Source organism: Sapajus apella, unplaced genomic scaffold (genome assembly GCF_009761245.1).
Source record: "Sapajus apella isolate SASKATOON/1434 unplaced genomic scaffold, GSC_monkey_1.0 scaffold2, whole genome shotgun sequence".
Classification (NCBI taxonomy): domain Eukaryota; kingdom Metazoa; phylum Chordata; class Mammalia; order Primates; family Cebidae; genus Sapajus; species Sapajus apella.
The window spans coordinates 77,813,601-77,876,214 of record NW_022436942.1 but is presented as its reverse complement, the minus strand read 5'-3'; the positions used below and the strand labels follow the sequence as shown (position 1 = coordinate 77,876,214).

At 42.7% G+C, this 62,614-nt stretch overlaps 1 protein-coding gene across 2 annotated transcripts; it reads right to left on the bottom strand.

The window, feature by feature from the left end:
• Nucleotides 1-2,630: 2,630 nt before the first annotated feature.
• TMEM233 (transmembrane protein 233) lies at nucleotides 2,631-50,349 on the bottom strand. Of its 2 annotated transcripts, none has more exons than XM_032241296.1 (3): nucleotides 49,828-50,349; nucleotides 14,584-14,720; nucleotides 2,631-3,440 (listed from the first exon to the last, which is right to left on the bottom strand). In XM_032241296.1, the coding sequence occupies exons 1-3, from the start codon at nucleotides 50,011-50,013 to the stop codon at nucleotides 3,434-3,436; spliced, it is 330 nt and encodes a 109-aa protein (XP_032097187.1). In that variant the 5' UTR covers nucleotides 50,014-50,349; the 3' UTR covers nucleotides 2,631-3,433. The 2 variants fall into 2 exon arrangements, with proteins under 2 accessions (XP_032097187.1, XP_032097179.1); XM_032241288.1 differs by lacking the exon at nucleotides 2,631-3,440 and adding an exon at nucleotides 7,273-8,329.
• Nucleotides 50,350-62,614: the final 12,265 nt, after the last annotated feature.

Sequence of the window (62,614 nt, the reverse complement as noted above, 5' to 3'; positions counted from 1 at the left end):
TTTTTTTTTTTTTTTTGAGACGGAGTTTCGCCTTTGTTACCCAGGCTGGAGTGCAATGGCGCGATCTTGGCTCACTGCAACCTCTGCCCCCTGGGTTCAGGCAATTCTCCTGCCTCAGCCTCCTTAGTAGCTGGGATTACAGGCACGTGCCACCATGCCCAGCTAATTTTTTTTGTATTTTTAGTAGAGACGGGGTTTCACCATGTTGACCAGGATGGTCTCGATCTCTTGACCTCGTGATCCACCCGCCTTGGCCTCCCAAAGTGCTGGAGTTACAGGCTTGAGCCACCGCGCCCGGCGGTTTCTGTTTTATATCATTATGTTGAATTGAACCATTGTTCCCCCCTGGAGCTATTAGGGAAGAAATACTTTCCACAGTCATTGCTAAGCAGGTAGGAAAATGTCCAAAGCTGCTGGCAGTGGTCTTATCCCTATTAAACTGAAATGAACTCAGCAAGTTGGGGCTGAGACATGGAAAGGTATATGTTTCCAAAAACCCTGTGCACCTGGATCCACCTGCACTTGAAACAATCCCTGGAATTTTCCATTTTATGAGCAGCAAACTCTACTGTGCTCTATTTAGCCAGTTTTTGTAACTGGCTGATGAAAGAGTCCCTTGGCTGATACAATACACCAATCCCTTTTTATACTGTGCTTTTGCGAGTGGGGCAGGGGCAATCTTAGCTTTGGAGGAAGCTCTGGACAAGCCTATCATCCCAACAAAGACCATTTTGTTGCTCTTAGAGCTTAGGACCTAGGAGATGCCCAACAAAAGTCAGAGGCCCTCTTGTCCCCAAGGATCTCATTTAATGACAGGATTTATTTTATTTTACTTTCACTTTAATGGGATCAACATTTTCAGTGCCTCGTAAGAGGACATTTCTGGCCATAAATTAGTTGTGAGTGATGCCTCTCTAGTGCCACCCCTGGCCTCTCTGGAGTCTTCCCTGGGGACTGAGGCTGGAATAGATGAGCTTATTTTGGTTACGAAAATCTCTGGAAGGTAGGGAACCCCAAGAAAACACAATTCACACACTGTGGTACACAGGCTTACTTAAAACCATTTTTATTCTGCCTCTCAGCAACACTTTTCATTTGATTTGGGTAAAAGACCAGGGACCCAAACACACACAAACAAAAGACAGGATGTCAGAAACAGAAGATTTAATCTATTGGAATGATGCTAGCATCTCTGTGTGCTGAGATTTCGTGTCCCTGATTCAATGTCCTCCTGGGACAAGTGCTGGCTCATCATGACATCTGGGTCAAATGACAGGTAGAATCTGATGTTCATCAGCTTTTATTCTTTTGCTAGGGCTCTGTATATGAAAAAATGCTGACATTCCCCATTATCCAAGAACAATGGTTTGTGTTGATATAGAACTTAGAATCCCTCACCCCTCCAGGGTTATTCACATCTATTATGACGATTAATTTTCATAACAACACTGTGAGGTAAGTAGGCAGGCATTCTTATTCCCATTTTTCAGGTGAAGAAATTTTAGGCACAGAAAGGCTAAGGAACTTGCCTAAAATCAGCTTGCATAGCTAGTTAGTGACCAAAACCACTCCTGCAAAAGCAAAAGGGCATTGGAACTCAGGTATTTTGACTCTCAGCCTCTTATTCATTTATTCATTCAATTAAAATAATCTGCCTTTCTTTTTTTCTTGCTCTGTCACCCAGGCTGGAGTGCAGCAGTGCAGTCTTGGCTCACAGCAACCTCTGCTTTCCAGATTGAAGTGATTCTCATGTCTCAGCCTCCCGCGTAGCTGGGATTACAGGCAGGTACCTCCATGCCTGGCTAATTTTTGTATTTTTAGTTGAGATGGAGTTTCACCACATTGGCCAGGATGGTCTCGGACTCCTGATCTCAAGTGATCCACCCACCTTGGCCTCCCAAAGTGCTGGGATTACAGGCGTAAGCGACCATGCCTGGCCAGAATAATCTGCCTTTCTTTATCACCATGTTTCTAACATTAATTCTTTGAAGTGACTTTTGCCACACATACCTATCTGGTGTGTTAATTACTTGATATTTTCTTGAGTTCCCCTATTTTTCTTAATTTATTTGAACAGATACAATATATCACATCCCCCACTGTGGGAGGCTATAGATGGAAGATAACAAACAAAATAAATACCATGACACAAACCAATAGCATTAAATTCTATCTAGACAGAAGACTCTAAACCTGAGGCCTGCTCTTTCTTTGTTAAAAAGGGAAAAGAGCCATGTGTCAGTCAAGGTGTTGAGGACCGGCTAGCACTAAACAGAGACTTTCTCCTTGCTATAATCAGGATGAAAAAAGAATAGGAAAGGGGAAACATTCTTTGGGATTTGGTATTACTTAAAGTTGTTCCTAGCAACTACTGAAAAGTGATCTTGTGTACCACCAGCGGCACACCCCTCATGCTCTGTGAGACACGGGGTTACTGTGTTCTGGCAGGCAGAATAATGGCATCATTAAACCAGTGCATTCACTTCTAAAGGGTTTACATTTGACAGAAAAGAAATACAATGGGTGGCATTTCCAAGTGGCATCCAGGAAAATGAAAGCCCTCTTGCCTGAGACTTGCTAGAGAAAGAGAGGAGAGAGAGATTGAAAAAAAAAAAAAAAAAAGCACATTGTATAAATACATCCAGTGTATTCCCAACACTGGGATGAAGAAGGTGCTCATGTGCCTAGAATTGGCCACTAAGTCCATTCTCAGAGTCTGTTTGAGTGAAGAGTGAGGTTGTGGCCAAGTCGACCAACATGGATGCAAGCAAGAGAGGGGGCCTATTTGGAAACATAAGGATCAAGACAAAAGGCCAGAAAAGCCCCTTCTTTGAGTCTTTGGTAACCAGAGGGGTGAATTCCGGGCATGGGAGTGCTGACTCCCAGAGGAGGAGTTACTGAAGGTTGAAGTGAGGCTACAACACGTCAGAACAAAAGGAAACGCAAATCCACAACTTGAACTCTACTAGACAATTTTAAACATGCTGCAAATGTTTGTGCTTGAAATTGTAAAAACCAGCACTTGCGGCTCTTCCAGAAACTTCCCTCTCCCCCTATACGGAGACCCCGTGGATCACCCCAGTGAAAAGTTACGCGATTTTCTGAGGCTTGCCTCTGGAGGACAGGAGTAGACACCACGGGACTCGCTAAACTGAGACAGTGAGATTTCATTTTTCTTTTTTCTGTTTTCTTTTCATTTTTACAAATCAATGACTTTGGCTGATCCGGCTGTGCAGCTTGGATTTCCTAAAAATTTGGACTTCTTTTTTTTTTTTTTTCTTGTTCATTTGCCAGGGACCTGCCTCTGGAGAGCCCTGGAGGAAAAGATCTCACAGTCTGAAGTCAAGGATCCATTCCTCAGAAACTCCTTTGGGGTGTGTGTGCATGAGGTGCATCCTCCACGCTCACAGCCCGCTGACCAACCGCTGGTTCCTCAGGCACTGTATAGGACAGAGAGAGAAAGTCAGAGAGAGAGAGACCATGGGCTGAGCTTCCGTGGTCGGCTTTCCCAGCTTGATGGCTTCCTTATTTGATGGCGATTACTCTGGTTAAACAAGTGCTGAAATGTACAAGCTCTCCTGCACACTTCTGACTCTAAGCAAGGGCTTCCTTTTGAAAAACATATTCTATTTGGAAAACGTATTTTATCTTACACGTGATAAATGCCAACAAACAAACAAACAAAGAAAATGAATACGGCAAAATGCCTCTTGAGCATATCTGAACCTCACTCTCCCCCCTGAGGGGTTAGTATGGTAGCACTCTTAGCAGTTTGGTGTGCATTCTCCAGGTGTTTTTCTCTGCATGGAAACTGATCAGTAAGCATTTAGAAATTATATACTCATCATGTGTATGTGTTTACATAATGGGATCATGCTACAATTTCTTTTTTTGTTTTACTCATTTATTTATTCAGTGCATATTTACACGCCAGGCACTGCTCTAGATGTTGATGACAGTAATAGTACCCAACAGCTACCTAGAGAGTACGGAGTGCCGGGCACTGTACTTTGTGCAAGTTAACCCTCACAGCTCTATGAGGTAGGCACTGTTGTTATTTCCATTTTATGTATGAGAAAACAGAGGCACAGACTGCTTAAAAGATATACCCCAGGGCACACAGCTGCTTAGAGGAAGCACCTGGAATGAAACTCCCGCAGTCTAGCTTGTAAGTAGGCACCCTTAAGGGCCATGCTTTATTATTATGGGCAACAATAGAAATGAAAATGTTCCTGGAGTTCTCATGCCAGTAGGGGGAAACAGAACATAGATATATAATCTGTCAGGGAGTGGTAAGGAAGAAAAGTGAAATTGGCGAAAGGGAGAGTCTCTTTGTTAAGGTAACATGAACAAGCACCAGAAGGAGAGATGGGAACCAGCTATGTGGCTTTTAGGAGGAAGAGAGTTCCAGGCAGAGGGAACAGCAAGTGCAAAGGCCCTGAGGCAGGAATATGTGTGTGTTCCTCAGAGAGAAGACTCTGATGTGGCTGAATTGGAGGGAGTTAAAGGGAGAGAGAGGGAGTAAGAACTGGGAGATGAGAATGGGGAGGTGGCAGCCAGATTATGCCGGGATTGTAAAGTCATAGTAAGAAGGATGTCGGCTGGGCATTGTGACTCAAGCCTGTAATCCCAGCATTTTGGGAGGTTGAGGCAGGCAGATCACCTGAGGTCAGGAGTTTGAGACCAGCCTGGCCAACATGGCAAAACCCTGCCTCTACTAAAAATACAAAAATAAGCCAGGCATGGTGGCACTTGCCTGTAATCCCAGCTACTAGGGGGGCTAAGGCAGGAGGATCGCTTGAACCTGGGTGGTGGAGGTTGCAGTGAGCCAAGATCGTGCCACTACACTCCAGCTTGGGCAGCAGGCAGCAGAGCAAGACTCTGTGTCAAAAAAAAAAAAAAAAAAAAAAGGATGTCTGCACATTTATATTTTTTAAAAAACTGGAGATAGGATCTCTCACTATATCGCCCAGGCTGGTCTTGAACTCCTGGGCTCAAGTGATTCTCCCGCCTTGGCCTCCCAAAGTGCTGGGATTATAGGAGTGAACCAGGGTACCTGGCCCTGTCTCCATGTTTAAACTGCAGTGTGGTATACCATCATATGAATACATGACTACTAATTTAACCTGCCTATTGATGGACATTTAGGTTGTTCCAAGGTTTCCCCTATCGCAGACAAAGCTGCAATGAACATCATTGCACATCCGTGGTTCACAACTCTGGCTGCACATTAGCATTACCCAGAGAGCCCTACAATTCACCAATGCCTGGCCCTATCACTGGAGATTCTAATTTAATTGGTCCAGGGTGGGCCCTGGGCATTGTTTCTTAAATTTTTTTATTTTAATTTTTTGAGATAGAATCTTGTGCTGTCACTCAGGCTGGAGTGCAGTGGCACAGGTATAGTGGACTGAAGCTTTGACCTCTTGGGCTCAAGCCAGCCTCACACCTGAGCCTCCCAAGTAGCTGGGACTACAGGTGCATGCCACCAAGCCCAGATAATTAAACAGTTTTTTTTCACTAGAGATAAGATCTTGTTATGTTGCCCAGGCTGGCCTCCAACTCCTGAGGTCTAGTGATCATCCAGTCTCTGCCTCCCAAAGTGCTGGGATTACAAACATGAACCACAGTGCCCAGTGGCATTGGCATATTTTTAAAGCGCCCCCTCTCAGGTAATTCTAACATGTAGCTAGGTTGAAGCATTACTGTGTTACGTGCATTTTTGTGCATCTGTCTCTAAGGTGGATACTGAGAAGTAGAATTGCTGGATTGGTGGCCACAGCATTTTAAAGTTTATTGGATACATCCAAATTGACTTTCCAAAAGACTGTCCCGACTTTCTCTTTCACCACCGGTATAGTGTCCAATTTTTCACATTCCTGCCAACCTTGATATTACCCATCTTTTTGATTGTTGCAATCTGGCAGCTTTAATTTGTGCTTTCTTGATTACCAATGAGGTTGAGCATTTTTTTAATGTTCATTCTGATTTCTTCATCAGTGTGCGGCTACCTTATATCCTTTTCAAAGCAAAAATCCTTCCACTGTTGCTGGCAACCTAGATCAGATTTGTCTGCATCTCAATTTACCTGAACCAACAGAGAAAGACCCTTCTAAACTTCTGGAAATAGGTAATGATTCCCATTATTCATTATAGAATCACAAAAATTCTCTGAGCAAAACAATTCCCGGAAAGCCTTTCCCCAGCCAACAATACAGAAAAGAAGAGGGATTTGCTTTTACACTTCTACAAAACAGGTCAAGTTCTTGCTTCATGTCCACCTTGATATGTATGCCTCCTTCCAATTCTGATGCAATTGAGGAAGATTTTGAGCCCAGGAAAGGATTCATTTCAATTTGCTTATGGGAGAGAAGCTTTCCCAGTGCAGAATGGGTCAGTGTCTTCTAACTCTGTGCCTGCTAATGAGACACAGTCATGGGACCCTTACTCCTGTTTAAAGGTCAAGTTCTTCCTTAATGAAAACCTTGGAGCACAAAGGCTGTTGTTAAGAATGGCAAATGAGCATTGTTAACACACAGCTGTGTACCTGGATGTTTATACCTCAACAAGACCACTCAGAGGTATACATTCAGGAAAGTTGCATTGTATGTGCATTTAACTTATGGCAGATCAACTATTTATGTTCCTCAAAAAGAAAAAAGAGAAGCTGTTTAAATAGAGCTAGAGCTTCTGGCTACCATTTCTGGCTCAATGGTCATGAGTATGGATGGGGTTATCACGTCTGTTCCTCCTATGTGAGCCCAGATTGTGGTTCCAGTGTTTAAACAGATGCCATGAACCCTAAACCCAGCTACATACTTCAGCTGGCTCTCAACCCAAGGAACAGTCACCTCTTCCAACACTGGAAGCATTCAACTGGCTGTGCTGGGCTCATCAAGATACCATGTGTGAATCTCCAATAGGGTCCTCTCCTATGGATACTTCCAAGATCAAGTTTGATTATACACAAAGCCCACCTTGTGCCCTGACATGAGAACTTCACCCCTGAGTAACATGAAGCTCCACTGGATTACCGGGGTCATCTGAGAATGTCATATTTGTCATACAGGACATTTGCCTCATACCCAAACTTTGTCATGGTCAACTATTTTTGCTGCTAAGGACGTTCCACCAAATTCCACAGAGCATCAGATTAAGTGACCATGAACCTGATCTCAAGGAGAGAGGAAAAGAGCTGGGTGTGGTGGCTCAACCCTGTAATCCCAGGTAACTCAGGAGGCTGAGGTGAGAGGATCACTTGAGGCTGGGAGTTCAAGACCAGCCTGGGCAACATAGTAAGACCCCCATCTCAAAAACCAAAACCAAAACCAAAAGGGAGGGTGGAAGGGCAAATTTGGGAGGTAAATAAACTTTCCAGGGAAGCAGCAGTAACTGAAGCTTCTACCACATATCTTAGGTGTAATATTGTGATGTAATAAGAAATAAATATTTGGTTTCTGCCTCTGGTTCCTGAGACAGAGCTCCTGACACCCCTGTAGATTGGGTGCTAGGAGAATCTTTTGTTTTGATGTTTTGTCTTTGACTCTAGTTTCTGACACAGAGCTCCCAAATCCCTTGGAATTTCCTGGGTGATAGGACTATATTTGTTCTAATGAGGTAACTCTTGGTGGGCTCCTGGATGGCCTCAGGTTGGGGGTGGATTGCCAGGGGAACCAACCATTTGGTCAGAAGGTTGGAACTTCCAGTCCTACCCCCTGGACTCTAGGGAGGAGAAATGCCCTGAAGGTTGAGTTGATCACCAATAGTCAATGATGTAATCGATCATGCCTATGTAATGAAGCCCCCTTGCAAAACCCTAAAGGACAGGGTTGGGAGAGCTTCCGGATTGCTGAATGTGTGGTGGTACTTAGAAGGTGGCACACTTGGCCAGGACATGGAAACTCCACGCCCCTTCCTACATACCTTGCCCTAAGCATTTCTTCCATCTGACTGTTCATCTGTATCCTTGGTAGCATCCTTTGTAATATTCATAGTACTAAATGGATAAACATAAGTAAGTGTTGCCTTGAGTTCTGTGAGCCACTCCGGCACATTAATAGTACCTGAGAAGGGAGTTGTGAAAACCCCCAAATTACAGCCAGCCAGTCAGAAGCACAGGTCATAACCTGGGGCTTTCAATTAGCATCTAAAATGGGAGGCAGTCTTGGGGGACCAAACCATTATTAACCTGTGGGATCTGACCCTAGCTTCCAGTAGATGGTGTGGTAATTGAGCTAAATTATAGGATACCCGGTTGGTAGTCACTGGACAATTGCTTGGCGTGTGGGGGAAACAAAACACATCTGGCCACAGCAGCGTGTTGTGTTGACTGTGTAAGAGAAGAAAAACCGTTTATCTTTTATCTTAGGGATGTAAAAAAGTATTGTTTGTTGGCACATATCCACACAGGCAAGAACGTTCTTCATTAAATGCAAGATCCTAGCATTGTAGTTCTGCAACTTTAGTAGAATATTTAGAATTATTTTGGGGGGAAGGTGGCTTGTGATATTTCTAGGCTATTCAGGAAATGAGGCCCAGGAACCTGTATTTTTATAAACATCCCAGATGAATCTGTCATAGGTGGCTCTGAGGTTTGTGTTTTGAGAAACATCCCTAGAATAACCTAACCTTGCTTGAGTCCTCAAGGTATCAGCAGGAAGCACGAGCCTGCAAATATGTTGGTTTTGACTAGGGATTTGAATTACTCGGATTGATAAATGGACAGTTACTATTTTCAGACATTTCACCTGTGTGATTTATTTCTTCACTTCCTCTAGCAACTTGAGGGCGGAGAGTTTTCTGACTTTGAAAGACTGCAGGTTCATGATTCTGTTTGGATGAGAACAATTCCCTGCTGTCAATGTAGCATTCTATCCAAAACAGTTTAATATTTCAGTTGAATGCTTCCCAGATCTTAGGAATTTGATGTCATGAAACCCTGTGTTTCATTGTCCCAGCCACCATGTGGCTTATGTAGATATCCTGTAAAATAGGATTAATTTGGGTAAAGACTATCATGATCTGAGATTATGCTGAGGAAGAAAACTACCTGGGATTTCAACCATTTGAGCTTTCAATCTGTTAACATATTGGTTACAGCATTATTGATAAGGATAAAGAATGATTTTTTTAAAGGCAGGGAATCTACAATTTTTTAAAAGGCAGGAGTTTACTTCAGACAGTTTTTTTTTTTTTTTTGAGACAGGGTCTCACTCTTGCTCAGACTGGAGTGCAGTGGTGTGATCATGGCTCACTGCAGCCTCAATCTCCTGGGTTAAAAAGATCCTCCTGCCTCAGCCTCCCAAATAGCTAGGACTGCAGGTGTGTACCACCACACCCAGCTAATTTAAAAGAAATATTTTTTGGAGTGACAGGGTCTTGCTATGTTGCCCAGGTTGGTCTCAAACCTCTGGCCTCAAGAGATCCCCTCGCCTCATACCAAGGTATTGAATTACAGGTGTGAGCTGCCACACCCAACCCCAGACAGCGTTTTGGAACGAATTAACTCAGAAAACTCACATATTCATGGATTTTTGGCTCAACTTCAGGCTTCGAGTTCTCTAATGTCAGATTTTCCCATCTCCTCTGTAGAAGTAGATTGTTACTAAAGAGCCTCCCTGTGGGTACACCTGCTAGGTGGCACTTCATTCCCCTTCTTAGCATTGGGTTAGACATAGCAGATTAGGATGACGAGTTTGCTGTAAATGAAAACTGTCCACAAATGGCCACCATTTGCATGTCCTTCCTTGTGGACTTTGGTGGCAGGATATTTGCCAAAGTTTAGCAAAGACTGTTCTGCCCGAATCCTCAGGTTGGGAGTAGGGGCAGCTGGAAACTGCAGATGTTCCTGGATCCCACTTCTGATTTAGCACGTTGGAATCTTTTGAAGTGAGGCTCGGATGCTAACTTTTTTTTTTTTTTTTTTTTTTTTTTTGAGACAGTCTCGCTCTATCACCAGGCTGGAGTGCAGTGGCACAGTCTTGGCTCACTGCAACCTCCGCCTCTCAGGTTCAAGCAATTCTTCTGCCTCAGCCTACCTAGTAGCTGGGACTACAGGCATATGCCATCATGCCCAGCTAATTTTTATATTTTTAGTAGAGATGGGATTTCACCATGTTGCCCAGTATGGTCTCGATCTCTTGACCTTGTGATCCACCCACCTCAGCCTCCCAAAGTGCTGGTATTACAGGTGTCAGCCACCCTGCCCGGCTGATGCTAACATTTTTTAAACCTCTCCAGGTAACACTTATGTAGCTTGGGCACCTCTGCCTTAGAATTTTGAATTTCTGCCTTAGAAGTTTCACATTGCCATTTAGTTCCTCCCATAAATGCAGGCCTGGAAATTTTATATCAAGGGATTACTGAGAAATTGGCCATGTTATTTGGAAGGCAGAATTTATTTCATTCTCTAATGGCTAGTTCCTTCCTCCCCGCTTCCTTCTTTCTTCCCTGTCTGTCTCTGTCTGCCTGTCTGTCTCTCTGTCTCTCTCTCTCTCTTTTGGTCATACACACACATGATAAAGCTTTTACATTTGAGTTTCTCCATGGAATTATCTTTTAAAATTTATCTATTTACTATTCGAGATAGGGTCTCAATCTGTCACATAGACTAGGGTGCGATGGTGTGATCATAGCTCACTGCAGCCTTGAATTTCTGGGCTCAAGTGATCCTTCCGTCTCGGCCTTCCAAATAGCTGGGAATACAGGTGTGTGGCAGCACATCCAGCTAATTAAAAAACATTTTTTTTAGACATGGGGTCTTGCTATGTTGCCCAGGCTGCTCAAGGAACTCCTGGCCTCAAGAGATCCTTCCATTTCTGCCTCCCAAAGTGCTAGGATTATAGGTGTGAGCCACGGTGCCTGGCCTGTTTTCTTCAATAGCAGAGGGAAAGGCATCTAGAAGGAATTTGACCTTACAGATGGGGAAATAATTCAATTCTCATTTTATAGTTAGGGAAATTGAGGAACAGAGAGTTGAATAACTTGCCCAGATGGCCTGTGTGGTAGAAGTAGGATTTGAATCCTGGTAAAGCTAGTATTAAATCAGAAGCTCTAACCATGGTGGACACTGCCTTTTAGGAAGAAGGAACAGAGAGGCTACTCCTTCTCATACCTTTTGTTCCTAAGAAAGCTTAAATCACAAGCAGAGAGATCAACACTCCATCCCCAGATAGAAACACATCTATGAAGGCTGAAGAAAGTCTACATATGAACACTCTAGATCCCTTGCCACACTTCCTGGATGGAGTGCATGAGCAAACTGATCTTTGAAAGCAAACTGTCCTCTACAGACTGCAAAGTAGATAGTGCCTAGCCTGCAAATGTTTGTTTCATGTCCTCACCATGTGTTTTAGTAATGTGAATTGGTTGTCAACATCTAAAGATTAGGAGATTTTACATAAAAACCCAGCTTTCCAACACCTCTTGAAAAGTGAACCCCATAAGGCCTGCATGCTAAGTGGTCACCATTGGAGCAGAATGATGGCCGCTTCCTTTAAACTGTGCTTTTGAAATTAACATGGTCTCCACCACTTTGTATAGTCCTCTAATCAGCCTACTTCATGTATGTCCTCTGCCTGACCCCTGTACTCCTCTGATTTTGTGAACCTTGGCCCTGACTCATCACACATTTCTGTAGATTGAAACCTCACCATACCATTCCCCCGTAAATAAGTCCTGGAGTTAGCCACAAAGCAAGTGCCACTTACTGGCCTTTGTTACCAGGTGTACTAGATGGGACACATTGATTTAGAGGCAGTGCAGAGTTTGGCTAGGAACATAGCCTGAAGAACCACACTATTCTGATTTGTTTGTTTGTTTATTTTGTTTTGTTTTTTTGAGACAGAGTCTTGCTCTGTAGCCCAGGCTGGAGTGCAGTGATGCAATCTCGGCTCACTGCAACCTCCGCCTCCCGGGTCCCGGTTCAAGTGATTCTCCTGCCTCAGCCTCCTGAGTAGTTGGGATTACAGGTGCATGCCACTACGCCCAGCTAATTTTTATGTATTTAGTAGAGGTGGGGTTTCACCATGTTCGTCAGACTGCTCTTGAACTTCTCACCTCGTGATCTCCCCGCCTTGGCCTCCCAAAGTGCTGGGATTACAGGCACGAGCCACTGTGACTGGCCACTATCCTGGTTTTAAAACCTACCTTTTATACTAACTAGCTATGAGACTTTGGGCAAGTCACTAAACCCCTCTGAGCCCCGGTTTCCTCATCTGCAAAATAGGGATAATAATACCTATCTACCTCTTTGGGTTGTTGTGATGACTCAATGAAGATTAATTCACGTAAGAGCTTAGAACAGCACCTGACCTATGTCAAGGTCTATGTTAGTGTCAGCGGCTATTATTACAACCTACTTAGCCCAAACACTAATCTAGGCAGTATGCATTTTCACAGGTTCCCAGGAGTCAAGCCAAGGCTTGGCCTCATTCCCTTGGAACACTGTCTTTTGAGTTTGGCTCATACAAAGACTTGAATTCTATTTAATAGCATCTTGAATTATGAGGTCCTTTCCCAGTAACATTGATAATAATAGTAATAATGGGATTAATACATCATTTGCATTTTTGTGCACCCACTAAAAAGAACAGAGACACCAGCCTACACATCCTGTGGGTCATCCAATTAACCTTTACAATAGCTTTATGACCTGGGTACTACTATTATTCCCGTTTTACAGGTGAGGAAACTGAGGTTTGGGAATGTCAAACAATTGGCTGAAGGTCTCACAGTGAATAAGTGGTGGCAGGCACCTGGGTCCAGGCAGTTTGATGCCAGAACTGCACTATTAGCTCCACACTCTGTGGGCCGCCTGCTCACAAGTTCACAAGCACCTTACACTTTCTCTTAAGAATATAGTCAAGTGCATTCACATGTATTCTTCAACCATCTTTCTCTTTACAGGTCAACATCAAATTTGTCATCCTGCAGGCAAGAAACCTTGAGTTTTCTTTCATGTTTGAGTGTCGTTTTCTCTTTTCTTTGGCCAAAGCCATTGAACTTTCTTTTGTGACACTAGCTGTTTGGACATCTTCCCCTCTACTCAGCTGACACTGATTGTTCCTGGGTCTGTCTTGTCTGATAGGAAGTTGATCTACCATGACATCTGCCACTGTCTTGGTTGCCAAGGTTGGGTTGGCTGATCTGGAATGTCAAAAGAGGTCTCCTTCTTCCCTCACCCATCTGGGTGAGCCTCCTTTGTCAACCAAACGAAAGAGGTTGACCTTCTCAGCTCAATGTGTGTAGGACTTTGGTCAAGGGTATAGGAGTAGCCATGCCGCTCTGGCAGAAAAGTGAAAAAATTTCTCAGCATTCTTATCTGTCTTACCAGGAATTACACGGCAAGACCCCGGGCTTGTCATTTCCAGGTCTGGGTTGTCTATCACATGACTTTGCCCACTGTCAAACCTCTGATGGAAAGTGTTATTGATTTGAGCAGATGGAGCCCATCTGAGCTGGTTAGAGAAATCACAATAAATTTGTCCCAGTCCAGAGGAATAATACATCAACAGCATCCATCTCTCTATGAGATGAGAGCTCATGGTCAATAACAAAAATATGTGGTGACTCTTCTGCTGTTAAACTAAGAACAGTTATGCTAGCCTGATGCAAAAGCAAGTAGGATTTTATGTAGCAGATGACATGCTAGGGCACAGCAAGTAGCAATCCTAAATACCCCATTCACGCTCCTGCACTTCCCACCCTCTTACAGTTAGGTGGAATTATGTGACTGATTTCAGTCAATGTGAGCCTAAGCGACATTTGTCGCTAGGCAGTAAAAAGCCCATGTGAAATTCTCCAGTCTTCCTCTCCCCCGCTTTTGCCTGGGGACACCTCATGTTCTAGATTTGAAGTTGGCAAACTACAGCCCACAGACAGATGCCTGTTTTTGTAAATAAAGTTTTATTGGAACACAGCCACGCCTGTTCATTTCTATATTGTCTATGGCTGCTTTTGTGCTAAAATGGCAGAGCTAAGTAGCTGTGCCAGAGACCATGATCGAGACCATATGGCCTACAAGGCTTAAAAGATTTGCTATCTGGCCCTTTACAGACAAAGTTTGTTGACTTCCGTTCTTGATAGAGCAGCTGCAAGATAGTGGAGCTTTGTATAGCGTGGGACCCTGAGTGACTGTGTGGAGGAGAGACCTTCCACTGACCTACATGATCCATGTAATGAATCCATATTGTTGATTAAAGAAGGATCAAAACCTTCTTTCTTGATAAATGACTCAGTCTGAGGTATTTCTTTATAGCAATGCAGAATGGACTAACACACTACTTTTGTGCTACAAAGACAGAGTTGAGTAGTTGGGACTTTGTCCCTATGTCCAGAGAACGTAAGGCCAAAAATATTTACTATTCAGTCATTTTCCAAGGAAGTTCACGCGCTCCTGCACTAGGAGATCCACACTGTTGATGTGTCCCTCTGGACTGGAACAAATTTATTCTGAGAACAAAACATGAAAACCCTTTGATTTGGGGTTGTGACTGAAGCATTAACTAATCTACTCTAATAGATCTCAATAGGCATTTGAGAAAGGACATTTGACATGGGGAGGGATTCAGAAAGCCTACTTACTTCCTTGTGAAGTGAACTGCACAAGAAATGCCGATGATGAGAAGGCCAATGATGATGGAGGCGATGGCCACCCACTTAGCATTCCGCCCAAGCCGCCTGGCTCCTTCGTAGTCTCCGTCGTTGTAGCTGTTCAGAGACTGGGGGACACAAGGGAAGAGCTGGTGATGACAGACAACCCACAGGGAAAAGGATGGAGGACCTCAGCTGTCCTGGTGAAAAGGCTCTGGTGACTTTGCTCGTCTCACTGACAGGCTACTAAGCAAACAACACAGTCATCCCCTCCTCCAGGGATCCTTCCCTAAACTCTAAGGATGAGTGAACTGCCCCCTCTGTATTTCCTAATGACTCTTGTCTTAGCATTTACATAATAAGATTTTGTCTCTCCCACCAGCATGTAAGTGCAATATGGGCAGGGGTCATCGTCTGTCTTTTTTCTTTTTTCTTTTTTTGGAGACAGAGTCTCACTCTGTCGCCCAGGCCGAAGTGTTGTGGCACAATCTTGTCTCATTGCAACTACCGCCTCCCAGGTTCAAGCAATTCTCCTGCCTCAGCCTCCCAAGTAGCTGGGATTATAGGCTCCTGCCACCACGTCTGGCTAATTTTTGTATTTTTAGTGGAGATGGAGTTTCAGCACATTGGCCAGGCTGGTCTCAAACTCCTGACCTCCAGTGATCCACCCACCTCAGCCTCCCAAAGTGCTGGGATTATAGGCATGAGCCACTGTGCCCAGTCGTCTGTCTTGTTCAGCACAATACCAGTGCCCAGCGCAGTACTTGCCATGTAGAAGATGCTGCATAAGTATTTGTAGCATAAAAGGACAAATAAGTATGTCTGTTTGGTTCACTAGAACAGGGGCTTGCAAATGGTGGCCCATGGGCCAAATCCAGCCTGCTGCCTGGTTTTGTAAGTAGAGCTTACTTGGAACATAGTCATACTCATTTATTTACTATTGTCTGTGGCTATTTGATATAATTTTGTTGTAGGGCAGGTGAGCCCAACATTGGGGCCTAGCCTGGGAAGTTTTTTGGTTTCACTCAGGAAAGAATTTAAGAATGAGCTGGTGGTAGAAGAAAGCAGCTTTAGGCCAGGAGCAGTGGGTCATACCTGTAATCCCAGCCCTTTGGGAGGCTGAGGTGGTGGATCACCTGAGGTCAGAAGTTTGAGACCAGCCTGGCCAACATGGTGAAACTTTGTCTCTACTAAAAATAGAGAAAATTGGCTGGGTGTGGTGGCAGGCACCTGTAATCCCAGCTACTCGGGAGGCTGAGCCAGGAGAATCACTTGAACCTGGGAGGCCGAGGTTGTAGTGACATTGCACTTCAGAGCCTGGACAACAAGAGTGAAACTCCGTCTCAAAAAAAAGAAAGCAGCTTTATTGAGGTGGTGGCGTTAGAGTCCTGGCTGGGTTATAGCTCCATGACTGCTCCTGCAGAGCAGGGCTACCCTATAGGCAGCGTGTTGAGAGCAGCAGCTCAAGGCAGTGCTGCAGTCAGATTTATACTCACTTTTAACTATATGTAAATTAAGGGGCAGGTTGTTCAGAAATTTTTTGAAAAGGAGTGGCAGCTTCCGGGTTGTGGCCCTGGAAAGGGGTGGCAACTTCCGGGTCATTGCCCTGGAAAGGGGTGGTAACTTCAGGGTGTTGCCATCGCAATGGTAAACTCTCACGGCACCGGTGAGCATGTCTTATAGAGAGGAGCTTTGAGTGCCTCTTTGCTGTTTCAGCCAGTCTTCAGTCTGGTCTGGAGTCAAGTCCCGCCTCCTACCTCAGTTTGGATGTTTGTCCCCTCCAAATCTCATGGGGAAATGTGATCTCCAATGTTGGAGGTGGGGCCTGGTGGGAGAAGTTGGGGTCGGGAGGGGGCAGACCCTCATTCATGGCCTGTGACCCTCCTTGCAGTAATGAGTGAGTTCTCACTCTGTTAGTTCACGTGAGAGCTGGTTGTTTAACAGAGCCTGGCATCTTTCTCTTGCCATCTCTCTCTTGCCACATGACACAATTTCTTCCCCCTTGCTTTCCACGATGAGTAAAGGCTTCCTGAGTCCTCATGGGAAGAAGACGCTGTACAGCCTGCAGAACCGTGAGCCAAACAAACCCCCTTTCTTTATAAATCATTCAGCCTGAGGTATTTCTTTACAGCAGTGCAAAATGGACTGACACACTACTTTTGTGCTACAAAGACAGAGTTGAGCAGTTGGGACTTTGTCTCTCTGTCCAGAGAATGTAGGGCCTGCAGGGACAAAAATGTTTAGTATTTGGTCATTTCCCGAAGAAGTTCACCCACTCCTGCACTAGAAGATCAATCCATGAGGTCGGGGACTTTGGCTGAATTATTCATCTCCATGCCCAAGCCAAGGCTGTCATTCCCAGCTGTTAGAATGTTGAAATACTTTGTACCCGCTGATAAACAGCAGCTACTCTGAAGCTTGGCCCCCTTCCCCAATATCCCAGCCATCCTGCTTGCTCCTCTGCATTTCCCCAGGTTTCCCCATGATCCAGCAACATAAGGGTTATTACTGGGCTCAGCAGTCATAGCCCTGATTCTGTGATTCTCTGATTCTGTGCTCATGCCAAACTTGTTAAATATTTAAATATCATCCTTGTTGCTAGTACTCAGAGTGGTGTCTGGCACATTGAGCTCAAGAAATATGTTATTGACTCAATCAGTGAATGAGTATGTCTGTTTCCCCACAGAATGTGAATTTTTTGAGGGCATCTTTGAGTTCTGTAGGACCTAGCACAGTGCCAGGCAAAGAAGAGGTATTCAGAGACTGCTTGCTCCTGAGATGAAGGTCAGATACTGTTCTCCCTTTAATAATAAGCCCTCTTGACCAATTGACATCATGTGCCTTCTGATAAAATGCCCTGGCAAGGACATTTTACCCATGTAAAACTCTTTTCTGAGACAGAGTCTTGCTCTGTCACCCAGGCTGGAGTGCTGTGGCGTGATCTCAGCTCACTGTAATCTCTGCCTCCTGGGTTCAAGCCATTCTCCTGCCTCAGCCTCCCGAGTAGCTGGGACTAAAGGTATGTGCCACCACGCCCAGCTAATTTTTGTATTTTTAACAGAGATGGAGTTTCACCATGTTGGCCAGGCTGGTCTCGAACTTCTGGCCTCAAGCAATCCATTTGCCTCAGCCTCCCAGAGTGTTGGGATTACAGGCATGAGCCACTGCACCAGCCCTATGTAGTTATCTCAATATATTTCACTTTTTTCTGATTAAAAGGGAATAATAGGGTAAGTTCTATTTGAGTAATTTTCTGCAAGGCAAATGGCTTGGAATTATTTTTAAAAAGTCACTGTCATGAAAGGCATGCACTCCCACCCACCCACCCACATCAGGAGACTCTCCTAGATTAAGGAAAACTAGATAAACCTAACAATTATATGCAATGTATGATCCTTGATCATGTCTGGGATTAACAAATAAGTTGCAATGACAGATATCATTGGGACAATTGTGGAAATTCAAAGGTAGAGTAAATGTCAGATAATAATGTCAAATTTCTTGAGTGTGATACTTGTGTTTTGGTTACATAAGATTTGTTTTTTCTATCAGAAGATACAGGCTGCATTATCTAGAACTGACATTATTGCAACCTACACCCAAATTTTCAGCAAAATAAAAATAAAAATGGCAAAAAATGTTAACTAGTGATGCATCGTGGTGATTATATAGGTCATTGTGGTATCTGCTTGCTTATGTTTGAGGTCTGCAATTTTTCAAAATAAAAAGAGCACACAGTTTTGAAAAATAAACTCTCTTTATCATCCCACAGCTAATAGTCACCCAATAGTCATGCTCTAGCCCAAAGAAGACTGGAAATACGCATTTAAAAGTTATGCATGCGAACACCTGTAGTCTAAGATACTCAGGAGGCTGAGGTGGCAGGATCACCTGAGCCCATGAGTTTGAGGCTGCAGAGAGCTACAATCATGCTACTGCCCTTCAGCCTGGGCGACAGAGTGAGACCCTGTATTAAAAAACAAAAACAGTTATATACTGGACTCCAGCAGTGCTGTGAATTATAGATTTCACTGAGAACCTCTTCCTTGATTCTGAAATCACAGCACTTCAGTAATAATTGCTCCTCTTCCTGGACTATTAAGAGGGATTAGACGTATGCAGACAATCACAAGCCAGAGAAATACCCAGTATACCACAGAGCTTTCTGCTTCCAGAACCTTCCATTAATTCTTGGATTGGGGCCACCTTAGTCAGCAACAGACTGGAAGACTCAGCAATGTAGAGGAACTGCTTTCAGGCCTCTTGTGTGAATGAGAGAGCGAGAACCGAAAACAACCTGAAGGATTTCTAGCAAGGTGAGTTCCCGAATTCCAAGTCATGAATTCTGGGAGCTCGCCATCTTGGGTGTTCATTAGAGCCACCTGGGTCATAAAAAAAAAAAAAAAAAAATACAGAGAACCAGGCCCTACCATGGAGAGATTCTGATTTAACTGGTGTGTGGACCAGGCCGCACGTGTTTTGTGTGTGTGACTTTTTCCTGTGGTAAAATATACCTACAATTTATGCTTTTAAGCATTTTTACATACGTTGTTCAATGTTCATTACGTACATTCACATTGTTATATAACCACGACCACCATCTATCTCTGGAATTTTCATCTTCCCCAATGGAAACTCAATACCTGTTAAATACTCACTCCCATTCACCCTCTCCCTAGTCCCGGACAACCACAGTTCTTTCTGACTCTATAAATTTGACTATTTTGGGTATCTCCTACAAGCAAAAGTATGTAGTATTTGTTTTTTTTGGGGATTGGATTCTTTTACTTGGACATAATAATGTCGTCAAAGTTCATCCATGTTATAGCATGTGTCAGAATTTTTTCCCCTTTTAAAGATGAACAATACTCCATTGCAGGGATATATACAATATTCCATTTTAGGGATATATTGCATTTTGTTTACCCCTTCAGCTGTTGATAGACACTTGGTTTGCTCCTGCATTGCTATTATTATTATTATTATTTGAGATGGGGTCTCATTCTGTCACCCAGGTTGGAGTGCAGTGGCACAATCTTGGCTCACTGCAGCCTCGACCTCCTGGACTCAAGTAATCCTTCCACCTCAGCCTCCTGAGTAGCTGGGACTACAGGCACATGCCACCACACCCAGCTATTTTTTTTTTTTTTTTGTATTTTTGGTAGGGATGGGGTTTTGCCATGCTGCCCAGGCTGGTCTCAAACTCCTGAGCTCAAGCAATCCACCCACCTCAGCCTCCCAAAATGCTGAGATTACAGGCATAAGCCACCTTGCCCAGCCTATTATTATTTTTACGCTTCACAGGATTTAAAACATCTAGTCTATGTAACTATTCTTAATGTCTTTCAAGGTCAAGATGCTCACCATCTTTAAATTTATTCCAAGGAAGTATGTAATAGAGCATGGGCTTGAAATTCAGAGATCTGAGTTCAAATTCCATGTCTTATCATCTGTGAGAGCTAAGGCAAGTTATGAACCTTCGTAAGCCTTAGTGCCCTCATCTGTAAATCAGGGGCAATAGTAACAGCGCCCACTTCACATTGGTGGATCCAGTGAATGTGTGTCAAGTGGTTGGCATTGGCTCAGCACGTAGTGTATGCTCAGTAAATGTCAGCTTTTGCTGTGAATTGCCACTTCCTGGCTTGCTCTTATTCTAAATCTGCAATCTTTGGGGTGTAACAGAATCTTCTCTACCCCTTGCTGGATCAGAATCTTTGGGAACCCAACTTTGAGAAGCTGTTTTAGAGGCTTTACAATCAAAATCACTGCGTAGAATATTAGAAGCCTAAATTTTGAGCTCATAATCCAGTTTAGAATGATATGTATTCCAACCCTCCCAAACTGACCTATTGTGCTGCCTTGGAAAACACAGTTCTGAGATTAGTCATGATGATGCATTCATGTTGCTGTAACCATAGGAAAAATAATGAAGTCCCCTCCCTCCCTCCCTGTCTCTCTCTCTCTTTCTCTCTCTCTCTTTCTTCCTTGATGGAGTCTCGCTTTGTCGCCCAGGCTGGAGTGCAATGGCATGGTCTGGGCCCACTGCAACCTCTGCCTGACTGGTTCAAGCAATTCTGTTTCAGACTCCCAAGTAGCTGGGATTACAGGTGCCCGCCACCACGCCTGGCTAATTTTTGTATTTTTAGTGGAGACAGGGTTTCACCGTGTTGGCCCGGCTGGTCTTGAACTCCTGATCTTGTGATCCACCTGCCTTGGCCTCCCAAAGTGCTGGGATTACAGGCGTGAGCCACTGTGACTGGCTGCCCTTCTCTTTCCTAAATGGCAATGGATGGCTGTTTGGATGAAAAAACAATTTCACGTTCTCAGTAGCAGTAACCAAATAAGTGGGAAGAACAGCAGTCTGTGTCATGTAGAAGGGTACATCTATCAACTGTGCATTGCCCATGGGCTCAGGTGAAATGAGGGTCTCTGGGCCATTTGAGTTGTTTGGTATAAGGCAGAGAGGCTGTGCTTGGTGACCTGGCTGAAGGGGATTTGGGTGCAAGCCACAGGTAAATCCTGCCCCACTTTCATCACCTGCTGCCACTCTGGCATATTGTATGTGACCTTCCTCTCTTTGCAAACCACCATCTTTCCAGGGATGCGTAAGGGAGACCTTGAGTGCATCTAGAAATGGGGCTGCTGTTGGCTTGCAAAACAGATGGAAAACCTCTTTCATTATTAAGTATGGATTCTCCTCTCCCCATGAATCCTTTTCTGAATCCATTGTCTCCCCTGGTACTTGGAAAAAGTGCTGCCCACAGGTAGATTTACTGGGTAAAGTAAGCAGATGGGAGGACGAGAGTGGGAGACTTTCAGCTCTGAGATTTCATTGTGAAGGACTTCAGTGGCTGGGGAATCTTGGGCTTACAGGTAGAGAACAGCGAAGCAGAAAAAATTCTTTCCCTGCCTCCCCAAAGTGTCAGCTGTAATTCTTTCCCTCTTTTAATTGGAATTTTATACTGAGGTTCTCCTGGCAGATGCAACAGACTGAAGCAGTGGAAATGGATTTTAGAGAAAATGCATGGTTTATAAATCTTTCTGTGAAGAGCTTAGAATGTAAACTATTCCATCCGGTGTGGAAGAACTAGCAAGAAATGGGATGGCTTTAGATGCTGAAAATTTATATGATCTTTTTAAAAATTACTAATGCAATTTGTGAACATGTAAAACATCTGAATGCTACAGGAACATATACGGTAAATAGTAAAGCCCTTTCCCTAATCTTATTTCCCAGAGATAACCCTTATTAGCAGTTCGGTGCATCTGCTTCTAGATTTCTCCCATGAATAATATGAAAAGAAAACTGACACTTTCTCCTGCTTCCATTATGACTAAGCACATCGTGTATCACAGGTCAGGAGAGAGAAACAGCAATTTTCACCCTGAGATAAACTGAGAATAAGAGTCAGGCTGTCTAGTCCTGAACCCTCAAATATTAAAACCTTCAGTAGTTCCCATAAATCTTGGCAAAGACAACTTCATCCCTACCTTTTGCAACTATGATGTCTAAACACAGGTTACTTCTTTTGTGGCTATTGTAATATCTTGAGGAAGATACTGTTTTGTTTTCCAGGAACAGATTAATATAAAACAACTTGGTCACCTTGGCAACTTTGCATCTGTTTTCTTTTAAATAATTGTGTTTTGCTCTTCTCTGGCTAGCTGGTCTTTTTGAAGGTGGATTCCCTCACATTTGTTTTCAAGTAAAATCTTTGCTTCTCTGTTTGGACTTATGTCTGTTGACAAAATAACAATGATAACAGATAATATTTATGAGGCATTTAACATGTGCCAGACACCGTGTTAAATGTTTTTCAAGGATTATTGTATTGGTCCTCACAACACTATGAGATAGGTGCCTTGTGGTTTCCATTTTACAGATGGGGAGACTGAGGCACAAAGAAGTCAAAGCAATTTTGCCACAGTCACGTGGCTAGTTTGGTACAGTGATTGTACACACACATAGGCACAGATGCACAGGAGTGTTTTTTTTTTTTTTCTCTTTGTTCTAAGAACATGAATAGGCCAGGTGCAGTGGCTCACACCTGTAATCCCAACACTTTGGAAGGCCAAGGCAGGACGATCGCTTGAGTCCAGGAATTCAAGACCAGCCTAAGCGAGGTAGGGAGACCCTATATCTACAAAAAATTAGCTGGTGTAGTGGCACATGCTTGTAGGTTCAGCTACTTGGGATGCTGAGGTGGGAGGATTGCTTGAGTTCCAGTGTTCAAGGCTGCAGTGAGCTCCAGCATGGGTGACAGAGTAATATCCTGTCTCAAAAAAAAAAAAAAAAATCAGCCAGGTGTGGTGACATGCACAGTAGTCCCAGCTACTCAGGAGGCTGAGGCAAGAGGATCATTGGAGCACAAGAGTTTAAGGCTACAGTGAGCTATGGTTGGGCTACTGCACTCTAGACTGGGTGACAGAGCAAGACCCTTCCTCTTAAAAAATAAAAAATAAATAAAATAAAAATACAAACAGTATCATACTACATTTGTTCTGCAATCTGCTTTTTTTTCCCCACTTAATATGGGGTGGGCAACTTCCCAAGCTAGGGTGTCCAAGTCTGTCTTATTCTCATTTTCTTTCTCCATCCATGATTAAAATAATGAGTTATATTGAGAGACTTCCTGATGTTACATTATCCTTGTATTCTTGGGGAAAGTCTTAATTTGTTATGGTGCAATCTTTTCTTTGTAACTTTTTATTTTCAAACAGCTTCAAACTTACAGAAACATTGTGAGTATGGTTGTCTTATTCTTTTTAAGGGCTTCCTAGTGGTTCATTTAAATGGTCATGTCTCACCAATAACAACTATAGACATTTAGTTATTTAAAGTTTGTTGAGCTTACATAATATGATGGAGAGGACATTCTAATTCATACATTTTTGCCTATGTTTGAGACTCTGCTTTGGGTGAATTTCTAGGAATGGAATTGTTGAGTCAAAGTGTATATGGATTTACATTTGGAGAGTTACAGCCAAATTGCCCTGCAAAAAGTTATTCAAATCTATGCTCCCACTAATTGTATTTAAGTGCTCTTTCCCCCACATCATTGCCAATACTGTATATTATCAATCTATTTTCCCCCATTCTGATGGGTGAAAAAGAATCTCAAGGTAAAATTCCATCAATTAATGGTGAGGTAGAGCCATCTTTTCACCCTTCAGATATTATCTCCTCACAGAGGACTTTTCAGACCAGGTTATCTAAAACTGGCCAGCTCTCCCTGGTGACCCACACGGTGCCTGGAACATAGAAGGAGATCAATAAATGTGTGTTGATTAACAAGTGTATGTATAAATGAATATCTGTTGTTCCTATGTATTTCTTCTTGATGAGTTTTGTACCCGTACCCTTTGTCTAGTTCTCTATTGGTTTGTCTTTTCTTACTGAGCTGTGGGAAACTTTCACATATTATAAAAGCACTGTGCAATAGAAATGTAATGGGAGACACATAGGTGATTTTTAAATTTTCTAGTAACCACATCAAAAAAGTAAAGATAAGTAGGTGAAATTAACTTCAATAATATGCATTTTATTCAATCCAACATGTCCAAAATATTATCATTCAAAGCTGTGGCACTAGCCGTTTTTCAAGTGCTCCAAGTCACATGTGACTAGTGGCAACAGTACTGAATAAGTGAATAATATTCATTGATTTGTTACATATTTTGCCAAATTTTATCCCACTTTCTCCTGGTCTGTCTTTTAAAAATATTATGAAATATTATGATTATAGTATTATTAATATAACTCCTGAGTGAATTGATTTGTACCAATGACAGTGTTTTTTTTTCTTGAAACAGGGTCTCACTCTGTTACCCAGGCTGGAGTGTAGTGGTATGATCTTGGCTCATACAACCTCAACTTCCCCGGCTCAAGTGATCCTCCCATCTCAGCCTCCCAAGTATCTGGGACTACAGGTGAGTGCTACCACTCCCAGGTAATTTTTGTATTTTTTGTAGAGATGGGATTTTGCCATGTTGCCCAGGCTAGTCTTGAACTCCAGAGCTCAAATTATCTGCCTGCCTTGGCCTCCCAAAGTATTGGGGTTACAGATGTGAGCCACCATGTCTAGCCTACTCTTTTTCTGTATGTGCACACGTCTATGGAATTTTGTCCCATTGTATTAGTCCGTTCTCATGCTGCTAACAAAGACATACTCGAGACTGGGCAATTTATAAAGGAAAGAGGTTTAATTGACTCACAGTTCAGCATGGCTGTGGAGGCCTCAGGAAACTTACAATCATGGTGGAAGGGGAAAAAAACATGTCCTTCTTCACATGGCAGCAGGAGAGAGAAGAATGAGTGCTGAGTGAAGGGGGAAGCCTCTTATAAAATCATCAGATCTCATGAGAACTTACTCACTATCACGTGAATAGCATGGGGGAAACTGGCCACATGATTCAATCACCTCCTACCAGGTCCCTCCCATGACATGTGGGAATTATGAGAACTACACTTCAAGAGGAGATTTTGGTGAGGACACTGCCAAACCATATCATTGCACTCCTGGCCCCTCTCAAATCTCATGTGCTCACATTTCAAAACACAATCGTGCCTTTCAACAGTCCTCCAAAGTCTCAACTCATTCCAGCATTAACCCAAAAGTCCAAGTCCCAGGTCTCATCTGAGACAAGACAAGTCCCTTCCACCTATGACCTTGCAAAACCAAAATCAAGTTAGTCACTTCCTAGATACAATAGGGGTACAGGCATTGGGAAAATACATCTGCTCCAAAAGGGATAAATTGGCCAAAACAAAGGGGTCACAGGCCCCATGCAAGTCTGAAATCCAATAGGGCAGTAATTAAACCTTAAAGTTCCAAAATGATCCCCTTTGACTCCATGTCTCACATCCAGGTCACACTGATGCAAGAGGGGGTTTCCTATGGCCTTGGGCAGCTCCACCCCTGTGGATTTGTAGGGTACAGCCACCCTCCCTGACTGATTTCATGGGCTGGCATTGAGTGCCTGCAGCTTTTTCAGCCAGGTGCATGGTGCAAGCTGTTGATGTAGCTACCATTCTGGGTTCTGGAGGATGCTGGCTCTCTTCTCACAGCTCCACTAGGCAGTGCCCCAGTGGGGACTCTGTGTGGGGGCTGCAACCCCATATTTCTCTTCCACACTTCTCTAGCAGAGGTTCTCCATGAGGGCTCTGCCCCTGCAGCAAATTTCTAACTGGACATCTAGGCATTCCCATGCATCCTCTGAAATCTAGGTGGAGGTTCCCAAACCTCAATTATTGTCTTTTGTGCATCCTCAAGACTAACACCACATGGAAGCTGCCAAGACTTGGGACTTGCATCCTCTGAGGCAATGGTCCAAGATATAACTTAGCTCCTTTTAGCCACGGTTGGGGCTGAAACAGCTAGGATGCAGGGCATCATGTCCAGAGGCTGCACACAGAGGGGCCTGGCCCTCAAAACCATTTTTGCCTCCTAGGCCTCCAGCCCTGTGATGGGAGGGGCTGCCTTGAAGGTCTGCAACATGCCCTGGAGACATTTTCCCCACTGTCTTGGTGATTAACATTTGGCTCCTTGTTACTTATGCAAATTTCTGTAGCTGGCTTGAATCTCTCCCCAGAAGTTGGGGTTTTCTTTTCTATCACATCATCAGGCTGCAAAGTTTTCAAACTTTTATGATCTGCTTCCTTTTGAGTGCTTTGCCACTTAGAAATGTCTTCTGCCAGATACTCTAAATCATCTCTCTCAAGTTCAACGTTCCATAGATCTCTGGGGCAGTGGCAAAATGTCACTAGTCTGTTTGCATAGCAACAGTGACATTTACTCCAGTTCCCAACAAGTTTTCCATCTCCATTTAAGACCACCTCAGCCTGGATTTCATTGTCCATATCACTATCAGCATTTTTGTCAAAGCCATTTAACAAGTCTCTAGGAAGTTCTAAACTTTCCCACATCTTCCTGTCTTCTGAGGCCTCCAAGTATCTAGGAAGTTTCAAAGACTCCCACATTTTCTTGTCTTCTTCCAAGCCCTCCAAACTGTTACAACCTCTGCCAGTTACTCAGGTCCAAAGCTGCTTCCATATTTTCTGGTATGTTTATAGCAGCACCCCACTCTCTGTGGTACCAATTTACTGTAACAATCTGTCCTTGCACTGCTAACAAAGACACACCTGAGATTGGGTAATTTATAAAGAGAAGAGGTTTAATTTGCTCACAGTTTCACAGGGCTGGAGAGGGCTCAGGAAACTTACAATCATGGCAGGAGGGGAAGCAAACATGTCCTTCTTCACATGGTGGCAAGAGAGAGAAGAATGAGTGCCGAGCAAAGGGGGAAGCTCCTTACAAAACCATTAGACCTTGTGAGAACTCACTCGCTATCACAAGAACAGCATGGGCAAAACCTACCCCATGATTGAATTACCTCCCACTGGGTTCCTCCCTTGACACATGGGGATTGTGGGACCTGCAAATCAAGATTGAGATTTGGGTGGGGACACAGCCAAACCATATCACCCATGTAGATTCCAGTAACCATGACTATAATCAGGATACAGAACTGCTCCATTACCACAGAGAAATTCTCCCTGTGACTCCTTGTAAGTCACACCTTTCCTCCAGGTCCATTGTCTGTTCACTTATATTTGTGGTGCTTGGACATTGCCGAGTTCTTTTCTAAGCTACAGAGCTCATAATTTCATAGACCAACCACCCTTATTTGAGGGTGCTAAGCAGCCAGTTGCTGTCTTTCTTCATCCTGCAAAGTCTCTTAAAAAGAAGGGACTTTAGTTTCTTTCTTGTTTTAATTTTCCTTTGTGATACAAATGGATCTTAGAGTATAGAACAAGAGCATAGTCTAATGTTCTAAGAATTCATGACACTTCAGGCTTAGAATATAGAACACATGGGTTTTCATCACACATTTTATAAGGCATGTGACTCTTCTCTTTGTTCTGGGCCTGGGCTCATGTTGGCAAAACCTAATAACAGCATTCAGGTCTTGACCAGTTGCCTTGAACTAGTGAAGGTTGCACTTTGACAGAAAAGTGAGTAAGTTCCTCTCTCCTGTAGTAAACACTAATTATCTCATGATTACTGCATCTGGTTATTTCAAACTTATTTATTCACCCTTCCCTGGATGGACACATGATACCTAAATACCCATGGGAGGAAAGTTGGACAGGAGTCAGAAGTGAGGGTGACCATTTCCATGCTGAACCTTAAAAAGGCTGCTGTGGGGGACAGCAAGACAGTCATGAGACTGTGCAGTAGAGACTCCCAGCCACCTGTCTGAAGGCACAGGCAACTCCTGGCATCCACACCCCAAAGAAGAAGATACCAGAGTAACCCCATAAATTATGATAACTGGCACTGAATACCAGTAGGTCTAATGTTCTAATAGTTCATGACACTTCACACCAGACAGCAAAGCTACTCCACTGCCCTAAGCCAGGAAAATTTGGAAAGTAATTTGTCCTTCCCTTCTGGTCTTTAGATCAGGACTCTTGCTACATCCCACATGACACCCTGGATAAGACAGCAGTACCTATGGGATTGCTGCCAGTGTAGACCGGAGATGAAACTCTCCAAAGTTACATTTTTATATCTCCCTGTATTCATGGTTCCCAATCCTAGCTGCACCTTAGAATTTCCTGGGGTTCTTAAAAAATTCCTATACCCAAGCTCCTTCCCAAACCAACTGAATCAGTCTCTTTGGGGGGTCCTCAGCATAAAAAAAAATTCAGCATAAAAAAATTCTCTGCAAAAAAAATTCTGATGCCATCCCAACATGAGAATTTTTTTGGAAAGCTTTTCAGGTTATTCAGAGGGGCAGCCAGGCTTGAGAACCACTGTCTTAGATGGACAGCCGTTCATTCATTCATTCATTCATTCATTTAAAAACTACTTCTTTAATATCGCCTGTGTGCCTGGCACTGCTTTCTGCCATCATGGGGCTTACTTTCTTGAGGAGACAAAAAATAAATAAACATGTAAATAAACAAGATGAATACAGAATATTATTAAGGCAGGAAAAGTGGGGTAGAGGAGGGAGTTTTTTTTGAGCAGGAAGCAGGTGACCGAAACCTGAAGGCTTGAGAAGAATCCAGGCCTGCACAGAACAGTGGGGAGAGGATGCCTGACAGGGAGGGTGGCAAGTGCAAAGGTCTAGAGGGGGGAAAGAACTGTTTTCTTGAAGATTTCCCAAAAAAAAATGCAGTGTGGCTCAGCTGTAGGAGCAAAAGAAAGAGGCAAGGGGACAAGAGAGGAAAGAGAATGGGGGGGAGGAGGGGGAGAGAGAGAGTTGAGGTAAGGCCAGAGGGGAAACCAGGAGGTATATTAGTAATCTTAATGAATCATCATATTAAAATAAGTTAATATTTATTGAATACTTGTTCTGTGCCAGGCCCTGGACTAACCACTATATGTGCATCATATAACTGATTCCTTATAATAACCCCCATGGAGATAAAAGTAATCTCATCCCCTGTTTCACAGATGAGAAAACTGAGTCTCAGAGAGAGGAACGCAAACAGTAGTTCTGTATTCAAAGGTAACTTTCTAAGGGGACTACAAATGTAAGCAAAAGTTAGTGCACCCATCCACAAAGTCCTTATGATAACTATTTTATCACACCCCAAAGAACTTAAGATCTAGATTTGATGCACTGTTTGAGGAACCAGCACCAGGTAGATGACTTAAATTTAATAAAAATTTGGTTACTGGTAGAGTAAATAGGGCAAGTAGATCTCTAGGCTATGCTACTAATCTCACTGTTAAAAAATTCATTTTCTTTTCTTTGTTCTTGCCACATTCACTCTTGCTCTCTCTGGTTTTTTTTTTTTTTTTTTTTTTGAGATGGAGTCTCACTCTCTCACCCAGGCTGAAGTGCAGCGGTGTGATCTTGGTTCACTGCAGCCTCCACCTCCCAGGTTCAAGTGATTTTCCCACTTCAGCCTGCAGAGTAGCTGGGATTACAGACGCACACTACCACGCCCAGCTAATTTTTGTATTTTTAGTAGAGATGGACTTTCACATATTGGCCAGGCTGGTATTGAACTCCTGACCTCAGATGATCCACCTGTGTCAGCCTCCCAAAAATGCTGGGATTACTGGTGGGTAGATGGGATGGGAACATTGTGCTTCCTCAGCTCTACAGCCTTCCATGGCTCCCTATTTCCCCGGGAGAGACTCATAGTCTTCATTTTGCCCTTCCTAACCTTGCAGGGGTGGCCCCTGTAGCCTCTCTCGTCTTGTTCAGACCCCTTTCCCTTGCTCACTGTCTCCCCCTTTTCTGTCCCTCTCTTTGTCCAGGTCATCTCCTCTCTGCTTGTGGTCCTCTTCTCTCTCAGTCTCACGTGGCCAGCATCTGCTCATTCTGATCTTGGCTGACATGTTGGGACCTTCAAGGCAGCCTTCTCAGGCCTCCTCATCTCTTCATTTTTTATTTTTTGAGACAAGGTTTTACTCTGTCGCCCAGGTTGGAGTGCAGTGGAGCAATCATAGGTCACTGCAGCCTCAAAATCCTGGGCTCAAGCAATTTTCCAGCCTCACCCTCCAGAGTAGCTGGGACTACAGGTGCACACCACCATGCCTGACTAATTTTTTTATTTTTTGGTGGAGACAGGGTCTCCCTATGTTGCCCAGACTGGTCTCAGACTTCTGTGCTCAAGTGATCATCCTGCCTCAGCCTCCAAAAGTGCTGGGATTGCAGGCATGAGCCACTGTGCTCAGCTGTGTTCCCATATCTTAAGTAGGTCCTGTGATCACAGTCAGTGGGTTCGGACTCAGCTCCTGGTTTATTTGCTTCGTGGATCTTGATGCGAGTCACAGTCATTTGATTCAGTGGCCTGTCGACTTTTGAGTGTTTATTCTGCCACCTGAGTATGAGCTCTATGAAGGCATAGACCATATCACATTGTACTCATTGCTCCAGTGCCTAATGGAGGGTCTGACACCTCGCATTCCCTTAATATATATTCCTGATAAAAAAAAGAAAAAAATTCATCCAGCCAGGTTTTCATTTTCCAACCTGTAGCCCTGCTTTTTTTTTCTTTTCTTTTCCTTTTGAAACAGACTTCTTAGGGATTTGCCCCAAATATATAACCATTTGGACAGTTGATGATTGCTGGTGTGTAAAAAGAATGCTTGGTTGACCTAACAATTGAGGCTCTATTTCTGTGATCCTAAAGGGATTAATTTTGTTTGTTACCTGAATCTTTTTTTTTTCCTTCACACTACTAAAAAATCAGATGATCTACAGATCTGAAAGACTAGATTGATTTTTTAGCTTTCACTTGATTTTACGCAAGAGTCCTGTGGACAGGACTTAATTTGGATCTTGGGTTTCCCAAAGGCAGGTGTTATAGTGGTATTCACCAATTGTTTTATAAAGTGGAGAATCTTCCATGAGACTGAAATTCGGGAGCCATAACCTAATATTGGCCTTGGAGATTAAGATTTTTTTTTCTAATACTGAAAGGCACTATATCATAGAGGTTGAGGTGTGGGTTCTAAGCCAGTTTGTCTGGGTTCCATCCCAGTTTTGCTACCTACTTGCAGAATCATGAGCAAGTCAACTGATTGTACCATATTCTCTGCTTCTGTAAATGGGGATGATGGTTAAAAAAAAAGTACCTACTTCCTGGCAGCTTGACTGGATGAATGCACTGAAAGCTCTTAGCATAGAGCTTGGCACATAACTCACATTTAATAAATGGAAACTATTGTCTAATTTCAGCCATAAGAAGGGAAAGAGTAGGTCTAATGTGACATTTCCTAGGCAACTAAAACATTGTATGCCATTTTTCTATGCATTTATTCATTCATTAGGCAGTTATTAAGCTGCTACTATATACTGGTGCTGTTGTAAGGCTGGGGACACTAGCCATGTATGCTCAGGCGGACAAGGTCCCTGCCCTCAAAGAGTTGAAGGAGCCATGCCATCAGCACTCAAGCATATCACTAAAAATGCTCAGGCAGGGAGAAGTGCTATGAAAGAAATAAGACTGAACCTTATGGTAGGGAGGAATTGGTAGTCTATTTGGCTTTCATTTCATACTCCAGATTTACTGATGATTTTCTTTTAAATGGAAACTACCCCCTTCTATCTGCAGCTGCCAATATTAGTGTATGTGTATGTAAATTGCACCATACCCCATTTTATTACAGACAATGTTATAAACTAGATATATGGTTCTTTAATATAGTAGCTGAACCCAAAGGAAAATCAAGTCTTGTAGGAAAGTCCATAAAACTTAGTTTTCCTTATTATTACTATTTTTTGAGACAGGGTCTCACTACATCACCCGGAATGCAGTGGTGCTATGGCTCACTGCAGCCTTGACCTCCTGTGCCCTAGTGATCCTCCCACCTCAGCCTCCCAAGTAGCTGGGACTACAGGTGCGCCGCACCATGCTTGGCTAATTTTTTGTATTTTTTGAAGACAGGGTTTTGGTATGTTGGCCAGGCTGGTCTGGAACTCCTGAGCTTAAGCAATCTACCTGCCTTGGCCTCCCAAAATGCTGGGATTACAAGTATGAGCCACGGCACCTGGCCTCCTCATTTGTAAAATGTGGATAAGAATATCTATGCACAGGTTTGTTGCAAGGCTTAAATGAGATGATTACAAAAGGGCCCAGCATTATCTCACTTAAGTTTGAAAACTGCACAGAGAGGTTGGCATTAATGTTTCCATTGTATAGGTGGGAAAACCTAGTGTTGGAGACGTTAGGTTAAGGAGCAGAGCTGGGGTTCAGACTTAAAAGTTGAATTCAGAGCCTGACCCAACATGATGTTTGCCTTTGAATCTGTCCCCAGCCCAGTGTTCATGTTGGGGGCCAAAGGAGGAGCTACAAGCAAAAATGGAAAGCAGTTTTGTGAAAAACTCTGGGATACATAAACAGACCTCTCAAAAAAGGTTTACAAGGCAGTGAAAGGAGCAAGGGCCAGAAAATCCACAAAAAGGAGAGAAAATATTTGTAATTCACATATCTGATGAAGTATTTGTATATAGAACATATTTTAAAAAAATCTCTTAAACTCAACAATAAAGAGACAAACAACCCAGTTAAAAAGGGGCAAAGTATCTGAATGGACATTTCTTTGAAGAAGATATACAAATTGCCAGTAAGCACAGGAAATGCTCAATATCATTAGCCATTAGGGAAATGCCAACCCAACCTCAAAAAGATACCACTTTGCATCTACTGGGATATCCACAATAAAAAAGATAATAACGTGTTATTGAGGATATAGAAAAACTGGAACCCTTGTACAGGGCTAGTGAGATTGCAAAATTGTGTGTGTGCTTTGGAAACAGTCTAGTAGTTCCTCAACAAGTTAAACATATTATCATACCACCTAACAATTCCACTCATAGCTCTACACCAAAGAAAACTGAAAAAATAAGTTCATCCAAAAAGGTGGTATATAAATATACATAGCAGCATATTTGTAAGAGCCAAAAAATGGAATCAACCCAATATCCATCAATGAATGAATAAAAAAGTACAGTATGAAATATCCATATAATATAATATTATTCAGGCTTAAAAAGAAGGAGGTACTGATTCACGCTACAACATGGAGGAACCTTGAAAACAGGATGTTAAGTGAAAGTGGCCAGGTATGAAAGATCACATATTGTATGATTCCATTTATAAGAAATATACAGAATAGGTAAATCCGTAGAGATAGACAATAGATTAGAGGTGGCCAGGGGGTGGGGGGATATGTAGTTACTGATAATGGATTGTATTAGTCCATTCTCAGGCTACTATGAAGAAATATCCGAGACTGGGTAATTTATAAGAAAAGAAGTTTAATTGACTCACAGTTCCACATGGGTGGTGAAGCCTCAGGAAACTTACAATCATGGTGGAAGGCACCTCTTCACAGGGCAGTAGGAGAGAGAATGAGCACTGAGTGAATGGAAGAAGAGCCTCTTATAAAACCATCAGATTTCATGAGAACTCACTTGCTGTCATGAGAACAGCATGGGGGAAACTGCCCCCATGATTCAATTATCTCCCACCAGGTCCCTCCCATGACAGGTGGGGCTTATGGAAACTGCAATTCAAGATGAGATTTGGGTGAGGACACAGCTAAACCACAACATTCCCACTCATGACTCCTCTCAAATCTCATGTCCTCACATTTCAAAACACAAAAATCATGCCCTTCCAACAGTCACCCAAAGTCTTAACTCATTTCAGCATTAACCCCAAAGTCCAGGTCCAAAGTCTCATTGGAGACAAGGCAAGTCCCTTCTGCCTATGAGCCTGTAAAATCAAAAGCAAATTAGTCACTTCCTAGATACAATGGAGGTACAGGCTTTGGGTAAATACACCCATTCCAAATGGGAGAAATTGACCAAAACAAAGGATGCAAGTCCAAATTCCAATAGTAGTCATTAAACCTTAAAGTTTCAAAATGATTTACTTTGACTCCATGTCTCACAACCAGGTCACTCTGATGCAAGAGTTGGGCTCCCATGGCCTTGGGCAGCTCTGCTTCTGTGACTTTGCAGGGTATATATCCTCACCCTGGCTGCTTCCATGTCTGGTGTTGAGTGTCAGTGGCTTGCACCAGGTGCACAGTGCAAGCTGTTGGTGGATCTACCACCCTCTTCTCATAGCTCCACTAGGGAGTGCCCCCATGGGGACTCTGTATGGGGGCTCTGAACCCACATTTCCCTTCCTCACTGCCTTAGCAGAAGTTCTTCATGAGGGCTCCCCTCCTGCAGAAAACTTCTGCCTGGATATCCAGGCATTTCCATACATCCTCTGAAATCTAGGAGGAGGTCCTCAAACCTAAATTCTTGACTTCTGTGCATGCTCAGGCCCAACAGCATGTGAGAGCCCCCAAGGCTTGGGGCTTGCACTCTCTGAAGCAATGGCCCAAGCTATACCTTGGCCCCTTTTGGCCATGCCTAGAGCTGAAGCAGCTGGGATGCAGGGCACCACGTCTGAGGCTGCACACAGCAGGGAGTCCCTGGGCCTATGAAACCATTTTCTTCTCCTAGGCCTCCAGGCCTGTGATGAGAGGGGCTGCCTTGAAGATCTCTGACATGCCCTGGAGACATTTTCCTCATTGTCTTGGTGATTAACATTTGGGTCTCAGCTACTTAGACAAATTCATGCAGCTGGCTTGAATTTCTCCCAGAAAATAGGTGTCTCTTTTCTATTGCATTGCTGGGCTGCAAATTTTCCAAACTTTGATGCTCTACTTCCTCTTGAATGCTTTGCTACTTAGAAATTTCTTCTGCAAGATACCCTAAATCATCTCTCAAGTTCAAAGTTCCACAGATCTCTAGGGTAGGGGTAAAATGCCTCCAGTCTCTTTGCATAGCAAGAGTAACTTTAATTTCAGTTCCCAAAAAGTTTCTCATCTCCATCTGAGACCATCTCAGCCTGGACTTTATTGTTCATATCACTAACAGCATTTTGGTCAAATCCATTCAGCAAGTTTCTAGGAAATTCCAAAATTTTCCACATTTTCCTGTCCTCCTGTGAGCCCCCAGACTTTTCCAACCTCTGCCTATTACCCAGTTCCAAAGTCACTTCCACATTTTCATGTATCCTTATAGCAATGCCCCACTTCCTCAGTACCAATTTACTGTATTAATTCATTCTCATGCTGCTATGAAGAAATACCTGAGAAAAGCTGGCATTTATCTCCAGGGCTGCCATAGTTTTTGGTGTATAGCAGGTATTCAAAAATTTTCAAATGAATGAATGAATGTAGGAGAACCTCCCTCCTTGCTTTCTGCCCTGAAGGATGGCAGTAGAAAGTTTCCCATATGCTGTGAAACCTCTGGGACCAAGAACCCTGTGGTATACTCACTGGTGCTTCTTCATGTTGGTTTTAAGCTCTTCTCCCTCATCTAAATTATCTCTCCCAGCTTTTCTCTTTAAATATAAGAGTCAACTGCCACCCCCATCAGCTTCTTAACCTTGGCGGCAGGGGCTAGAGATGGCCATCATTGGAAGAGAAGGCTGGAGACTCAGGTTTTCTCTGTCTTTGGTCTTGCAGACGTCTATTTGCAACTCCCTCAGCCTCTTTCATTTTATTCCTCATTGAAAATGAACCTTGGGCTTTGCTATAATCAAACATGAATGTGGACAAGATTTGGGGGGATGTTTGAAGTGTCAGAGACATTCTCACTGCCGTCTGCCATTTCCTTCTTTTAGTAGATACACCAAATAGTGAGTAAGGGAAATCTTTCCAAGGGAAAAGATTATGGGCCACCTCTCCTTCAACAACAAAGAATTTACCTTAGGAGCATCAGGTTCCCTCTATGTGGCTGGGAGATAGATCCAAAAAGTGGCCTTATATTAGAGTGAGCTTCTACTTGGGTGGAGAAAGAGGTACTTCTTACCATCTCAGCCAAAATACCCCAATGGAATCAGAACAAAAACAACAGCAAAACTGCTGTTAACTCTCCAAGCAACAGCTTTGGGGCAAGAGCTGTGTTAAGATGTAGTTTATCTGTCCTTAGTGATCTTCCAGACTAGAATAAAATATCAGAATAAAAGCATCTTTCTTACATTAACTAGAGAGCTGACCATTTCAGCTCTAGAATGATAAACGATTTAGAGCAAGAATCACCTTTTGGGGTGGATAAACATCTAATTACTGGTTGGGCATGGTGGCTTACACCTGTAATCCCAGCACTTTTGGAGGCTGAGGTGGGAGGATCTCCTGAACTCAGAAGTTTGGAGACCAGCAAGAAATGCAAAGATTAGTCAAGTGTGGCATGGTGATGTGTGCCTGTAGTCCCAGCTACTTGGGGGGCTGAGGTGAGGGCTGAGGCTCAGTCTGGAGGATTGCTTAGGCCTGGGTGGTGGAGGCTGCAGTGAACCATATTTGTACTATTGTACTCAAGCCTGGGAGCCTGGGAGCCTGGGTGACATAGCAAGACTCTGTCACAAAAAAAAAAAAAAGAAAAAAGAAAATTGCTCCTAATTACCAACCTTGTCCTCCTTCTTGTTGAATTCCTTATTAACTTTAGAAAAATGCTCATTTCAGACTAGAAATGAAGTCTAAACACTTTTTATGGAAACTTTGGAAAATATTAAAGCTTTTGATAGGAATATTTGAAATGATGATAGCCAAGATTTGTCAAGAACTTTGCATATATTATCCTATTTTATTCATCTGACAATCCCTTGGAGGTAGGTGATATTGTTTCCAATTTACAGATGAGGAAATAGAAACCCAGAGAGATTAAAGAATTCAATGAAATCACCTAACAATGAACGGTAATGCCAAAAGTCAAACCCTGGTGGGCCTAATGATAGAGTTTGTGCTCTACATATTATAACTCTTCTTTTTTTTTCTTTTCCCTGAGTACCTTCCACACATCTACGTATTGTAACTCTTTATACTCTAACAGTCCATAATCCTGCTACTTAGAGAAAATCATTGTAGACAGTTTGAAATACTTTTCAGCCTTTTCTCCCCTGATGCATGTTCATGCTTGTGAGGATATATATATGGGTATTTGGCTACTTCTAATTGATAAAGAATGAAGGATCTCATTGAAAAGACAACTGTGTATTCTGTCCTGTTTTTCCATTTGATCATTCATGCAAGCATTTCTCTGCATCGTAAAAATTCTTCAAAAGCATTATCCTAACTGTGATGTAATACTCTATGTTATAAATAGATAAATTATTATTTACTTTGCCGATCTCCTGTGCTGGAATCAATATTTATATGTTTTTCATATTTATAGCACCAATAATGAATATTAGGCAGTTGCTCTGTGCTAGGCACCATGCTTCATATTTAGGAACTCATTTTATAATGTATTTCATAATTAATGCTGGATGAACAGCTAATATGTAAATACTATGTTTCTCTATTTAGTTCATGGTTTTTCATTTTACCTCCTGGTGAAACTTTGTATACACCTTGTGTGTTTCCTAAGTTTTTTGGGGTACTTTAAATTTTGTTTACTATTGCTTATATGCCAATATTCTGATCTGTTGAGTTGACAGTACTGAAATCCTAATTTTAGAACATTTTTTCTTTTTCTTGAAACCGCATCTTCTCTCTTTCAAAGCCATCCTCATCTTCTTCATTCCTTTATCTCTAGTACATATTTGGTCAATGGGAAGTGAGTTTTCTCTCTTTCTCTGTCTCTCTTTCTTTCCCAGTGTCCCTTCCTTATCCTCTTCTCCATCTGTAGACTTACCCAAATTTCTGAACATAGTCTGATACTTTTTCTTTTCCAGGTATAAGAAACTCTTTTTATATAGATCAGTGTTGTTTTCAATCCCAAACTCCTAGATAGCAGGCTCCCACCGAAATAGCTTGATTTATGTGAGCATTTAGTAAATATTTAGCAAAACACTTGAATTTTTGGATGACTTTGGGATTTCTAGTTTTGATTTTGTTTGCTCCTGTTTCTACACCTAAAAGTTGTGCTGGGAATTCTGAGACTGGACTTCAAGACTATTTAAGGTGCATTTCCTCTTCAGCACCATTAATTCATTCATGCTCATCTGTCTTCTTCTTGGGCTTTTGGGCTTTTTCTCTCCATAAAAATTTTCAAGGACAAGTGAGAATTGCCCTTTCAGCTATCTATCGTTAAAGCAAAAAGCTAGGGAGGAATTCTGCCAGGCTTGGTTGAGAGCATTGTATGATGTTTCTTATATTGATGGGGGTAAATCTATTAAAAGAGAAAGCTTTCAGAACATCCAAGCTGTTTCCTATCAAAGTGTAAGGCAGGGCAAGAAGTGGTGGCTCATGCCTCTAATCCCAGCACTTCGAGAGGCTGAAGGGGGCAGATACCCTGAGCATAGGAGTTCGAGATCAGCCTGAGTAACATGGTGAACCATCTCTACAAAAAATACAAAAAAATTTAGTTGGGCATGGTAGTGCATACCCGTAGTCCCAGCTACTTGGGAGGCTGAACTGGGAGGATCAACTGAGCCTGGGGAGGTCAAGGCTGCAGTGATTTGTGATTGTACCACTACATTCCAGCCTGTGCAACAGAGTAAGACCCTGTCTCAAAAAAAAAAAAAAAAAAACAACAAAAAAGACAGGCATAGCTGTCTGATTGTAATGCTTCATGAGGGTAAGGACTGCTGTGTTTGATTTTGTTGGAGAGGCTCACCATATTTCTGAGCCTCAGTTTTCTTAAGGATAAATAAGGAGGACAGTTTTCTTATGTCCCTTGCTGAGATTTTTGCAAGAAACCAGTGAAATTGTTTCAATATGAAATACTTTAAAAAGTAAAGACACAGGTATAAATGTTAAAATAAATGTTAAAATAGTGATAGAAATACTACTATAGAAATACTACTATAGGCCGGGCGTGGTGGCTCATGCCTGTAATCCAAGCACTTTGGAGACCAAGGCGGGTGGATCACCTGAGGTCTGGAGTTCAAGACCAGCCTGACCAACACGGTGAAGAAACCCCATCTTAAAAAAAAAAAGAAAAAGAGAAAGAAAAAATTCTACCATAAAAATTATTCATGGCAAAGAACAAATGAAGTTATCAAAAAAGGGAGTAAAATAGAGAAAGTCTCCTTTCGTTTGGGGAATAGAAAGGGTAAAGGAAACAGAAAGACAGGTTCCTGAATTTCACCTGTGGCAAAAAAAGAGAGTGAGGGAGGAAGAAAATTAGCAAAAGTTTCACTACGGAGACTCATTAAAAACACCCAACTTAGCCAGGCATGGTGGCTCATGCCTGTAATCCCAGCACTTTGGAGGCCGAGGTGGGAAGATCACTTGAGGCAAGCTTGGGCAACACAAAGAGACCCTGTTTCTACAAAAAAATTTAAAAATTAGCCAGGGAGAGTGGCTCATGTGTGTAATTCCAGTAGCTTGGAGAATGAAGTGGGAAGACTCCCTGAGCCTGGGGGGGTTGAGGCTGCAGTGAAACGTGATTGCACCATTGCACTCCAGACTGGGTGACAGAGCAAGACCAGGTATCAAAAACAAAAACAAAACAAAACAAAACAAAAATCATCAAAAAACAACCAAAGCAAAAAACACCCACGTTGGAAGAAAGGGGGAGAGGTGGGTCTACAATGCAAGAATGTTAAAGATGGAGTACTATGCACTCTTTCCATATCAACAGCAACTGTTCTCATTAAAGTGAGAACCAAGGTATCATTAAGAACAGCATTTCCCAGAATGTGTGCTGTGGCATGTTGGCCTTATGATCCAAGAATCTGGGAAAATGCTTAGTAAATGCCCCATGCTATATTGTTCCATTAAAGAGCCATAATGCACAGTGGTTTACCAAAGGCTCCAAAAGGCTCCAAAGGAAAGGAAATAGTTAACTTTTGCTTAACTTAGCATTTGGTTTCTCAATTTAATCCTCTCCTGCACCTGTACCTTTTTTGGTAAAATTTGTTATCACCAGACACAACCAGTTTTCTGAGAAGCATCATTTCAGAAAGTCTGGCTTAATTCTTGCACTTGCAGAACTGGAAATTCTCAGGTATGTTCAGGCTCCCATTTCTGGATAAGGGGCTTTGAGCTAAAGAGTGTCCTGCCCTGAACTAGCAAGCTGAGAACAAAGACAAATTTTCAAACGTGGACCCACTGGTCTGCAGTTTGAACATATTGGTGAGCTCTGGACCAGCCAGGAAAATTATCCTTGGGAACCAAGCCTTGGCCAACCACTCAGTGACCCTTGGCATTTGCCTGAGTCTCCTGGATATTTTCCAAAAAGAGTTTTGGCAGAAATGCAGAACACAGTTGGGGAAGGGAAGTAAATCCTTAGAGAAAAAGGTAGGAGCAGACTTCGGCCTATGTAGTCATTCATTTATCAGTGCATTTATTCATTCATCAAATGTTTGTTACATGTGGACCTCATGCTTGACATTGTGCTAGGTGCTGGGGCTAACAGTGGAATCTCAAGGGGCTCACCTATGCAAATCAGTGCAAGAAAGTAAAGATGATCTGAGAGGAAATCTGTTCAGAGTATAGTGGGCACAATCTTGAGTGAGAGAGAGGAAGCAATCAAAAAAGGCTTCATGGAGGAGGTGACTTTCTAGCTGAGTCTTGAAAGGGGAGTGTAGTCTGCATTTTAACAAGATACTCAGGTATACTGTTCTAGGTTGTGAGTCCTACCTGGGCTCCCCTTGATGATTATTTGAAGATATTCTCCAAACTCATCATTGACATTCACACATAAGCCAGAAATAGTTTTCTTATGAATTAGTGACAAGCTCTACCTCAACCATGGCCTTTTTGGCCAACTCGTTTTATAGCTGCTGTCTTGTTACCTCACCTGCCACTCCTCTGGGCAGATAGTGACTTGGAAGGGGAGGTTTGATCTGAATTTCTTTCTTTTTACTTTTGTTTGTTTGTTTTGAGACAGGGCCTTGCTCTGTTGCCCAGGCTGGAGTGCAGTGGTGTGATCTTGGCTCACTGCAACCACCGCCTCCTGGGTTCAAGTGATTTTCCTACCTCTGCCTTTTGTGGGTAGCTCGGACAACGGATGCTCACTACTGTGCTTAGCTATTTTTTTTTTTTTTTGTAGAGACGGTGATTCATCATGTTGCCCAAGCTGGTCTTAAGCTCCTGAGCTCAGGTGATCCACCTGCCTCAGCCTCCCAAAGTGCTGGGATTACAGGCATGAGCTGCCATGCGTGGCCCTCTTTTTACTTTTTGTTATGGAAAAGTTTAAATATATACAAAATTTGACAGGATAATATAATAAATCCCCATGTTCCCATAACCCAGCTTCCACAGTCATGCATTAGTGGCCAATCTTGTTTTATCTCTATCCCCACATATTACGTTATGACAAATCCATCCATTACAGCATTTCATCAGTAAATTCAAATGGCCCTTAAAATGTATTTTTTAAAATTAGGAGCATACGGATTCATATGTTGAAGTAGACATAGTCTGTACCACCAAAAATCTGAAAGGGTTCTAACAGCTGTTTAAATTCTAGATACCCAAATACCAAATGTGAGTGGGCACCAAGTGGCAAAACTTATAAAAGTAACCAATGAAGCAGGGTCATTTGGGAAACATGCATATCTGCAAAATCTGGGTATCGGGAACGTGGCCTTCCCATGGTGACACACTTCAGACAGGGTCTTCATCATCTGGAACCAACTGAATGCTCTTCAGAGCTTCAAGCAAGAAATTCACAAGAAATAAATCACAGGGGTCTGTAATTTTAATACCCCATTTCTCAGTGGCAATCTCAGGTGTGGAAGGAGCCAGAGAACATTGAAAGAAGTCACAGGGAGAGATCCAATGAATCCGCATTCAGTGCTCCAACTCATGGGCAGCGTCAAGCCCTCTGGATCAGTTGCCTGCACCAAGACCTGTTATTTTGAAGTTCATAGACACACCTGATCTTCCCCCTGCACCTAACTGAAGTCCACCTGAAGTGGTTTTGACGGATGAGCAGTTAAAACTATGTTGCAAGCTCTAGAGGATCTTGGGTCAGATGGAAAGAACACATGGTTTGGTTTGTCTTTCATCCCGTGAGTATTTATTGACCACTGACCTTATCATCCTCAGCAGGTGTGGTCAGACCTGGGGGTTGGCTGTGGCTCATTGGACCAGCCTACAACCAGATAATAGGTTGTGACATAGCCTTCAGACCAACCATCCATTATCAACTGCAACTTCTGTGGGAGTGAGAGACTAGTTGCCTTGTTTCCAGGAGCATTTCTCTGTCTCATCTCTTTTCTGGATCCCGTGTCTTTTCCTTGACTTACTCTCTTCTTTTTGGGAGCCACATTCTCCCATGACTTCCTGAGAAAAAATGTATGGTGGGCAATTTATTTGAGATCTTAAATGTCTGGAAATGTCTTTATTCTTCTCTCTCCCTTGAATGATAATTTAGTTGGGTCTAGAATTGAAGTTGTGAATAATTTTCTTTCAGGATTTTTGAAGTCTCTTTTCACTGTTATTTAGTCTTCAGAATTCCTGATAAGAATTCTGAAGCCATTATTAATCCATATGTGGGATGCTTCCTTTCTTTAAAAGTTTACTGAACTGGAGAAAAATTTTATCCTTGAACATTTGAAATTTCACCAAGATGCGCCCTGGTATGTCTTGCTTCATTCACTTTATTGAGTATTGGGGGATTCTTTTAATCTGAAAACTGATGTATTCAGTTCTGGGATTTTTTTTCATATATTACTTATTTGATAATTTCCTCTCTTTAATTTTCTTTGTTCTTTCCTTTTGGTGGAACTTTCCTTCTAGATGTTAGATTTCTGGAATGAGTCTCAAATTTTATTATATATATTCTTGATGATTTTAATTGTTTTTGGGGAATATTTTCCCCCTTTTTTATTGTGGTAAAATATGCATAACATGAATTTTACCATTTTAACTATTTTTAAGTATACAGTTCAATGGCATTATGCACATTCGCATTGTTGGGCAACGTCACCACCATCCATTCCCAGAACGTCTCCATCTTCAGAACTGAAACTCTGTACCCATCAAACAATAACTCCCTATTTCCCTCTCCTCGTAATCTCCGGCAACCACCATTCTACTTTCTGTCTCACGAATCAGACCACTCTAGGTGTTTCATATAAGTGGAATCATACACTATTTGGCCTTTTGTGACTGGCTTCTTTTATTTAGCATAGTATTTTAAAGGTTGATCCAAGTTGTAGCACATGTCAGAATTTCCTTGCTTTTAAAGACCGAATAATATTCTATTTTATATATATACCATATTTTGTTTACCTATTCATCCATTGATGGACACCTGAGTTACTTCCATATTTTCCATCTTTGTGATTTTTGTGTTACTTCTTGAGGCTCCCTCAACATTAAATTGTAATCCTTCTACTATTTTTATTTTATTTTTTTCAGCTCCAGCTCAAAGGAGCTTCTACTGTTTTTTTTTTTTTTTTTTTTTTTTTTTTTTTTTTTTTTTTTTTTTTATCTACCCACATAATTTTTAATTCCCAAGAGCTCTGTTTTGCTTCTCTGGCTGTTTTATTTTTTCAACCTGTTCTTGTCTTGGGGACACAATATAGTTTCTTATTCTCTGGGGATGTTACTGACCTAGTCTTGAAGTTTTCTTCTACATCTTGCATTATTTGTTACCTTATACTTCATTTTTTTTTTTTTCCGGTAAACCACAGGTCTTTGATTTCAGAAGAGTTTCTCACATGTCTGATAATCTTTGGTTGCCTCATCATATTTGAAAATGAGACACTGAAAAGCTGCTTGGTAGTTTTTTTGCAGGAGGATGGAGCTTGTTAATGGGGGGGTGGATTGCATCCTTTCTCTGGAGGACTCCTACAAATTTTTCTTTTGGACTGGTCGCATCCTTGGAGGGAAATTCTCCAATTTCTGTCCAGGAAACCAAGTTGGGGAAGGAGCTTCCTTGTTCAACATTGCAGCTTTCCATTAATCTCATTTTCAGCTTGGCACCTAAACTCTTCTCTCAGCTGTGCCTAGTGTCTAGAGTCATTCTGTTTAATCTCACCAGAGAGAAAACCTCTAATCCTTTGCCTGGGTTGGTGAGGAAGTGGGGGCCTGGCTCTGTGGGGTGGTAGATGATCTCTGGCAGTTCCATGACTTCATAAACAGACTTTTGAAGACTTCTCCTACCCTGTATTCCTGACATCAAAGGCAATATCTTCAGTTAGTACCTCCAATTTCTGAGCTTTCCTAGAGTTTTGCAGAACAAATTGACTTTCTTCTTGTTGGCTAGTATTTCTGCAGGATTTAGATTTCAGTGTCATCTATCTTGTAAAATTAGTTGATACCCAAACAGCTATTTTCCATTGTCTAAGATTTTGTCACCATTCTCATTTCTCCTTCTGCTCTCCTAATTTGTCCTTGAGTGTTTACATTCTTTTAAACTCATTTACAAAAAAATTCTGGGTACATTGTAGGTGTATACATTTACGGGGTACACGAGATGTTTTGATACAGGCATGCAATGTGAAATAAGCACAGCATGGAGAATGGGGTATCCATCCCCTCAAGCATTTACCATTTACCTTACAGACAATGCAATTACACTCTTTAATTTATTTAAAAATGTACAATTAAGTTATTATTGACTATAGTCACCCTATTGTGCTACCAAATAGCACTTACTGTCATTTTAAGTGGTCTTAGAAGGGATGGAAGTAAAACAGGTAGGTTCAATATTTCATTATTAACCAAAAGTCCTCTTGCTTATTTGTATGTGTTTCAGTATGGCATTATTCTTTACCTTTAAGCTGCAACAAATTTTTATTCCAGTGACATGTCTACTGCTGGTCATTGTTTTTATTCTTATCAAATTTTCTAGTCTCAATATAAACAGAAAACTGGAAAAGGTAATACCTTGTATCTCTAGAATCTTCCATTATCATCATCACCATCAATACTTATTGAGTTCTGGTTGTGTTCTAAGAAGTAACATGAAAACTTTTAACTTTTATTATCTAATCTCCACAATTGCACGTGGGTAAATACTATCAAAACCCCCATTTTACAAAGTGGAAAAACCAAGCTTCAGAAAGATCGAGGCACTTGCATAAAATCACAAGCACATCAAGGAAAAGGATTTTAACCTTAACGGTTGGTCTCTAGACAGGCTATCTAGACAGGGATGTGTGTGAGACATCTGAGGCAATGGTGTGCATGGGAATCTTGACTGGGGGTTGCACCATTCCCCATAAAGGCATTTAGAAATGTGAGAGCATCTGTGGTGGTCTCAGTGATTTAGGGTTGCTACTGGCATTTGGTGGAAAGACTCAAAGTACTAATGTCCTGCCATCCTATGAATTGTCCCCCAATGAAGAATGGACAAATCCCCACACGCCTATTGGTAGGTATGTGACAGAAGTTCTTATAAGCTTATAAGCCACCCAGTCAAAAGTCATTGGTTATTTTGTATCCATGATTAGAGTGACCAGTTGGTTCAGTTTTGCAAATGATTACATCATGATGTCATCAAGAATTGAGGGTTGGCATGAACTCGTCCTCAGAGTCAGGTAGCAAATTCCAGCTACAAAACTAATAGACGGCCAACTAACCCTAAATTTGCCAACACTCTTGCAACTTGCCTAGAGCCTCATTTCTTTGAGATCCAGGAGGGCAGAGACCTTGCTGATCTTATTTTCCACTTGATAGAGATAAAGGAATAGCTAGAATAGAGCCTGATACATAATAGATGCTCAATAAACAGCCAGCTTGTGCTCCTCACCAAGCTATGTGCCCTGGTGCAGGGCTGTGTCTGCATGGAGAAAATGTGCCATCTTCAAATTCACACACAGGTACAATATGAGCTACCAGGAACCCAGTCTAGGGAGAAATTCTTGAGACATGTGTCCCTCAAATGGAGGTTAGGTATGCTTTCAACAAACAGACTTTCAATACATAGAGGAAGAAACACTTCTGTGTCCTTGACAATGCTTGATCCATCAACATCCAACAGAACAAGACATGTTGGACTAGAACCCATCTATGGTGTGCCACCTCCTAGTCTCCGGGGCCCCAGGACTCCCATTAATCTACATGGGGTGGTAGAAAGAACACAGAAATCCACAACTTGAAGAACACTCTTCTTGAATGTATATTTTTCCAAAGTAGTTTTCTTTGCCAGAACCTACTCTAACTTGGTGATTTTATGGAAAGCTTCTCAGGCTTGGTTTAACAAATAAAAGTATTCATTGTTTCGAGATCGTTGGCTCTTTTTCTTTACCATTCTGGAAGTGAATTATTTTGAGCTTTGTCAATATGTTCCACACAGTCATGTTTATATCAGTTTGAATCATCTTACAGTGCTTCTTCATTGGGATGGGATGGTCTTGGTATTGGGAATGTGTCCATTCTTCATTGGGGGACAGCCCCTAGCATGGAAGACATTAGTACTTTGGCTCTTTCCACCAAATGCCAGTAACACCCCAAATCACTGACAGCATCACAAATGCTCCCTTGCATTTCTAAATGCCTTCATGGGGAATGGAGCTGCCCCCATGGAGATTCCCTGTACACCACTGTTGTGCCTAAACTTATGAATTACAGAGAAGAGTTGAAAATAGCCAGGGCTGAACATCACAAGACACCCTAGGGGAGCAAACGCCTGGCAGAATTGGTCTCCCATCTTCCTTCTGCATATCCTTCCTGTCTCTCTTTGTCCTTTGGACTTTGGAGTCCTTGTGATGAAACTGATCAAGCCCAGAACTGCACTATATCAATGGGAAAACACTTCCAGTACCTTAGAGAAAGTGCAACAGGAAGGGTGTAGGACACGCTGTTTAGAATTTCTGCTTGTTTTCATATGTAGCACGATAGCTCCAGGTTCCAAATCTATACATCTGTCTGACAATACTGCACGTACCTAGTATAGTGCCAAGAGCTAAAATGCTTTGTTGTGTTTCATCCTTAACAACATTTTTGCTCAACTTAAAACAGCTTTCACATTCCCATTTTATAGACGAAGAAACCAAGGCTTTAAAAAGGTACAAAACTTGGCCGGGCATGGCGGCTCACGCCTGTAATCCTAGCACTTTGGGAGGCCGAGGTGGGTGGATCACTTGAGGTCAGGAGTTTGAGACCGGCCTGGGCAACATGGTGAAACCCCATCTCTACTAAAAATGCAAAAATTAGTTGAGCATGGTGGCTCACATCTGTAGTCTCAGCTGTTTGGGGTGACTAGGGTAGGAGGATTGCTTGAACCTGGGAGACGGAGGTTGCAGTAAGCTGAGATTGTGCCACCGCACTTCAGCCTGGGTGACAGAGCGAAACTCTGTCTAAAAATCAAAAAAAGAGAGAGATACAAAACTTGTCCATAGTAAACTATCCCCAGTGTCTGTTCTGGCAACAGAAGTCTCTTGCTGTAAAATTATTGAAAAAGGAGTGGGGGAGGGAATGGGGAAGAGGGGATTAGAAAAAGAAGTTTCAATTCAAAGCATGTGCAAACCTCATCTCCCAGGGCGTATCAAGCAGCATCATTAGTATCTGACCTGTCACTACCAGCTGGAGTGCCAGCTCATTTCAGACCAATGAGGGAAAAAGCCTTTGCAGGCAGTTTTCTAAGTGGCACTGGGAAAGGGGTGAATTGAATGCCTCATCAACAAACCACGATAGAATGTGGGCACCAGTTTCAGCCACAGAGTCTGCTGCTGCCTGGAGAATTTGGCTGCAGCATTGTTTCCAGACTCTCTGCAAAAAAAAAAAAGTCAAGACCGGATACCTGGGGAGAGGAAGGAAGGGAGGAAATTGGCTGGTTTGCCGGAAGGAACCGGATGCTATGGCTTCTGGGGATCCAGGATGGGAAAAAATGGTTAATGATTCATCCACACCACTCATTCATGCATGCATTCATTTCATAATACTTATTAAGCATCCACCACGTGCCAGATTTTCTTCTAGATGCTGAAGCTACAGGAACTGACAATATCCCTGCCCTCATAGAGCTTATATTTTAATGAGAGGGACACAGACTGTAAACATATAAACAATTAAAAGACTATATCAGATGGAGAGAAGCATTTTGGTCAAAAGGCAGGAGGGAAGGGGGAACAGAGCGTGAACAGGGTGGGTGGGTGGGGGGTCCTGATTTTAAACAGTAATCACAGAAGGCCTCATGAAGCGACATTTGAGTAAATATTTTGTAAAAGTACCATGCTGGGCACTGTTCTAAGCATTTTGCAATTATGATGTCATGAATGCTCCCGACAACCCCAAGAAATATGGCTATGATTTTTCCGGTTTTACAAATGTAACATGATACATTCATTATACATCTGAACTTCAGAGACTGAGGTTCAGAGATGCAGTGACTTCAGAGATCACACAGCTAGAAAGTGGGAGAATTGGGATTCGAATACAGACTTGCTTTAACTTTGGCGGCTGCGCGCTTGCATGTCTGTGCATACGCGGTCCACAAACCGGCTTTGGGAAAGGGCAAGTTATGGGTGCAAATGGAGCCTTGCAGGTACCCACCAAGTGCACATGGTGCCACCACCTGTAGTCGGATTTGATGGGGGAGGGGCGGCTCGCGATTTTCACCTCGCTGAATGGGCTCTCAGTCTGTGGCTGGGGAGTTTGGTGGCTCAGCTGCAAGCGAGGTGGGCCGGTGGGGGAGGGAGTGAAACTGCAAGGGTTGTCCCGGGACATTGCCGGCCGGAACCTCACCCCGCCGCCACCCCCAGGCCAGCTGCTCCAGTCAATAAGGCAGGGGCCTAGCAAGTGCTCGTCACTCTCCTGGTGGGATTCGCTTGGGTGTTCCTAGCACGGTTGAAGGGGGCTGGGGAGCTGAGCTCCGGAAGGGCGGACTAGAAGCCCCAGCGTCCTCTCCTAGAGAGCTGGCAGCTCTGGAGGCCGGTGCGCAGAGGGCAGGCAGAGCCACACGTTGCATGGAGTCCCCGAGTGCATTTGCGGGAGAGCCCCGGGCGTGGGACAGGGCTGTGGAGGGGCGCCTGGGAGCCCTGCGGGACACCAAGAGAGGCGAGGGTGGGGCTACTGCACAGCACACAGGGAGGAACTACGGCGCGCTGGGTAGAAAGAGTAAGAGAGAGACGCACTTTGCTGGTGAGGGGTCACGCGAAGGGCTTAAGAAAGGCCTAAAGAGGTAGAGGGTGTGAGCTAGCCTCCGGCGGGTGCTTAGCAAAGAGGATGCAAGAAAGAGGCCAGGAGAGGGAGCCGGGTGTAGGAAGAAGAGAGGGAACGCTTGCTGGGACAGAGCGTGCAGTGCCAAAGCGCGAAAACAGCGGGTCAAGGAGGGGTATCAGGCATGGCCTGGGGACCCCCGGAAAGTGGCCGAAGCGTTGCCCTTGGGCGCAGCAAAGAGAGAAGGGAGCACACGCTGAGACAGAGACAGTCCTGGGCGCTGGAGAGCAGGAGCCCCCTGCGCGGTAGGGAAGGGAACGTAAAGCCGGCGCACTCAGAGAAAGGTGCTTACTGATGCCCGCTAGGGTGGTGCCCACTAGGGCTCTAGAAAAGAGTGTTGAGAACCCCCGGGTGAGTGCCTAGGAAGGTCAGAAGAGTCAGCAAAGTCCACGGAAGATCTTCCCCCGGTTGGAGAGGAAACGCACCCTGGGAGCTGGAAGGGAGGGGAGAACTAGGCTGGGGGAAGCTTGATCAGGGCTCTGAGCACCACGAGGAGTGCAGAGGAGGTGCTGATAATTGCGGGGAGAGCTCTGAGAGCCCAAGAAAGGTGAGGTGGAGGTGGAGGTGAGAGGACAAAGAACTCCTAGCGCGCACAGGCCGGAGGAAGGAGCCGCAGAGAGCGCGCAGAGTCCCCTGCAGGGGCGCAAAGCCGCCAGGGTCTCTCCCAGGCTGCCTCTGGCCGTAATTCACTCACCATTATGGAAAAGACCAAAGCCACGATGTTGATGGGGTACGCAGGGCAGAAACACGAGACGATGGTGAGCCACAGGTAGTTCTTGGGCAAGGGGATGTCCTCCTCGGTTTTGTCATCTTCAGTGTTGGCCTCGGGGCTGCTGTCCAAAGCCCTCTTGAAGTCCGGGCTGGGGGCGTACTGAGACATGGGCGAGGCCGGTGGCGCAGGGAGGGCGGAGGAGCGCACAGTCTGTGTGGTCTGGGGCTCTGGCCGCTGGTTCGTGGCGAGGCTCTGAAAAGCCAGTGGCTCGGGGCTCAAGGGAGATGTGACCTCACCCCTTCTGCGTCCTCCGCCAGCACCCGCCCGGGCTCAGGGACCCCGGCCAAGAGCCTCTCCACAAGGAGGAAGGGAGGGAGAAAAGGGCTGGGGGGGGGGGTGGTGCGGGGAGGACAGAGGGAGCGTCAGCACAAGAAACAGGGGACAGGCAGACGAAGGCACCCCACTCCCTGAAGGATACACCCAGACACCGTCGGAGGGGCCCACAGACTCACACTGAGAAGTCTGGAATAAAAGGAGGCTCCGGGAAGGAGGACGCAAAGGTCCATTAAGTTCCAAATTGGCCAGCCCGCGGGCTGAGGATGACCAGCTCATTTTTAAAAGCCACTTAATTCAAATACATTTAGATAGGACAAGACGAACCCTATCCAGTTGGCAACAGACTCACTACTTGCTCTTGACTTCAATGTTTTACCTTAACTGTCTGGTGTGTGGGCATTTGTCTCCCATGCCTCAGACCTTGAACACTGAGCTCCAGGGATCTCTCCTCCCCCTCGCCCCACTCCTCCAGGTGGGCTAGGAACCAGGTGCCCAGCTTTGGCCTCAAAGCTTTCCACACTCTACAGGGAGCTCAAGAGACTGGAGTCCAATACAGTCAGTCAGTGGGCACTGCCTGGTCTGTGCCTGTCCGGGTGTCCTCCCCAGTGTGGAAACAAGGAATTCTTCCTTCCACTTTTCCACCTGCAGGACCCCTGGGGAGAAATGCAGGTAGATAAGGCTGGCCTAGGCAATCTAGATGGATGAGCGGGTTGGGGAGAAGAGAAAGGTATTCACTTTGGGGACTAGAACGAGAAAAGCAATTGTATCAGTGTCTAAGCTATTCATGAGAGGGCCGTATGGACCAGAACTGAGGCTTGAATCCAGACAGAACTGGGAAATTGTCACTTCAGGAAAGTCCCTTCATCTTGCTAAGCTCCTATTTCTCCATCTGACAAAGGGGAAATAATAATAGTCTCTGCCTCATAAAGTCATAGTGACTCTTCTATGAGATGGTACGTTACAGGTAAATCCACATGCTCAATAAATATTAGCTATTATTAGCATGCTATTCCTCCTTATATTCTGAAACATATAGTGCATTATACAGTATCCTAAACCTGATATCCTTTGCAAATATTTCACCAAAAATCCAGATATTCTGAACTGCAGGACCACAAAGAAATGAAAATAATTTGATCATGCAGTGTCAAAAGCAATTGCTCACATCATCATGCTCAAAAGTATTAATCATCTTCTTGGCTCCTTCAGAACATAAGCTGATTGCCTGGGACATTCTCACTTATCTGATGAGACACTCTTATTTGGTTATCTGCCTACCTCATTGGACTGCACACTCCCCGAGAAAGGGGGTCATCTGGCTCATCTTCGTGTCAGCATCTGGCACAGTTCCTGGTACAACGGATGTGCTTAGTATAGCTTTCTGGGTGAACACACGAAGATGAACTAGTACATTCTCCACCATGACTTCTTTTCCATTTTGATGGATTAATGAAATGGGAATAGCTAGAAGATGAGATTCATCTAATGAATTCTCAACCAAGTCTTTGCATTGGCTGTTCCCTCTGCTTCAGCAGTTTTACTCTGACTGTCACATGGCTCCTCTTTCTTATTCCTCTGGTGACAGCTCAAGTAACTTCCTCAAAGAGAGGTGTTTGTTTTTGATTTATCTAGCGTAGGTCTCCATCATTAGTTTACACTTGCCAGCTTGTTATTTTTTGTGTGTGTAGTGTGTGTCACAACTGTAATTTATTTCTTTACTTTTCCACTGTCTGTTCTTTCTCTAGACTGTAACCTGTCCAGCCTGTTCAGAACTGCATTTCCAGGACTTAAGAATTGTCCTGGCATATAGTAGGAATGCAAGAAATGTTTCTTGAATGAATTGACCAAAATTACCTGTAAGTATTAAAAAATGATTTTCAGGTCTTGATCAAGACCTACTTGGATTAGAATTTCCCAGGTAGCACCCCAGAAGTCTGTACTTTTAATGCTTGAGAAAACTGTATTTTTAGAACATCCCCTGGTGATTCTGATGCAACTGAGCAATTTCTCAGCTCCCAGTTCTGTCTCTAATTCTTAGAACACAGTTCTGGATCTTTAGTTTGGAGATTCTCTCAGGTGTCTCAAACTCAATGTGTCAAAGAGGAACTCATTTTCTTCCCCAAGAACCTGCTTCTTGAGGCTTGGTTTTTGGTCAATGAACCCTGCCCACTTTTCCAGTCTCTTCTGCCAAATATCTCCCTTCTTATTTATCTATTTATTTATTAAATAAATATAAATAAATATAAATAAAAATAAATATCTTATTTATTTTTAGAGACAGAGCCTCACTCTGTTGCCCAGGCTGGAGTGCAGTTGGGCAATCATAGCTCACTGCAGCCTCGAACTCCTGCCTTCAAGCGATCCTCCCACCTTGACCTCCCAAAGTGCTGGGATTGTAGGCATGCACCACCATGCCCAGAATTCTCTCCTTTCTTACTGCACTTCAGTTAAGTAGACATTTTCCCCACCTTCTCCAACATACCTAACCTTTTCCCACCCCGAAGTCTCTGTACCTACGGTTCTTCCTGGAATGCCTTCTCTCTTCTCTCACTATTGGTTCCTTCTTACCCTTCAGGACCCACTAACTCACATGTTGTCTCCTGACAGAGGCCTTTCCTGGCCATCATATCTAAAGTGGACCCCATCCTCTTATCCTCCATCCCATTTCCTTGTTTATTTCCTATGTCAGACATGGCCTTATTTATTTATTATTTGTCTTCTTATTTACTGTCTTTCCCATTAGAAAGGAAGCTCTACAGGGGCAGAGATATTTTTTTCTGTTTTGTTTACTTTGTTATTCCAAACACCCAGCACCATGCTGGCCCTTAGAAGTGCTCAATAGATAATTCATTGTATGAATAAATTGTGAATTTAGTCATCCACGTTAGGCACTTGGCAGCATTCTTCTTCTCTTTCCTTCAGCCTCTCCATGAGCTATTCATCAAACTATTGATTCCTTCTCAAATGTGACTCTTCATTCCATGTCCTCTTTTCCCATCCTCCTGGCCTTCCAATCCTGGCTCATATTCACAGTGAAAAAGTGCTCTCTGAACCAAATTTGTGATCTGAGCCTAGTGAATTTATTTTTAAAATATTTTTATTTTTATTTTTCCCCCTTCTTTTCACAGATGTTGATGAGGCTAGTTAATTTCGTTGGTGCCAGTAGCCCAAGGTTTGGGTACCAAATGCAATTTTGCTTTTCAAAGTTTTGAACTCTATTGTTCACTGTCACCTACTAGTGTCATCTAAGAAAAGCCAAAAGGATGGGTTATTGACTCGTTTCCTTCTGCCAGGAAAACAGCTGTTTAACATGAGCTGAACACTCTAGAATCGCCAAACATCGAACAAGCACCCATCGTTGCACTGAGTGCAGTCCCTGTGTGTATCATCTCATTTAATTCCTATAACAAATTTTCTGAGGGAGGTGGTGAGGTTTTCTTTTTCACAAATGAGGATAGCTAGGGAACATATAAGTAAAGGGACATGTGTAAAGTCTTCTAGCTAAGAGAAGGTGCCAGAATTTGAACTAGGTCTGAGATATTTGTTCAGCTAGCAGGTCCAGGCCAGAAAGGTAAATGGATATCTCTGATGTTCATTGGAATTATTATGCTCTGCTCACGGAAGATGGATTAATAGCTTGTTGACTGGTCTAAGATGTAGCAGTGAAATTGCCATCACTTGAAACTTTTCAAATTAAATTGAAATGAAAGTGCCTACACCAGAAAGTGTAATATATATGGCGCTGATTCTTGAGGGATGCATTAGATCACTCAGTGGGGGTTTCTAGCTCTAATTTCCTGAGCTTCACTAATTTTCTCTTGAGAGGTCAGTTTATTGCTCTTGGATGAACCCTACTGGCTGATTGCTTAATAATATGGCAATACCTCCCCACTTTAAAATGAGACAGAGGAGAAAGCAACTTTCTAATAGCCAGTCTAGGAGAAGGGAAAGGCTTACCGTAGCTTTCTGGATTCCAGTGTAGCAACTTACCTTTTTGATCTTTGAAACAAGTTTTATTTCCAAATGTAAAAGTAATATGTATTCATTTTAGAAAATTGAGAAAAACATAAACAGAATGAGGTATTATCCGAGTAACCACTACAAACAGAAGGGGCTATTTCCTTCTGGTCCTCTTTCTACATGTATATACTATTTTCCACTAAAATGAAATTAGATACAATTTTATTTCCTCTTTTTTTTCACTCAATGTTAAATGATAATTAACATCTTTTGCAGATATTTTCATGGTCTGCATAATTTCCTACTGATTAAATGGATTATTATTTATGTCACCATGCCCTGATCACTAAATATTGAAGTTATTTTTAGTGTTTGCACATTGTTATTTTAAAAATTGCGGTGATGGATCTCTTGTACCTGAGCGTCTGCATTCATGATCTTTTCTTTGTGAATTGTGATCTTACAGGGTAGATATCAGTCTTTGAAAGGGCAGAGAAAAAATTCAGATGGGCTGGTTGAGAAGTTGTATCATGAGATACGTACAAAAGGTAAAATTAAAATTTAGACCAAGGAAACAACCACAGAGTCAATGGACTACAGACATGAGATACTTCATAAGAGATGAAATGAGATGGATTCAAAGAACAACTTCCCAATGCCAAATGGATCCCTGAACCTAACATTCAATGGCAATAGATTGGTGTTGAATCTATGAATGTGTGCTGGAAATTTACGCTGTTTGATCTTAGCTATGTCTAGGATTCCAAAATAAAAGTGGGCTGGGGTAGAGGGGTGGGTCAGGTGGATGGAGAGAGAGAGAGAAAGAGAGAGAGGGAGAGAGAGAGAGAGAGAGATTGATTCTGCTGATCTGTGAGAATGTAAGAGAAAGAGTCCAGATCTTTAGGAAATGGTAAGAGGCTGAATGCATTTGCTGCCAAATTTCACATTAGTCTCAAGTGCCAGCTGTTAGTAGTCATAAAGTAACTGCTGTGGTCTCAGGGGTTTGCTACAAAATAACAGTGTCTTTTTGGCTGATATTATTAGAAAACCATTTGCCTTTCCACTTTCCAACAACTTTGGTCATCTCACAAGGAAAAAAAAAAAGAAAAACAGAGAAGAGGAAGCATAAGGGGGCAGCTGATCAGAGGAAAGGAAGTATAACGGGGAAGCAGATTCAGTATCCTTTCCTTCCTTCCTTCCCTCCTTCCCTCCTTCCCTCCTTCCCTCCTTCCCTCCTTCCTTCCTTCCTTCCTTCCTTCCTTCCTTCCTTCCTTCCTCTCTCTTTCTTTCTTTTTCTCTTTCTTTTCTTTTCTGAGTTGGAGTCACCCAGGCTGGAGTACAGTGGTGTGATCTCAGCTCACTGCAGCCTCCTCCTTCTAGGTTCAAGTGATTCTCCTGCCTCAGCCTCTCGAGTAGCTGGGATTATAGGTGCCTGCCACCACACCTGTCTAATTTTTGTATTTGCAGTAGAGATGGGGTTCCACCATGTTGGCCAGGCTGGTCTCAAATTCCTGACTTCAGGTGATCCACCCGCCTTGGCCTCCCAAAGTGCTGTGATTACAGGCGTGAGCCACCATACCTGGTCTTGTTAATTTCTTAAGCCATGCCTTTTCATAAAACTACTTTTGGACAGAGGACCATATTAAATAAAACTCAGCCTTTCAGGCTTAAAATGCAATTCTTTCCCTATTTGTCCTCCATTGTACCAGATACTAAGAAAGCGGCCACCTGTCACTCTTCTTGCTGAATTGATGATACAAAATGCTGTGTATTGGACCATATGCTGTAGCTCACGGATGAGCTGTTCATAATAATTGGCAAATATAGCAGTGGTAATGGAAATCAGAGGGAAACTACCCATACCCTAATTTACTGGCATTGACATTCCTCACGGTCTCTTCTAGTCCTTGGATCCAGGTCTGATTTTCATACATTTGGAATAAAAGTACACACACAATTTGGCATCTTGATTTTTTCTAAAAACTTAATGCTCTATACCAAACCCTTTGCAAATTGTGATCCTCTGCTTAATCATTTATGATCACTTTAAAAATCGTATGATAATATAACTGTTTTCCTTTTGCTAGATACTTTTGGGGAATCTGTTATCTTTTGTATTAAAAATAAGAAAGCATGGCTGGGCATTGTGGCTCACACCTGTAATCCCAGCACTTAGGGAGGCTGAGGTGGGAAGATTGCTTGAGCCCAGGAGTTTGAAACCAGCCTGGGCAACATGGTGAAACCCCGACTCTACAGAAAATACCAACAAAATTAACCGGGCTTGGTGGTGGGTGCCTGTAGTCCTAGATGGTCAGGAGGCTAAGGTAGGATAATTGATTTTGCCCAAGAGGTTGAGGCTGCAGTGAGCTGTGTTTGTGCCAGTGAACTCCAGCCTGGGTGACAAAGTGAGACACACACACACACACACACACACACAAACACACACACAGAGTAGGAATTTTAGAGAGGATTCTAAACCCTATTTCTTTTCTCTCTTCCTTCACCAACCTACCTAGGAAAGTACCATGGCCTCATCAGATGAAATGGAGACATTCAAAGCAAGCCTGTCTATGCTGGGAGCCTGGGGGAGAGGTCTAATGAAGCTGAGTTATTTCCAGAGACTCTGAACTCCAAACCACTTAGGGTTTGAAGGACTGAAAGTTGGGCAGGGAATTGCAACGAGAATGACAGATAATGGAGGCACTGGGAGTGGTAGATGAGCAGAGTTGGTCTGGAAAGGGTGATAGGAAGACTGGGATGGAGGATATGAGAATTGCGCTTTGGTGTGCCCTGGAGAGGGAGAACAGAGTTCCTGTTTGGAGCACACTATTTGGTGCACCTAAGTTAAGGAGAACAGATATTCTGGATTTTTTGTCAGCCTGTATCATACTTTATTAGTTACATCTAATTATTCATTAAAAAATATTTATTTGGCTACCCTGTGTCAGGCAGTGTTTGGGTGCCGGAGACAGAGTGACAAGCAAGAAAGCCATGATTCCTACCCTTATAGACAAACAAATAAGATTATTTGGGATGAAGGAAATAAAATAGGATAATATGATAGTGACTTGGGAGAGTAGAGGATGGGATGCCCAGACAAGGGATGCTAGAAATATTCGGTTTAACCCCAGGGCTATGCTCTACCTTACTCTACCTAGTCCTCTGCTCCAGAAGACCATCATAAATGTTCTGCGTCAAGGACCAGCAAATGATGGTCCGCTGCCTGTTTTTGTAAATAAAGTTTTATTGGAACGCAGCCACACTCATTCATTTATGTACTGTCTATAATACAATGGCAGAGTTGAGTAGCTATGACAGAGACTGCATGACTAGAAAAGCTGAAAATACTTACTAGAAAACATTTGCCAACCCCTATTCTACATCAGCAAGCTTTCTTGTCTTCTGGAATCAGGTGGGTTTGGCCAACAGGGAGTCCTAGAGAATGGAGAAGAATGGAGGGAGCATGGAGGGTGATGACAGAGTGGAGTGGTTTCCTCCCTGCCCCCCTCCTTTCCTTGAGCTGGGTGAATCACTGGGTTGAAGGCCACACATCCTCTAAGGGCAGCTGTCTTCACAGAGCTCTCCTTTTGTATTCTGGAACATTCCTGCCTTCTTCCCTTCAGACCTAAGAGGGGTAACACCCCTCTCTTGCTCCTGGAGTGCTGTACTATCCCTTATGGATAGTATCCACACACTTTCATAAATAGTCCTTCCTCTAATGTTCCTGCTGTGAATGTGCTGACTGAATCCTGCTGGGTGCATGACTGATTGAGAACGCCTCCTTGGGGATGTAATGTTTGAGTAGAGATCTGGTGACTAAGGAGAAGCCAGACATTTGAAGAGCTGAGGAAACAGCATTCCAGACAATGGGAATGGCATGTGCAAAGGCCCTGGGGTGGAAAAGAACTCAGAGTGCTTAAGAAACAGAAAGAAGGCCATTGAGAGTAGGAGATAAGATAGAAGAGGTAAGTACAACCAGTCCATGTAGGGCCTTTTCAGCACCAGTAAAGAGTCTGGATTTTATTCTAAGAACAGGAAACAAAGGAAACATTTTGTTTTATTTTTATTCATTTATTAAAAAATTTTTTTAAGAGTCTTACTATGTTGCTCAGGCTGGTCTTGAACTCTTGGCTTCAAGCAGTCCTCCCAAATCAGCCTCCCAAGTAGCTGCAATTATAGGCATGTGCCATTGCACCCGACCTTCAAGTATTTTAAACCAGATTTGGATGTGAGCTGATTAATGTTCTTTTTCTGCTAATCAGTTGCATTAACAATTGCCATATATAGAGAGTAATTAAAACTGATCTTGGGAAATTTATTGGAAGCTTTATTTCATCAGCTCCTAGAAGAGTTAGACTGCTAGGCATTGGGACAGGCAGGTATGAGACAGAGCAGATCTGGGGACATTCACCATAAAAGTTAGTCTCTTCTCATCTGGCTCCTAATTGCTAATCTGTGTCTACGGATCAAACCCCAAACTCTTGGAAGAGAGAGTCTGGCTTAAATCAAGTCTAGTGTCCCTTGGATTCCAATCAATTTGCAGTTAGTGTTGTGAAGCAAAGGGATCATCTATTCCTTGATTTGTTCACAAATCCTGTTTGAATGCATGCCTTGTACTAGGTTCTAGGGATGCATATGATGATAAGCTAAACAAACCTTGCTCATGCTCTTTGTGGAGCTTGTATTCTAGGGGTGAGTCCCTTCCTCAAAAAAAAAAAAAAAAAAAAAAAAAGCAAACAAAAATTGAGTTATTTGAAGATGTAGAAACAAAATTTCAAAATGCTCCTCAAGGGCGGGGCTTTTATCTGGTCACAGTTGTATGTCCTGAGACTGAATAGTGCCGGGCACATAGTAGGTGTTCAACAAAGATTAGTGAACTGACAGCCTGAGATAGATGATGGTAGCAAGATACTTTGATAGAATGGTAAGGGAAGAACTCACTAAGATGTTAACATGTAAGCAGAGATCTGTAGCATGGAAAGAAAAAGACATGTGAAAAGTAGGAATTTAAGCCCATTAGGCAGGAGGAATAGAATGACCAGAGGCTCTGAAGTGAGAAAGGGCTTGATGACACATTAGACATGCACATGGATCTTAGGGAAAAGGGAATTGATGTGAACTAGACATATTCCCTCCAAAAAGATGTAATTCAACAGGTATTTCTGGAAGTGGCAGTGGCATCCTTTAATTCAGAACCTCAAGTGGACTGACTGTAAAACGAGTTGCCTTGTGAATGACTGAATTGCAGTAGCCCTAAAAATGGGATTTTCACAATGGATTTTAGTGCTTCAGAGTTGAAGAAGATTTTTTAATTCCCACACCCACTCTTATGGTTTCTGAAATATTTCAGATCAAAAGCACCTAATCTTGGGGTCATGTGAAATTGAAGAGCCCTTTTGGGCTGGATCTCTGCTATCCTGTAACCACAGGGAAGAACGCAGTCTTTCATCCTTGGCTGGTTTTGCTCTTTAGTTCTCTGAAGCCTCTCCTTTCTGACCTCTGTCTCTTTGCCTCTAATTTCTTACACCACCTTCCACTGGTTGAAATGATGACGGACACTTTCCATAAAGCAACAACTTTCCTCGCAGAGCTTGTGCCTTATACACCTGTCATCTGCTCCTCTAAATATGACACCCAAATCTCTTTACCTCCTAATTGCTCGCTGACATTATTTGTACATTGTCAAGGTTTACAACATGTACATTTTGTTTTCTACAATATAAAGAACATAATTCTTTTGGGCTTTGCCCAAAGGTGGTTTCTCACAATTGAAATCACCAATGGATAGTTTCAGTAGTGTTATGTAAGTACGATTTACTGCAGAATCAAGTAACATGATTGAATTTATAGAGAAGGACCTCATCCTGTTTCATTACAGTTGAGTCCTTCAAAGGAGACTATAATTAATAAAAACTGGGAGAAAGGATCATTGGGAGGGAAGAAGTATATTAGTCCATTTTCACACTGCTGATACAGGCATAACTGAGACTGGGTATTTATAAAGAAAAAGGTTTAATGGACTCACAGTTCCATGTGCCTGGGGAGGCCTTGCAATCATGGTGGAAGGCGAAAGCCATGTCTTATATGGTGACAAGCAAAAGAGAATGAGAGCCAAGTAAAAGGGGAAACCCCTCATAAAACCATCAGACCTCGTGAGACTTGTTTACTACCACCAGAACAGTATGGAGGAAACTGCCCCCACGATTCGGTTATCTCGCACCGGGTCCCTCCCACACATATGGAAATTATGGGAGCTACAATTCGAGATGAGATCTGGGCAGGGACACAGCCAAACCATATCAAGATCAAGATGATACAGCATATTGTAACCGTACAGCTATTGTTATTTCTAATATATGCCATTCAATTTCATCAAGTTAATCTAGAGCCTTTGTAAGTATATAATTTATCTGTTTTGTTTTTAGAGTACTCTAACTTTGCGATCTAATTTAGGCCATTTGTATTTCATGCTTACTGCATATATGTCATCCTGAGACTTGATTTTATTGCACTCCTGTCTTAATTTCTATAGCTATTAAAAGCCTTGTTATTTCATAGGACAAGTCCAACTACCTTGCTTTCCTTCTTCAAATCCTCTTGGTTATTCTTGGCTCTTTGTTATTCTTTGTGATATGCATTTAAAAAATTTTTTTAATTTCAGGTGCAGAGGGCTAGTTAATGGTACTCCTCGCTTCGTTTTACATACTGTCATTGGTTCATTCAAGGCTCTGCCCTTGTTTTGCTTGATTTTTAAAAATCCCCTCCATCCCCCAATCTTAGGCACCCACTAAAATGCCTTTAGCTTATATATCTGGATACATATGTACCATAAGGCATTATTTTGTGTGTATATGCTCTTAAATGATACAAGCAATATTTTGTAACAGAGACTACTGTTTCTTACCTTTTAAAAGCAAGATGATTTTTGGATGTATTTATGCTGCTGTAGGTACATCTAATTAATTCCTTTTAGCAGTTGGAGAGTATTTCAAAGCATGCATCTATTATAGCTTACTGATACATTTCTCTAGTAATGGACATCTAGTGGTCTTTAGCTCCCTATAAGACAAATGTTGTTGCAATGCACATTCTTATATATGCCAGCTTAGAGCTCTGTGTGAGAGTTTCTACAGAGTATATACGTTCAGGGGCATTGTTGCCAAGACCTAGAGTATACACAGATTTTCTTTCACTAACTATTGCTGGATTGTTTTCTAGAATGACTGTACTTGTTTACACTCCCATCAGAATGCATGGACGTTCTTGTTATTAGCTTATTTTCCAGCTTTTGCCAGTCTTAAAGGGAGTAAATTGGTATCTAATTGTTTTAAGTTGCATTTTCTTGATGACTAGTGAGATTGAACATTTATTCATGTACTTTGCAGCCATTCGGATTTCTCTATATGCAAATTGTCTGTCAATATCTTCTTCTGAATTTTCCATTTCTATTAGAGTTTTCATCTTCTCTTGTTGATTTTGTTTGTTTTATTTTCTAGATGTTAATTTCTTGTTTGTTTTATATGTTACAAATATCTTCTTTCAGGCTACCATTTATCTATTAACTATGTGATAACTTTCTTTAAACAGAGAACCTTAATTTTGATGTACCAGCAGTTTTCCACCTATGGTGTGGGATTTAAAATTTTATTTAACAAGTCATTCTCCATTTAGAAGTCACAAAAGTATTATCTGACAATTTCTTCTATTAGACTTCCGGTTTCACATTTTACATGTACACCCTCCAGGCATTTGGAGCTCACCTTTGTAAAGGTGTGAGTCAGGGATCCACTTTCAGTTTTGTTCAAATAATGAATTATTAGGTTGGAGCAAAAGTAATTGTGGTTTTGCATTACCTTCAAGGGCAAAAACCATGATTACTTTTGAACCAACCTAATAGTTTCCTCCAAACCATCCATGATTATACATTGCTGTAGTACCCACTTCCCACACCAGTACTGCATTTTTTTTATTGCTGTGCATTTGTATGACATATTAATATCTGATAGTGTGATTCCTCCTCATTACTTTTTTTTTCAACTTTTAAGTTTAGGGGTACATGTGCAGGATGTGCAGGTTTGTCACACAAGTTAACGTGTGTCATGGTGTCTGCTGCACGGATCATTCAATGGTCTAGGTATTTAGCCCAGTATGCATTAGCTATTCTTCCTGATGCTCTGCTTTCCTGATGCCCACCCTCCCATCCCCACCTCTAGGCCAACTGTGTGTTGTTCCCCATTACTTTTATTTAAAAAATTAGCTGAGACAATTCATATTTTCTTTAAATAGGTTTCCTGAAGCACAAACATGTATATTTCATGGATTGAAAAAAATGAAAAAGTTATCAAATCTTCCCAAATTTATTTGTATGTATTCAAGGCTTTTTCTATGTATTTCGATAATGTTTTATAATTTTCTTCATAATTATAGTCATTATAGTTTTTCTTGCTGTTTAAATGGAATCTATTTTTTCTAT

Bases quoted from the DNA above. Each gene is read 5' to 3' on its own strand.
- TMEM233 (XM_032241288.1), bottom strand. From the start codon at position 50,013: ATGTCTCAGTACGCCCCCAGCCCGGACTTCAAGAGGGCTTTGGACAGC. The intron at 14,721-49,827 runs GTGAGTGAATTA...TGTGTCCCCCAG, and splicing joins CTTTGGTCTTTTCCATAATG to TCTCTGAACAGCTACAACGA. The intron at 8,330-14,583 runs GTAAGTAGGCTT...TCTCTTACACAG, and splicing joins GCAGTTCACTTCACAAGGAA to TCAACACAACACGCTGCTGT.